At 33.3% G+C, this 72,089-nt stretch overlaps 4 protein-coding genes across 6 annotated transcripts; 3 read left to right on the top strand and 1 right to left on the bottom strand.

The window, feature by feature from the left end:
• Positions 1-8,184: 8,184 nt before the first annotated feature.
• On the top strand, positions 8,185-9,763 carry LOC141678760 (putative ribose-5-phosphate isomerase 2). Its single transcript, XM_074485137.1, has one exon. The coding sequence runs from the start codon at positions 8,764-8,766 to the stop codon at positions 9,550-9,552; it is 789 nt and encodes a 262-aa protein (XP_074341238.1). The 5' UTR covers positions 8,185-8,763; the 3' UTR covers positions 9,553-9,763.
• Positions 9,764-27,487: 17,724 nt separating this feature from the next.
• On the top strand, positions 27,488-32,608 carry LOC141677264 (uncharacterized). Of its 3 annotated transcripts, XM_074483111.1 has the most exons (10): positions 27,488-27,856; positions 28,443-28,618; positions 29,400-29,578; positions 30,389-30,432; positions 30,613-30,673; positions 30,770-30,828; positions 30,915-30,951; positions 31,061-31,132; positions 31,676-32,021; positions 32,133-32,608. In XM_074483111.1, exons 1-10 carry the CDS (start codon positions 27,715-27,717, stop codon positions 32,529-32,531), a joined length of 1,515 nt encoding a protein of 504 aa, XP_074339212.1. In that variant the 5' UTR covers positions 27,488-27,714; the 3' UTR covers positions 32,532-32,608. The 3 variants fall into 3 exon arrangements, with proteins under 3 accessions (XP_074339212.1, XP_074339210.1, XP_074339211.1); XM_074483109.1 differs by having other exon boundaries at positions 27,489-27,856; positions 30,389-30,673; XM_074483110.1 differs by having other exon boundaries at positions 27,490-27,856; positions 30,389-30,673; positions 31,697-32,021.
• Positions 32,609-32,764: 156 nt separating this feature from the next.
• Positions 32,765-37,236, bottom strand: LOC141677265 (uncharacterized). Its single transcript, XM_074483112.1, has 8 exons — positions 36,979-37,236; positions 35,982-36,246; positions 34,767-34,838; positions 34,560-34,627; positions 34,317-34,467; positions 33,628-33,708; positions 33,452-33,544; positions 32,765-33,280 (listed from the first exon to the last, which is right to left on the bottom strand). The coding sequence occupies exons 2-8, from the start codon at positions 36,231-36,233 to the stop codon at positions 33,188-33,190; spliced, it is 810 nt and encodes a 269-aa protein (XP_074339213.1). The 5' UTR covers positions 36,234-36,246; positions 36,979-37,236; the 3' UTR covers positions 32,765-33,187.
• Positions 37,237-53,834: 16,598 nt separating this feature from the next.
• Positions 53,835-54,856, top strand: LOC141680565 (uncharacterized). Its single transcript, XM_074486757.1, has 2 exons — positions 53,835-54,357; positions 54,453-54,856. Exons 1-2 carry the CDS (start codon positions 53,835-53,837, stop codon positions 54,854-54,856), a joined length of 927 nt encoding a protein of 308 aa, XP_074342858.1.
• The last annotated feature ends 17,233 nt before the right edge of the window (positions 54,857-72,089 follow it).

The following is a 72,089-nucleotide window of genomic DNA, read 5'->3' as shown; positions in this document are numbered from 1 at the left end:
TAACAGAGACTGCTGCAAACTACTTAAAAGAACGAATTCAGAGATAGAAAAGGCTTTATTCTGTTAAGTCTGACAGTATATATGTTCCAAAGTACAGAGATCACAATGGTGATATTGTTGACATTAAGCCTAATACTGCACAGATCAGAACATATCTTGGTATTAAGGGACTTGAATTCAATCTGGAGTCTGACAAAGCTTATGTCATAAGACTAGATCAGGAGTTAAGAAAAGCAAAGATCAATGATCTCAGAGTTGCAATCTTTCAAACTGGTGAAGATACTGCAGAGCTTAAAGATGTCAAAAGGAGAATGATTGATGAACTAAAATATGCTGAGAAATGTTTGTTGAAGAACTATCTCAGAACAACTCCTGACATCAGAGAGATCAGAAAATGATGAAGCCAAGTCGAAGATCTACAACTGCTTAAATACTGATATTTATACAGACTGAAGTTGTTATCAGAAGTTGAAATTGGTAAAAGCTTTAAGGACTGTAAGTTGTAGTTATCTAGTCTAATTCTCATGCATTTGTACTTAATGTTTTTGACATCATCAAATATCTGTTAAACTTGTATATTATGTTAATTTACAAGTTGGGGGAGATTGTTAGATATATTTGATAATGTCATGGCTAATATGTTTTATGTTTAGCTTTCAGATCTTACTTGAACAGGATAAATCAGTACTTAACTGTTGATCAGTACTTATACTGGAAGTCAGGACTTAAGGATATCAGTACGTATGTTATCAGGAGATAATCATCAGAAGATAGATATCAGAACTTAAGTACTGAAGGATAATCAGATAAGGACAGTAGCTAATTAAAGGAAAGAAGATCAAGATAAACATAAGAAGAGATATGCATGAAGAAGGAATTCCGTAAAGAATGGAATACTTGGAAGAAAAGATATCTGATTGATATATTTTAGGAAGCAGAATTATATTCCATATCAATTAGCGATTATCTTGTAACTGTGTAGTATATAAACACAGACATAGGGTTTACACTATAAGTGTTATCATTATTAGAAAAGATTATTCATTATAACCCTAGCAGCTCTCGTGATATTTGTTCATCACTGAGAGGTAACAGTTCTATACTGTAACAGAGTTTATTGTTTCAATAAAGTTTGTTTTCTGTTACTTAAGTTCTTAAAGTTCGATTTGAGTGTACTATACACTGTATTCACCCCCTCTACAGTGTGTGTGTGTGTGTGACCTAACAAAAATTAAGGTTTGCATATGAGTTTATCATTCGGCTTTATGCTAATTAAGAAGAGGAATTTGATTTTGTGAGTTAATCTTGGTGAACACTAAGTTTATATGGCCTAAAAAGTGATTGCATGTTAGTTTTAAAGAAGATCAAGATGTGCATATCATTGATTAGTCCTTGAGTTGTAAATCATGTTCTTGCCGAATGGAAAATAAACTAAAAAGGGGATAATGTGGTGATTAAGTGGATGCATGTTGACTAAATGAATTGATTAAAGCTAAAGTCACTAGGTAATGCTTGGATTTGGTATTTAAGTGAATGGAATGATCTAGTTAAGGAATAAAATAAGTGGGAAATGTGATATATAACCTTGCATGTCAAAATCCATTCTTGCATGTTTGATTTATAAAAAATCCGAATGGGTTCTTAGGAGTAAAAAGGTGGAATTAAGTTGGTTTAATGGCTAGTGAGAGCTTGATTGCATGATAAAGATTACGTAGTGTTTGTGTTCGAATTTTGATGATTAAAAGAAGTTGTTGATTTTGACCCTTAATGTGTTTATGATTCGGATTTTTGATTAAAAAGGATAAGGTTAAAGTGATTAAATGAATCTTGTAAATTGTATTAGTTGTGCATGAATGTGTGAGATTGAAATTGAATATATGTGGATGTGTTTTGTATGTTTGGTTCGAATTAAGGGGTAAAAGAAAAAGGGAATTAAATTGTTTGATATTAAAAAGAGCTATAAGTGATAGCTATGGTCGTAAATGTTTGGTTGTGAATAAGTCATGTACTCGTAAGAGTTATATTAGTGTGATTTGAGAAATAGCTAAGATTAAGCAAGTGCGCTTCAATTATTAAGTATATAAAGATATAAAGGTTACGAGAAGGAATGTGTTATGTGTTATGTGCTTATGTGTATAAGCTATATTCGTATACTCGAGTCAAGGATATAATCGAGTTATCGTATAGAGTGATCGTTCCGGTAACGAGAGTTGAGAATCTAATTAAGGTTTGGTTTTATTGTAGATTCGGAGCGTGAGGGCATTCAGGCTAGGAAAGGAAAGGGTTTACTAGGTGGCAGTAGTTCAACCTTCAGGAAAGCAAATCCAGGAAAGTAATTCTGATTACTTGTGTGAATGGTTATAAAGAGAATGTTGTTCATACCATGTAGAGTATTGAACTGTTTAATTATGAAACCCTGATATTGATTTGAAGTACCCTTGGTCTTGATACTCTGTTATTGAAAAGGTTTTTGATTCCACCCTTTGATAATCTGTCCTTCCTTTTCAAATTATGTATTGAGCCATGAAATATATTGAACCTACTTATTATTCTTGTTAACCCTGTTTAATGATACCTTGTTCTCCCTGATCACCCTATTGATCCCTAAACAAATGTTGATCCTTCTAACTTAAGTGCTTTGTTATCCCTGATACAGAATTCTTATGAATTGTTACTTGCGTATCTTTGAATCACTCCCTGAACTTTGTTTCCTTAAAATCTGAATTAAGAATGTGTTTCGACTTGAAAGAGTACGAATGATTTCAAATGCTTGCTAATGATAAAATGAATTTTAGAAAACCTAATTGTTTTTCCAAATCAAGGTTTTCCAAATAAATTCCTGATGGATTGGATTGGGACGTAAAAGGCTAGTGGGACTAGTCCAGTCATGGTAAGAGGCTAGCGGGGATAGTCCAATTTAAGGCTGAAATTATGCCGATTGGTACCTTAAAGACCGGATGGAGGTCGGTACGGGCTGATCACCCGTATTATAATGAAATGGAAAGAGGAAATGATCCAATCAAGGGTTCTAAATGATTATTTAAAAAGGGAACTGAAACTTTCTGTTCAGTAAATTGATTCTTGAAAATGGAAATGGTTTATATTGCTTTGAAAAGAGTTGATTATGTTATTGTGAAGCTTAAAGCTTGAGAACCCTGATACTTGAATTTGTTGATCATATGATTGATTCCATATATTGAAATATTGTTGATTTCCTCTTTTGAAAGATCTATTCTGATCCTTTAATGATTTGTGATGAATGTCGGCTTTCGTCCTGCTTTGAGCTTTGTTCCTTGAAAGCCCCACATTATCCTTCAAAACCTTTCCTTAACCCAAAAGTTGGAAATCTGCCACCTAGATCAAATAAAGTAGAATGCCCTGAGTTTGGTAAAGTATATTGTGATTTGATATTGTAGAACTGCTATATAGTTACTTGCTGAGTTTTATACTCATTTGTTTTGTTTTAATCTAACCATGGCAGTTAAGCAAGAAGATGGCCAGACTTAGGTGCACTGCTCGTAAGAGCGTACCTGGGAGTCCCTACCGTGTTGAGGGCTTCCGGTTGCCAGAGCAGTTAGTGGTAATTATGAGTGAGCTCGCGCCTAGAAAGAAGCGTTTAAAGATACAATGGGTTATCTGTCGGTTCCCAGCCGGAATCGATATTGTTTATTTAATAATATTTTGGGTTTGTAAGTTATATTTTGTGATTGGTAGTTGTAATCTTATCTCATACTCTATCCTGTTGATCCTGTTAGTAGTTAATCGGGGTTTATGCATATTTAATTATTAGATTAGAGGTGTGCGAGTCCTCATTTCCTAACCCCGAGATTGAGGGCGTCACAGTAAAGCTAGTTAAATTGGGTAAATGATCTAATTTGTCACTTTACAATACCAAAACTTTCACTTAGGTTACCAGCTTAAAAAAGTTTTCAGTCAAACACTTAAACAATAAAAATATTTCAAATAGGTTACTGCCGTTAGTGCCGTTAAGTTGACTAACGGAAAAGTAACGTGTAACTGATGTGGCATCAAGTTTACTACCGAATTCATCACTGAACTTTGTATCATTTTCAATTAGGTTACCGACTAATTTTTTCAAAAAGATATTTTCTTTTTTTAAGAGAAATTCAGATAATTTTTTCAAAAATCCAAATTGATTAAACAACATATTTTTATTGATATTTTTTTAAATATCGATAATTGTATCTGACAGATAAATTTTTTGAATGTTTATTTTTTCCGAATAATAACACCATAATTAAAAATTTTACATACTTATTTTTTTAATATGTTTGAAAATCGATATAATCAATTTTTTGACCTTACATGTTTGATCTAAAAAACGGTACATTTTGTTACAAACTTAAAGTTGAAAACTTACAGAGAATGAAAAAATATTTTCAAAAAATTCACAATCAATAAATTTTGGTTACGAGAATTTTTTTACGATTTGTTTTAAGTGATTAAAATTTGAGAAAAATTTAAGACAAAATATACCTATTAAATTTATTAAATAATCAATTTTATTTCAGAAAAGGCTAAGATCTGTTTTAAATTTTTTTATCCATAAAAATGATATTTTCTGGACAAACTTAAATTACGAAACTTATTGAGAATAAAAAATCTACCCAAAAAAATTATATAAGAAAACTTTAAAATAAAATTATACCTCTTAAATTTATAATAAAATATTTTTATTTTATTTTTGTGTGAGTATATTTCAATTAATTTAAGAAAATATAATAATAATAATCTATTTTTTAAAAAATAATTTTTTTGGTTAAAAATTTTTTTTTTAATTTTCTTTTGCGACTCAGTGACCAATTTTAAAGTTTTCGGATTGTTTAACGGATCTCCGTTAATAGTCAACGCCTTTTAACGGTCGTGCAAGAATTTTGGAGTTTAGTAATGTGATTGAAAATTTTATGTAATTCAGTAATGCGAATGAAAACTTTTTTGGGTTGGTAACCCAAGTGAAAGTTTTGGCATTGTAAAGTGACGAATTAGCTCATTTACCCTAGTTAAATGTAGGGGTAAAAATGACTCGATCAAATATGTGTGAATAGTAATATGATCATATTTGGCTCAATTATTTTATACTCACTCATATTTGGTCTGGACTCGAATTAAATATTTTACATTTTGCTCAGTTTGGACTAGAATTTGAATATGAGTACTAATATTTGATTTGGTGTGACTCGATTAAAAACATAATTACTCGTTTTGTATATTCAGATTCAAATTCGTCAAGAATAATAATAAAAAATTAAGAATAATCGTAAAATTGTTTACAATAACAAAAATGTGATCATTTTGCAGAATTTTATTCTAATATATATAGGGGCTGTTCAAATAGAAACAGACTTATAATAAAAACTAGAAACTGGTCCAATCCATTTAAATTACACGGCCCAGCTCATTGCACCAGACCAAATTACATATACAAAAAATATACACAAGCTTGATATACATACACACAACAGTACATCACACCAACAAAACTCATACTCCGTCTTTAATCACCATCTTCATCTTCCATTATACTAAACTCCGATCAACTTCACCATCTCAATCTATCTTCACCATCATCTCCGATCTACCTTCGTCCGCCACCTTGATCTAACACCAAAATTTCCGACTTCAATGACTATTTATATTACAGAAATCACTAACTTGTATAATATGAAATGATGAAGAAGATCGGAGTTGAATGTACAGGCCGCAAAGGTGTTGGAGAGTGAAATTTTGAATGATTATTGTGAAATAGGAGGGGGCCGGGGAGATATATGACATATAAAATCATTGACACTTACCAACAACAACCACCAATTTTCAATAAACTCACAAGATCTGAAATTTGAACATGATATATGAATACAAATACCAAATTAATAAATCACCAGATCTACACTTTAATCACTAAATCGTGCGACGACAGTCACTAATTTATATAACGAAAATTACTAATTTATATAACGAAAATCACCGGTATATGGGCTATGTAAAATATGTAATAACTCGGTATTCAGTAATTTAGTAAAAAAAATTCTTATTAATTGGTGATTTTTGTAGCAGGTTTTAGTGATTTCTGTAAGATAAGTTAGTGATTTGAGCGTTAACTCGGTATTCAGTAATTTGTATAATATAAAATAATGATTTCAGTTTAATCTCAAAAGAGTTGTTGAATATTGTGTGTAAATCGACGATTTATGATAAAATTTCAGTAATTTTGCGTTTAATTAAGATGATGAACCGCTGATAGAAAAATGGAGGAGTAGCTGATTTGTTTTGTGTGTATATGTTGTATATATTATGTTATGTCATGATAGATAAAAAGAGGGAGAATGATGGGCCTGGGCCGCTAAAAAAACAGGGTAATGGGTTAAATTTTAATGGGATGAGCTTGTTTCTATTTTTCTTTTATAATATTTTTTTTTGCTAAGCAATAATATTGTTTCTATTTGATCAGAACCTATATAATACATTATAAACAAAATTTATGAATTTGAATAAAATATTTCTAATAAATACGTATTTAAGTACTCTAAAATTATTCGAACTATTTTATAAAAATATGGATGAATATAGAATTGTGAGATTTGACTCGATGTTTGTTCAAATTATAAAGTATAATTTAAATTGACTCGCTTTTTATATGAATGTGAGTTGTATTTGTTATTAACGAGACGAATTCGGATTCGAAATCGAATTACTCATTTTCATTTTCGGGACCAACTAAATGATTTTGAAAATGGTGAAATAAGGTTTTCTAAAATTAATTTAAAATTAATTTTAGTACGGCCATTTCATTGCCCGGAGAAAGATAGTTGTTATGTTTCGGCCACGACGTTAAATCGAGGAGTTAAAAAGCCCAGTTTGATCTTTGGACCAGTACACGGGCTTAGAAAATTGTTTAAATGCCTTGTTGGACTATATATGACAGTATCAGAACTACGGAAGGTATTTGTTGTTGGCCATTGTCTAAATTTATCAGCAAGTTAACCAATCAAACAACTTTATGTACATGTCTTTACACTTAGTACTCTGTTATAAAAATTAGTCGATTTTTCAAAAATCGCCGATAAATCGCTCAAAAATCAGTTAAAATATTGATCCAATTTGATCGATTCCCGATAAATCGCCGATAAATCATCCGATTTTTTAAAAATCGTTCGATAAATCGTAAATCAGTACCCCAACCGAATAATTCCGATTTCCGAAATCTGTAACCCTGCTTTAGTACCGTAAATAATAAAATCATAATTTTTCAGATATTTTTTTTATATAAGTCCGAGTTGATTTTATTCAAACTCTAGTCAGTAGATGCCAAAATGAAGATATTGGCCCGCAAGGGTTGGCTCAGTTGATTAAAAAGAGAAAAATTGTCCTCTTGGTCACAGATTCGAATCTCACGGGAGGAGAATTTATGATTATGCCTCCTGAGTCAGAGTCTGTTACTTAAATGCGTTTTACCTTGGTTCACGTGGTTTGCAGGCTATTGCGTGAGCCCGTAAGATTTACCCAGTACACACCCGAGGTGTAGTATATGCGGGTTACATACCATAAAAAAAATGAAGATATTGTAAAAGCAAATGTAAGGAATCTAGACACCATGTGAGTTGGGACTTGGGAATATGCGGAGAATGGGAGCAATAAAAGCAAGGCCCATGCCTTGTTTACCACTACTATATCTCGTTAAGATAAGGACCTTTATTGATTCCTTTCATATCTTAAATTCTTAACACACGCTTGTACATAAATAATCCCAAAAAAGAATAATCAATTTTTTTACAAAAATAATTGTTTAGTTTTTTTTTATTTGTGATTTTAACTGTTACACACATTTTAATATATTTTGAAGAGCCAATCAGAAATATAATTATGAAAATTTTCTTTTTATGAATATAAATTGTCTACTTTTATCCCAAAAAAAATTTATAAATGATATTTTTAATTAATCGTCAAAAAATATTAAAATATGTATAAAAGTTAAAGCGATAAATAAAAAAATAAAAAAATAAAAAAATACTTGCTAAGCTCATTAGAATCACATAATTAATTTGGCTTACAAAATAATCTAAATTTGTTGCTGATAGGCTGCTGGCTGTAAATTTCCAGGTACCAGGTTTCTTCCCCCGGCCAATCTCCTCCAATCTTTTCTTTTCCTTTATAAATTGATAGTGCCTAAACACAAAAAATGTGCACAAATCAGTAAACACCCAACTTTCACTATACCAAACAATCCAAAACCCTACCACCACCCCTTTCTCTCCTCTCCACATTCTCCCAATCAATCTTCTCACCACCCATTCAAAATTGCAATCTTTCTCAAAGCTTTTTATCCCCCACAAAAGCTTCTTTCTTTCTTGTTATATCTCTCTCTCTCTCTCTCTCCCTCTCTCTCCCTCTCTCTCTCTCCCCTCTTTTCAAATCTCAAAACCCTAATCTTTATCCTCTCCTCTGCAATGCAATATCCATTTAGCAATTACCATCCATTTTCATACTCTGCAAAAAATCTCTTTCTTAAAGAATCAAACTTTTCTCATACCCTATAATTTGTTTTTATAAAGCTTCAATTTTTATCCCCACCCTTCACTTAGTTTCCATAAAGATTCAATTTTTATTGCCACCCTCCATTAAATTTCCATAAAGATTCAGTTTTTATTGACACCCTTCATTTGATTTCCATAAAGATTCAATTTTTATTGACACCCTCTATTTAATTTCCATAAAGATTCAATCTTTATCTATTCTCTTGATAAAATGGCTCTTGCCCACCCTCATTTTATGACTAACAAGCCAAAAGTTGATTCTTGTCAAATGACTACTCCACAATCACCAGTAATTCTAACCCAAGATGAATTAAAGAAAATTGCAGCTTACAAAGCTGTTGAATTTGTCGAATCGGGTATGGTTTTAGGGTTAGGAACAGGTTCTACTGCTTGTCATGCTGTGGCTCGAATTGGGGAGCTTTTGCAACAAGGCAAGCTTAAGAACATTGTAGGAATACCCACCTCGAAAAAGACTCATGAGCAAGCTGTATCGGTTGGCATTCCCTTGTCTGATCTTGATTCGTACCCGGTTCTTGATCTTGCGATAGACGGGGCTGATGAGGTTGATCCTTACTTAAATTTGGTTAAGGGGAGAGGTGGATCATTGTTAAGAGAGAAAATGGTGGAAGGGGCTTGTAAGAAATTTGTCGTAATTGTTGATGAATCGAAATTGGTTAAGCATTTAGGTGGAAGTGGATTAGCTATGCCGGTTGAGATTGTGCCTTTTTGTTGGAAATTTACTCTCGAGAGGCTACGAATGATGTTTGTTGATGCAGGGTGTGTTGCTAAGCTACGGAGGTTTGAGAATGGCGAACCATTTGTTACGGATAATGGGAATTATATAATTGATTTGTATTTTGAGAAAGATATCGGGGATTTGAAGGTTGCTAGTGATGAAATTTTGAGGCTCGCTGGCGTTGTTGAGCATGGAATGTTTTTAGATATGGCTACTACATTGATTGTCGCAGGTGAGCTTGGTGTTACCGTCAAGAATAAGTAGTTTAGTTCATTAGGTTCATCGATTAAAATTGCTTAGCTAACGTATTAGAATATCTAAGTATGGGTGGTAGGGATTGCCCTGTTGAATTCTGGTTATAATGAGTCATATGCTGTATTCAGTACGTTTGACTGGGAATTATTTCCCTCAAGTTTTGCAAGTTGTTACATCTTTGTCTCGTTATCTAATTATTAATACATTTGAATTCCGAGCATTTTATGTCTTCGTATTAGTATTCCTTTAAGCTTTTGTTATTCTTTTCCGATTAGAATTCTGTTTTGTATAACAATACGTCAATGCTTATTCTTCAATCTTGTCCTCATGTGGATTATCTCTGTTCAATATTGTTTGTAGTATATGCTTGGAGGTTAACATGTATGTTTTTTTCCTCTGCTAATTGGTAACCTGTATGGTTACCAGAGATTCATTAAATTAACACAAATTCATCGGTGGCAAACTGGCAATGCAACTTTGTTGGTTCTATAACTTTGTGTTTTAAATTTTTTGGTCATTTGCTTTAATTAATACCAATTGGTCACCTGTTGGCTGCTGTCGGTGTAATCGTTTTTTCTTTAATCAGAGGTTTTCTTGATTTATGGCATCAGTTGGCAATGGACTGTTGGTAGAAGTAAGATGGCTATTGTAGTCAGTCAGTTGGCATCAGGTACAGATAGGAAGTCAGAAGTAAAATTTGTTATTGTAGTTTTTGTGAAATTCTCTTGAACATGTTGTGGCTTTTAGAGGTGTATGGTGTCTAAGATGGGTCTGGTCTATTCAGTTTAGAGTCTTAAAAGAGTTTTGCTTTGTGCATCCTATGCTAGCCAATGTTCGATTGTAACCTATTAAACCCTTCACTGCCGGAGTTGGATCCAATAAAATTGTTTGATATTTTACTGGTAGAAAATTTCAGATACTCTTCTACTATAGGATTTTAGTATTAGAATCGTGCATTTAACCCTGTATAGATCCTACTTTCGAGTTTCAAGAGGAAGGTACCGAGTGCTCCGAGCAGGTAACCGTTAATTTCCTGTACATTTACTTGTATACAAGTATATATAGGCGAAGGTATTCTTACACAAGCAAAAACAAACGAGCAGGTTAGAACGTTATTTATGTATTCATCATAATATAATTTGGTTGTTTGAACCAGAATGATATCTCCAAGTTGATCTGAAAGTGGGACAAAGCTAAGTATTGGTATAACTAAAATAGTGAATTTCACATCTTTTGCTAAACTTCCTCGACACAAACAAGCACACCATTGAAATCCAGATGTCAGGTTTTCATGTTATTTTGTGTCTGTGTGTGACACACACTAATCCTCCCATCACCAACACCTCTTGGTGCAGTGTTATCTCCCTCATCGTTTCCTTTATAGGATGTTGAGTAAACCTTTTCAAAGAAAGGTGGATGTACGAGTGTGTTTACCATTATTTCAAAGAAAGGTGGATGTACGAGTGTGTTTACCATTATGTCCCTCGTCGTTTTCTTTACGGGATGTTGAGTAAACCTTTTCAAAGAAAGGTGGATGTGTGAGTGTGTTTACCTAGTAAAATAAATATCTAACAGAAGGGACATTGTGATTTGTGAGTGTGTAGTTTATTTCCAGATGACAGCATCACTTCAATGACAGGGTACCAGGTGTGGCATGATAGAAAGAACCCCCTGCTGCTGAGATTACCTTTTAGTTGGGCTTTGGTGTAGCTGCACCTGCACTAACTGATCAAGAAATGGGGCAAGGGCCCAATCTGAGTGTTTCAAAATCAATCCTGGTCCAGCTTATTATTACCAAGATTTTTGTCGTCCACCACAGAACCAATTTTTGGTCTTACCTAGTCCATAACCATTAGAGACTGTTGTCAATTTCATGAATTATTATTGTCCCACGTAGACTAATTTCTATGTCTATTCTACGAAATCTTATCCCAGGGAGTATTATATATATAAATTTAGTTAGGTTTGCTGATTCGTTAGTTTTGTTGTTTAGTAGAGATAACAAACATAAAGTTGTATATATTTAGTAATGGTAGTCTATTTCAAGCATCATCAGGTTATCAACTTGCCTTATGCTCACGTTTGTAAAGTCTTTGGACATATCCTTCAAGTAACTAAGCAGGAAAATAATATCAAATGTTTCGAAGGAAGAAATATTTGCATCAGCAGATGTAGAGTTATTCACATTATCATCGGAGTGGGTTCAACCTCTTGCGTACAAATCACTGGTTACAGTGATACATGCAACTAATTGATAATTTGCAATAAAGAGCGTAGGAAGGGATAACCTAGGGGTAAAATATTATCCAATATCAATCGTTGTTTATGTATCATGTGTGATTTCATGTGATTTCGATTATCGCTCATCTCAAATTTGACGAAAGCCTGTGAAATATGTAGATTACATCTTATATATATAGTTTTTCTTCCGTTAAGTAATCCATTTTCGGAAGATGAACTTTAACATGTTGAAAAGAAGTTTGTATCACAATTTAGTTTGATTTTGACGAGATTCAATAAAATGAGAAATACCTTTTTTTTTATAAATATAATTAATGACACATAGATATATGTTAGTAATCGAATTTGTGACCTCCCGCGACGAGAACACGGGCTCAATTAGGCTTTGTTGGCAAGATGAGAAATATCGCTGCAATAGAAATTGACTTTATTTTCATACATTCTCAAGTGTCCTGAAAACTTGGGTAAAGAAAAGACACCAACATTAAAGACAAAAATGGAGGCAAGTTTCTTGCTTTCGGCGAATCCCGTGAAAAAGAAGAAGACCCACTCCGTTTTGTTTATTCATTTTGTGTGAATTGAAATACGTTTGATTACTTTCTCTACTTTCATTGTCGTTCTTTATTTTCTTGGCAAAGTATCTTTCTCGTTCATTCTTTCAGTTTAATATGTCTTTATCTTTTGGTGGCAATTGTTGGACCGGAAATGTGCATAATGCATATACACCGATATTTCTGCGGTATTGTTCGTTCTCGATTATTCGATAATTTTGTACATAATTCTTCTCAATTTTTTTATTAAAAAATATAGAGATATATTAATAAAGTTAAATCAAGATTTTTACTAACAAATAATTTTTGGATTTTTTGAGAAAGAGAGAGCAACAGTAACATAGTGACTATATATAATAAGATAGTTCACGGGATATTACTTATATTTTGTGTCATAGATTCTATATTCGACTCTTATTAAACCCGAAATTTATTTGTACGTGCGAATACTGCGTAGGAAATAGAAGCCTTAAAAAATATACTGACAAATGCAATATTATAGAGATTGAATGATGAAGGTATAGAAGTATTCTTGATTCTCACTTTACCATCTAAACATCTCTTACTAAGGGTCTGTTTGTCAATTCTGATAGTTGGCTTATAAGCCAGTAACAGCTTATTGACAGAGTGTTTGTCGACCCAACTTATAAGTTGAATTTACAACTTATAAGTTGATAAGTTAAGTTGAATGTTAGTAACGACCTATTTTTTCTCAACTTATTTTTTATTTTTCATTTTTTTTATCAATTTTAGTTTAAAAATATACTTTTAAAATGTTAATCAAACTTAAATTATATAAATTAAGATAATTATATTTAAAAATTATTTATTTTAATTCATTTAAATAAAAAAATTATGACTTATAAGTTAAATTATTCAAACACTTATATAACTTATAAGCATTTATTAACTTATCACTTATCAGTCACTTATTCGATTTAAGTAATCAGTTACTTATTTTAAGATTTCCCAAACAGGCACTATATATTATATGTCAACCAAGGGTAAAAAAGGTCATTTTAATAACTGTGAAATCACGATTTTGCCCTTTTATTTTGAAAAAGTATAAAAATGTCATTCTTATACAATATTATGCTCACAAAATTCATATCACTACCATTACGCTACATAACTTTTTGAGTGCAAACTAAAATTCTTATTAGATAAGTAGTATCATCTCCTTTTATCAAATTCTATTTTTATTACTTTAACTTTTGAGTGAATAAAATATTAGTTTATATTATTTATGTGAGTAAGCTTTTTAAGTTTTTGTAGTTTTATTCTAAAATTTCATAGATGTCATCACTTTGTTATTTAAGCAAAAAATATATTGAAATAGTGTTGGTATCGAGAATCGAACTTGTGATTGAATTTTATCTCGGAACCATGGTGCTATAATGAATTTTGATTTTATTTTAAAAGTTTTGTTTAAAAAAATTATATTTTGTTCTTTTTTAATTTTAACTTTTGAGTAAATAAAATGATAGTTTATACAATTATATAGCTGCAATTTAAATTTTGTAGTTAGACGCGCGCGCGCACACACACACATATATATATATATATCAATTATATTTTAAAATATATTTTATAAAATTAAACATTTTTATATTTTTTTGGATTTATTTTCAAAAAATCATAATTCCGTTTTATTCGGTTTAACTTGTGTGCTTATAGAGTTAAAAGTATTTGGTTTAATCCGGCAGTACTTGGAATGAGTTCTCAAATCTAAAAAATAAATATATTAAAATTTTAACTTTAAAAACTAATTTATCAGGTCATCTACAAGCATTCCTCTATTTTAAAATAACTTTATCTTCAAATTTCACCTTTTTATAATTTATATTACCATTTCATCTCCAATCATTACTTCAAATTTTACTCTAAATCTACTTAATCTGTAACACCCTCCAAATTCGGGGTATAGATTTGGGGCATTACTAATATTAACTACTCACTAAACCTGCACAAGCGGAATATAAAAAAAAAAAAAAATACCCCGAACTACTACTATTCAGGATCTTTTCAAGGTTAAGGATTGAAAACAAGAACGACTAACCAACTTTATTAATAACCAGTTTAAACAATCTATCTCAAGAACTCACTTTGTTACAAAACTTTATTCTATTTACATTTCCCACTAAACTACTTTTATTCAAACCATTACTACTACTTATCCTGTTACACCTTATCTGGTAACTCAAACCTCTCTTCTGGGATAGGGACAAACACCCTTGGTATAAGTGGGTCCCGCTGCTTGACTCGCTTCTTGACTATGCGGGTTCTGATGAGTTTCATTCTCTACCTTGACTGAAAAATAATGGGAATAACAATAAAAGAGGGTGCGCTAAAATTGCTCAACAAGCCTGCAACAATATATGTTGTATAAAGAGAGAAAATAAATGAATGAATCGATAATCTGATGGTTTGAACAACCATTTGTATCTATAGAAAATAATAATTTGCCATTACTGGCGAGTGCCAAATAAACGAGACTGGAAACAAGAACTAACCTATGCACTATAACCTGCTGATCAATCAGGATACAACGCATATCTATACCCAACTGCATAGACCCAACCAACATAAGGGGTACCCAGGCAACTATGGCCTCATAATCAAAGGTCTGGTTAATACCCAGCATGTATCGTAACCATCCAGTCCATAGCTTAGCATCTGGAACAATCAGAATGCTTTTGATGTATCCCAACATCAGGATATATCATAGTATATGTAACAAGGGTAAAATTATTGAAATATGAATAGAGGATTCAATAAATTGGGATAAATCAAGAATCGAAATGAAATAGAAACAAGAATCAATAATTGTGTATCAGTGTATATGAACAAGAACTATCAAGGTGTAATTGATATGGAAAGTGGGGTATATTTCAATATTTTTAACTTAGGATAGGGAAAAAACTTTCCTGGCGCGTATTTAACCTCGTATGACTCACCGCCTTCCGTCTTCTGCTTGATTCGCCTTGTTGATACAGAATCTATCATGGAAAGACATTCGTTTAGATAACTTACTTCATACGCGTATCTCGAATTGATACCACGTAGCCCTAATCGTCTACCCATACGATCTTATCAGGCTCGCATATATAAATATATAATATTATATAGCACATAAAGTTCACATAATCATGTAAAGCACATAGCACATAAGGTACATAATTGATTTTAGACACTTAATTATTGTTAGAATCGATGCTAGACTTATACTTGTACTAACAAACACTATTTGGTTCGATTTATAATTTTTCGGGATTTATTAGGCTCGATTCGATCCCTAATAGGGTCTACAAGCAATTAACTACCACAAGACAACTCGCTTTCAGAAGAAATTATGATTTATAATTATGTTTAAAGGATTCATTTCATTTTTCTGAGTTTAAGGATCCTCGTTTCACTCAAATTGGACTAACAGTTTAATTACTACAAATTAAACAAGATTTAATTAAATAATAATCAATTATAAATAAATAATTATAATTAAATAAACCTTAATTATATTTTTAAATAATTATTTAATATTTATTACATTTAAAATAATTAATCCTTAATTATTGGAATTAATTATAAATTATTACAATTATTCACAAAGTATTATCAATTATACGATTATTTACAATTAAAATAATCGATACGAACCATTATTACGACACTCTTCGAATGAATAAACTATCGCTCGAATAATAATCCAACTCAACGATCAACTACTCGTATAAATACGAGCTACTCGAATTATTCGACTAATTATTGAATTATTGATCGTATTTTTTGATTATTTTTAACCTTATTTATTAATTAATGACTTAATTATTAACTAATTAATAAATAAATAAATTATTAGATAAATAATTAAATAATTAATGATTTTCAAATTTCTAAATTAATAAAATAATTCTAAAATTATTAATAATATTTTTCAGAATTTAAAACTAATCTTCATTTGATTTTTAGAATTTACAATTTAATTATCTGATTTATAAAATAAAAGTAATTAGGTAAAATTACAGAAACAGGTTTTAGGATTTTGAATTGGAGTTTAAAGGATCAAAATCGGGTTAAAACTAAGATCCAATGGGTCGGGTCCGGGTTGGCAAGAACAACCCGCCGGTGTTCTTCACAGCCCAGAACCCGGCGAGGTTCTGGCCACCGGAGCTCGATTCCGGCGAGTCTAATTCCTAGGCAAAATAACGTAGTTTCGGTCCGTTTTTGCTGCCAAATAGTTTGTCACCATCCCAGCTGCATATCCCCGCCATCCTCCTATTCCACCAACCCCTGTGTCGTCTTTCCCGAGGAAACAGAGTAAAAACTGGCGAGATTCCGGCGAGCTTGATTTGTAGTTGAAACGGAACCGTTCGGATCGATTCAACCTTCCATTCCATTCAAAATCAAGCCAGCAATTCACCCGTATCATTATCTAATCCTATCAATGCCTGTAACAGATTCTCCGGCCAAACTCAAACAATTTTCCAGCCAAAACCAAACTAACATATTCGTACATGAAAAATTGCAAATAAAGTATCAAAATACAGCTTATAGTTCATATAATCTAAACCTTATCAACACAATAACCTCAGATTCATGTGAGTTCAGAAACAAATTAAAATCAAAATAGTATAAACTTGAATATAAGAACTAACACTTAGAGCAATCGTTTGATTAAATAAATAGAACAAATCAACTGTAAACCAACACAGTAAACTATTACAAGCATCAATTTCAAACAATAACCCCAGGATTCAAAACGTCTAATTTCAGTTCATAAACCCTAAAATACAAATTGAAAATCGAAGTTATAAAACATGAAATTGTTGATATGAATAGAAAGTAGAGATCAAGAGGATTGTTTTGGTTACTCACATGATCAAATCGTATAACAGAATCACTTCCAAAACAAAGGTTTAATTCTCTGATTGTTCTTTACCAACACAAGCTATTTCTTGATTTTCTGATTTTTAATTATAATTAACTAATTAATTAATAAATAATCAGCTATTTATATTACTAAAAATAATACCCCTAAATAAAATTAAGGGGCTAATTACACATCTAATAAAAATATTTGGCCCAAATTTTTATGATTTTTGGGTATTAAATATGAATTTTTAAATATCCAATAAATATAAAATAAATGTCAAAAATTCCCAAAAATTGTGAATATTACAAAATACAAAGAAAAATGATGTTTGATAATTTCATGATCATATAAAAATAAAAATGTGATTTTTGTGGGGTTTTTGACTCTCGAAAGGTTCTGGAAAAGTCATTTTTCGCGAACGAGATAAATTTGTAAAACATATAGGGGTTCAGAATAGCGATATGGTATAAGCCGTTCTTGGAAAAATAGGACCAATAATTTTATTTGAAATACGGGCTTTTAAAACACTGTTTGAGTTGTACGAGTTTTGATTTATAACATGTAACTTACGATAAAACATTCAATAAATATCCGAATCACATTCTGATCAAAACAGACAACACGTAGCACATAGCAAAAAGGTTTTTACAAATTATCATATTTAATCACATAATAATACACATAAATATCTTTATTATAATATAATACAAGAGTAATTTTCTCGGTCGTTACATAATCACTATGTACAATAATTAAATAATTTTAAAATGCAAAGAGAGTTGGACCTACATGATATAGAAATATGTGAGAGTGTTTATTATAAAATCAATATCTTCATATCTACAATGTAACTCCAAATTTGGAGTTGCACGGTGCTTTCCTTTGTTCATAAAGATATGGCAATTTATCATTGGAGCCCCGTAACTTCATATATAAAGTAAGAAATGAAGTAATTTGGTATATAAAGATGTGATTGGAGATACCCTTGATATGGATATGTATCATATAAAAAATTATATATTATTTTTAAAGATGAAACGAGTCGAAACAATATGCATTACTCTTATTCTTATCATTATTATATACAGACTCCTGAATGACAGAAAAATATTAATTATAATTCATTACGGAGGTAAATATGTTAATTTTCTACAAAATTGGGCATATATAAATTACACAGCGAGATGAGTAAGTAAATTTTGTAAGACTCTTAAATAATTAGGTAATTGTGTTGGTTCAATATTTTCCCCCTTTGATTTATTTTAGACTTCTTAATATTTAATCCGAGTAAATACAAGTTTGACACGAGCTAGACTCAAAATCGGGTTTTATTCGACTAAAGAAAAATTAGCTCGTGAATAAGTTCAATTATGTGTACTCGGTCGATATCTTGGCTAAAACGTTTGAGTTTTAGAACAATGAATTGCATTAGTCGAGCAGTGACAAAAAAAATAAAATACTAATATTTGATTTAATATAAATAATATATTAGATGTAGTGCATTTTATTATTTATTATTAAGTATATTTCTAAAATAAGAAAATTAGTGTTGAAATTTTAATTAAATTAGAAAATATTCATTTTAATACCTTCATTTTGGAAAATTTATTTTTTATCATGATATTTTTCTTAATTTAATTCATTTGTTATTATCTTCTAAGAGAGAATGTTATTCCATCCGTCCCCCCAATTCTTTACACTTTCCTTTTTTGGGTGTCCCTCCCAATTGTTTACATAACCCAAAATAGTAAAAATTAAATATTATAAAAATTCTGCACCTTATTATTTTAATATTTATGCATCACCTAATTTTACTTATCTACTAATACTAATGAATCTTACTCCACTAATACTGCTTTATTCTCTCTCCTCTAAACACTCCCGTATTCAACTATTCACCAGACCTTTACTCTCCCTCATCTCAACTCTCTCATCTTCCTCTACCAAATCTCCCCCTTTTGCATGCAAGCTTTAATGGAGTCAGAAATTATCAACGATTCAACACCGGATTTTGATTTTGATTCTGAAATAACTCTCTTTTTATCTTCTCCTTCACTTCCCCCCACAGATCTTTCCTTAGAATTTACGGTTGTTGAAGATACTCCCGATAGAGTGAAAGCTCAGGTAATGAAATCGGAAGCGACGAGGTTGAAACCTCAAAAACTACGCTTCAACGAGGTGGTTGAAACCGCAGAAACAAAAAAAGTGGACGGAAAATGTTGAAATCGCAGAAATCAAAAAGGTCGGCGAGGTTTTTGCAGCCGTAGAGATCGAGAAGTACGATGATCCAACCGGACAATTAAAGATTTTTCTCCCTCGATTTTACCATTAAAGTATGTAAGATTTTTTCCTATTTTAGCAGCTCGTAAAGTTTGAATTTTTTTTAGCCTTTCTGCATTTTTTTTTGATTTTGAGAACTTGAACATAGAGTGAAGAATGGTGTCTTCTGGTGTGGAGTTTTGAGTTGATGTATATGCTTTTCGATGTGATTTTGATATCTTCTGGTGTTCCGAATGCTGATTAAATAAAACTCATGTTTCTGTTTTTATTATGTGTATGCTATTCTGTGTATGTTGATTAGGTAACACTTATGTTTTTTATTTATGCTTTTGCTTTTTGCGTATTAGGCTACAGTTCATATAGTATTTGCACTTTCATCTTGAGGGGTGTGGAACATGTTAGCGGGCATCATTTCTCTGGTTAGAGTTAATAAGATGTTTCCCTTCAAAAAATCTGGTGTAAATCCCCTGTGCTTTTACATATGAGTTCACCTTGTCTAGATGTTGAAGAACAATTTCTTATAGTTCGATCATAAGATTAGGTTGTTCTTTAATTCTAGAAACAGAGATTGCACCTGTTCTTTAATCCCCTGTTTGTGCATCTGTCTTTATGTAATGGTTTTAGATCATGAATTTCTTAATTATCTTTTTACATAGTGTTGAATATCGTTTATGTAATTCTAGAAAAAATAAGTAAACAATAAGATTAGGTTGTTCTTTAATTATAGAAACAGATATTGCATACTGAAACAGAGATTATGCCATGGTATCTCTCTGTTATTCCTCAGTGACATGCCTATTCCAGAAGATTAAGATTATACAGAAGATTAAAATATTAAAACATTATATTGTAGTTATACAGAAGATTAAGATATTAGCAAAAGCTTATATATATAAACATCATTACCGTAGTTATACAAAATATTAGGCTAACAAAAGAGTAGTCACCACTTAAAATATTCTAGCCTATTCTTCTATTGCTTCTTCACCTGTTCCACTTAAGATCCTAAGCACCAAATCTCTAAGGATGGTAATCTGACTAGGTAGTTGACCCAAATTTGTGAGCTTTTTCTTTCCTATATGAGGCAATCTATAGTTATTATTTCCACCCTTCTTTAATATCTCCGTCATACAATTCATCAATGATAACCAAACATAATTTAGTGTTGTATGCGTAACCTCTTCGTAAGCTTTAATCACCGCATCGACTAATTGACAAACCTTTTTTGGTGCCTTTTCGTGTTGCAATCCTTGTATTATCCGGAAGAACCCAAGATCATTAATGTTTAAGTCTGGGCTATTAGCGGGCTGATTTGCCATAGTAATATGAAATCCATCCGATTGTGCAACTTTGACAAAATCTTCATCATTATCCTTTATGTGAGACCTTGCATTGTCTTGTTGAATGATGATATGCTTGTTAAAATCAGTAGGCCATTTAGCTTTGATAGCAGGGATGATTTTTTCAATCAAACATTACTTAATCACAATCTTGTTGATGCTTTCAATTGGTTTAATTTTCATAACACCTTTAGGTCTATTTTTACTTGACCTAGTTGCTGGTTGTTCTACAGTAAAAGGAAATATGCCTATCTTGCCATCAAATACACATACCCCATCTCCATTATACCGAGGTCTAGCTACTGCACTCATAAACATAACTTTAGTTATGAATCGTTTTGACTTGCATGTTCGATGTGGTTCTGATTCACCAGCAGGAGGTAATATTTCTGAGTTTGTCTTGTCATGTAAAACCATTTCTCGTCTATGTGGACAATAAAAAATATGCCCACATATGTGGGATTTGTGTGAAGTGTTGAATTTTCAATATGCTTTAATACAAATTTAACTCTAGCTTCCATATTAGAAGGAGTTAAAAATAATTTTAAGGCATTTGAATGTGGTCTAATATTTCCTTTCTGAACAAGTCTGTGCACAGTTGATTTACTTGCATTTAATTGTTGTGCTAATGTTCTAATATTGCATCTGAGATGAAGAGAAATATGTCTCACCTTTTCCAAGTCCAAAGCATATCTTTTATGTCCACCCTTGTACTTTCTGTTCACATTGGGAAAATTACCTTTTTTACTTGCTTTATGAACAACTTTCCAAATTTTAGATATTGTTGTATACTCACACCATGATCAAAGCTGAGTTTGTTGAGTGCTCCACGTTTGAGTTTGTTGTTGCAGTAGTTTACTGATAATAAATGAGCAATTTGTTTCTTCTCTGAATTTTTCAATCTCCTTTGCTTTGCAGGGACATTTAAATCTGGAAGTACAAAATCAGATGCCATATCTACTTTCTGTGAAGCTGAAGATTATCACTGATATAGCTGGTCTAAAGTAAACTATTGTAAAGTGTTGTCATTTTTGTACAAAGAATTATGTAGTCAGCTGGACATTGCTTTATATAAAGTGGAAGCAAAGTTAAGTGCATGAAATTTTATGTAATCAAACATTTAGAATGGCGGGATAGTTCCCTCCAATATGTTAATTACAGTACTTTGTTCTTTACTTTCTGTTTACTTTATTCACTTTATCAATATCAGTCATTTGTTTATTGTATGTATTGGTCTCTGTGCCCATCCCATTTGATAACAAATGGGAGGGACAGAGAGAGTAGTTTTTTATTAGTTCTAAAATATTTTACACTCTTATTAATTTACCCGGTCAACCCAAGTGTTAACAATTGAGAACTAAAACAAATTAGTAACGATTCTGCTCTTTCATTTTTTTAATCTCAGCGAAATAAATAGGGATGTGAATTAACGCCGTCCCTCTTGACCCCGATCGATCCCGGCCTGTTCGGGTCAGGGATTTCGAGAAGTTCTCGAGGGCGGGCCTTGCAACAAGAAAGGTTTTATAAAATTCCGGGGATCGAGCGGAGTCTAGGAATAGTATCTCCACGCCCCATTTCCCCGACCCCAATTATATGTATATATTTATACATAATTACAAATTTATATATTACATTAAATTAATTATTGATAAAATATTATTTTATTCGGGTCAGGGATTTCGAGAAGTTCTCGAGGGCGGGCCAAGCAACGAGGAAGGTTTTATAAAATTTCGGGGATCGAGCGAAGTCTAGGAATAGTGTCGTCCCGCCCCGTTTCCCCGACCCCAATTATATGTATATATTTATACATAATAACATATTTATATATTACATTAAATTAATTATTGATAAAATATTATTTTATTCTTAAAATAATCTAAAATTTTGTTGGTCATTTTTAACATTATAATTTAAAATATATAAAACAAAATAAAAATACATGATTATTATTTTTAGTTATATCCAGAATTACCGCAAGATTCCTCATTTGGGTGAGGATTGGAAAGGAATAAAATCTCCGGTCGGGTGCAGGGTAGGTTCGGGGTTCAAATAGCACTTCTTGATCTCCAAATGACCTGATGCATATCCATATAAACAAATTACAATTATTTTTGTTATAATAGTATAGTTTTAATTTTTTTAGTAATTAGAGGTTTATCTACCTTAAACTAAGTATCTAATATCAAAATTATCGAGGGTGAGCGAGAATCGAATTCTATGATAAAAATAAGTTTTCACCATTTAAGTTGTCTATATGTTTGAAAAGGAAAAAAAATAAGAAAATACAGTGATGACCTTTATGTCATCTCATTTTCATTGTATATTCATTTATTTAAATTTTTATGAAATGTAATTAAATTTATAAAAATATATTATTCATTATTACGTAATTGTTGTATGAATATAAAATAAAGTTAAAATAATCATTTAACGAATTTAAAAATTATTTTTTTATAGTCGCAAGTTCGTTCGAGATAATATTTCAATATAAATATAGTCCCGTGCCTTGCACGGGCTTTTACGCTAGTATACTTCTTATATTCCTCCCATTTATTTATATTTTTTTAGGATGTTCCTTCTAATTGTTTACATTTCAAAAATTTTCGAAAATAATAAAAATTTTATAATATAAAAAGTAACTAAATCCACCACTTCTCTCCGCTATACCCACTTATACATATAATAATATTAATCGGTCTCATTATTTTATTCACTTTTTTAACTTTCTGTCACTATTTTATCATTTTTTAACCTCCGTACCCAACCAAACGTAAACAAATGAGAGAAACGGAGGGAGTATATATATATATATATATATATATATATTTTTACCGCAAATTCACAATTTGAAGTTTTATATGCAGTCTTCTTCTTTGTTATGCCGCATGAATTGAAAGAAACGTGAAAGCAATTTTGTTAAATAAAATGTCATATCGTTTAATAACGTACCTACTCCCTTTGCTTTGATGGTCACTTCAAACAACTTATTTCTAGCATTTTCTTAGTATTTAAAACGTAGATAAATGCCTATTTTGTCACTCTTCTTAAGAAGCGGTATCTTGTATGAGGGCTGTTATTTTTTACCGCTGGTGAATTCATTTGCACCTCATACCTTACATAGATCACAAAAAATTAATCCAAGTTAAAATCAAACCCATCTAAGCCGCCCAATTGCACGAGCGAACGATTTCATTTAGCGAGCCATCATATATAGGTCGTCCATTTTCAACGTCATTTGCCTTTATAGATGGAACATGCAACTCAATAAGCGCACTAGTACGTCTAAAATGTCTATTGATAAGGTTTAGTTGTAACAAATCATCGACTGCACTCCACCGAGCAGACATCTCCTCGCTCTTCCAACAATTTATCTATTGTAGAAAAATTGAAATCCTCTCCCGACTACTTATGTGTTGAACAAAAAATAATTTTTTATACATTATAATACAATGTGTATATTAAGTGAGATAGTTCTTATTAAGATTTAAACGTTTTATCTATCATCGTAATTATATTTATTTAGTTTATAGTCACCGGTACTCACTAGTATAAACTACTTTGTTTGTCAAAAATATAAATTTGAGATTCGGCGGTAACTAAAGATTGGTCTAAATTACTAAATTATTTGAGTTCTTATAACTTAAATTTGTGGAGAGAAAGTGTAATAAAAAAATGGCAGGGTGACTCCTAAGTTGGCAATATATACTGTGGTCCGTAAAGATGTGAACGAAGATCCGGTTAAGATCGGGCCGCAACTTTATGAGACGCGTTTGGGCCCACCCATAGCCTATCTATTATTTCTCTGCGTGTCCTCTCTTTTATTGTCGACTCCATATTGTGTCCTTTATTTTAACCAAATCATGTCTCCTTAATTGGATAACTAATGGCAATTATAAAAAAGCTTTTTCACCTTAGAATTCTCTATAAATAATTATTACTTGTAACAATGCAAGTGCGCCATATCATATGTGTCCAGTTTTAACTAGTTCATGACCAAATTATTTAAATTTTGACTATAAATTATACTTAATATGTAATTAAATAAATTTCAAAACTGGTATCATTAGAATATATATATTTAATTCTTTTTAAAATATATTTTTAAATTTATAAAAATATTACATAAATTTATCTTAATTATTGGTCAAAATTTGATCAATTTGACCACATAATAATCAAAAGGGGCACATAATATGATATAAAGGGAGTATAATAGAAATTTTTTCTCCTAGTCCGATTTAAAATCATGTCTATCATATAAATGAAAATATAATTTTAAAAAAGAATTCATGCAAATTCAAGTGTTCTGGTATTGATTTTATAATGATTTTATTTTCTTATATAATGTTAATAATAGATATTAAACGATTATTTTTTGTTATAAAGTGATCGATTCAAATAACAAAATTATTCGAAAATTTGTATACTTACTTATTTTTCTATGTTATCTAATACGATTGGATTTTGAATTTAATATTTAAAAATTGTGATTTTGAAGTGCACTAATAAAAAAAATATAGTGAAAATTTTAGATTTGCTTTTCCCTGTACATCATTATATATAAATTTTACTAATTTGTCTTTGTTGGTACAGGATAAAGTAATTTTGTTTTTGCTTTATTGTGTTCGAAGACCCTAAATAATCAATATCTAATAATCGTTATTTAAAATACCCATTAGAATTTGAGCAAATAATTCATTTTATCATGCCAGATACTCATTTACCTTCTGCATTTTCTCTTTTGTCAACTCACATGATTTTACAAAATTATATCATTTTCTCTATTGTCAGTTGATTATACTTACTTTGTTATAAAAATAAGAAAAATGTAAATAATGGGCTTGCTATGTTAAATATTTAAATTTGAAAATTTATGAAAAATACCCATAATATTGAACTAATTTCTTTTTTAACTATTAACTTCGAAGCAGTGGCAAATGCAATCCATGATAATAAAAATTAGTTCCACAAGCTTCGTGAAGTCCGCAGACAGTTCCTAAGATCTTCCCTGGCCCACTTTACCGACATGATTTTACAAAATACTTGATACCATTTCGTTTTGCTTCTGATATTAAGTTCCAATTTGGGCTAAGCTACCCAGTTTTAACTAAATTTTATCTCGAAATAAATTATTTTTAAAAATGCCTATAGTTTGATATGAAATCAGGTTGTAATTATCCAAACTTTCAATTCTATTTATCTTTCAAAAATTAATTGAAATCATCAAGTACCCAAAATTTTTGAAGTCTTTGTAATATTATCTATTGGCTAATAATTAATAACTTTTAGAAAATTTATCAAAAACATTCATATTTTCAAACTTATTTTCAAAAATGTTGTAAAAATTGTATATGAAGGTGCATAGCAGAGATTGCTTGAAGTTATATAAGAGGTTGTAAATATTGAATTTCATATCATATAAAAAATTACATCATATTTTTGAAAATATTTTCGATAAATTAAATAATTTTGAAAAACCCCTAATGGCCATACTTACTTTCTCTAAATTAAATAAAAAAATTGAAACTGATCCAAAATTTTCATCTAACATTATTAAAAAACTAATCTTTCGTAAAAAATTTCCATTTTCTGGTGATCTTTGATAATTGGCAATGCAACCTAACTCTAAATATTTACTTTTACATCTAAAACTCATCTCAAACTCAAATCTAAAAATTACATCCCACTAAGAGTTACATTAACTTTGGTGTCATATTAAGGAATTTTAGAGTTTTTGTATATTTTTATGTTGTGCTTTTACTTCTTTAGTAAAACAAATTTAGTCCATATGTATCCCACCATTCTATTACTTTTAACATTATTTTTGTACTTTAATAATAAAATAATCTATATTTAAGAATGATGTAAAATTTAGAGGGGTATATTTAATTGAGATTTTAAATGATTTTTTTAGATTTTGAAAATTCTACTGTACTCAATTTGAATTCTAAAAAATTGTTTAAAATGTGATGGTATTCAATAGGGATTGAAAAAAATATTTTAAAATCCCGGGGTATTTAATTTAGATTTTAAAAAAAAATTTAAAATCCGTGATCCTCAATTTGAATTTTAAAAAATTCATTAAAATCTGGTGGTAATAAAAAATCCATGGATTTTTTTGTATTTTATAAAATTGTAGATTTTAATGAATTTGCTAGTATATTGTATATTTTCGGAAATCTTAGCAAAATCTAAGAAATTTTGATGAATTTGTAGAAATCACTACTCAAATTAATAAGACTCTACCAAATTTATTCAACAATTCCGCAAAAATCTGCGTACAATTAAAATCAGTCAAAATCAGCAACAATCATTTAAAATTAATAAATTATTATAAATAATCTAAAATTTAAATTAAATACACCCTCATAAATTGGAGTTAAATTTTAAAATAATGTAATTTTTATATTATTTTGGTGTAACTGTGATGGGTAGGAGATGCTCAAACAGAACACTCGCAGAACGATATTTTCGTTTTTTTAAGAACATTAAATTATTCTTTTTCTCAAAAAAAAAATTAAATTATTCTTTTCAATGTTCACATAAAATATACAAAATTAAATTAATATTAATGCAAATATTATTTATTCGAAAACATGCTAAACTACCACTTAAGTGAGCTTTACTTTGCTTGATTCACTCTCCTTTCATTTTATTCACACCCCGCCTTTTTCGTTCCCCGTCTCTTTCCCCATGTGATCATACATACATGCGTGTGTACATACAAAAAGTGTAACATAACTCTTATAACAAGAAAAGAACTGAATCATCACTGATCAGATTCTTTGATTTCTCTTATTAAATGATGTTTTAATATGCACTCTGTGATGATATGATACGTATAATTTATGGGACTTGATATACTCATGTTTTGTATTGGCTAGTGATGATGAAGAAAAATAAGAGTGATGGTTTTTTTGTTGTTCAGTTGGCTTTGTTTGTGATTGGTGTTTTGAGTTTTGTAATTGTTAGCTCTGTTTCAGCTGTTCCTTCTCAGCCTGGTAAAGAAAGTCTCGACTCTATCTTAGGTTTGTTACAATCTCTCTCTCTCTCTCTCTCTCCTCCCCCCCTCTCTCTCTCTCTCCCTCCTCCCCCTCTCTCTCCCCCCCGCTCTCTCTCTCTCCCCCTCTCCCCCCCTCTCTCTGTGAATTTGATGTTTTTGTGATTCTTTTTTGAAATGGTGAGGTGGGGTTTTATTATTTTGATTCAAGTGAATTGGATTTTCTTGATTCTTGATTTTGCTTAACTTTGATTGCAATGGGGGACAATTTAATCTTTTAAAGTTTAATGATTTTTAGTTTTTGAAATGGTTGAATGGGGTTTCTTCATTTTGATGTGTTAAATGGGTTTTTTATTCTTGATTTTCATCACCTTTGATTGCAATGGCACAAGAATGGCTGTTTTAAATTTGGGAATTTTCGTGTTCTTTATAATTGAGTAATCGTTCGTTATTGGACTGTATTTGATGCATGTAACAGAGTGCGAGTTTGTGTTTTCCTGCCATGTTTGCAATTTTACAATCCTTGAAATGTTAGTTTTTTGTTTGATTTTAGTGAATTGGATTTTTCGAGTAATTTTGTTATAAGAATTAGTTTGGTTTTGCAATGCGTGTAGGAGAAGCAAATTTAGGGAAGTGGAGAAGTGGAATATCAAGGGCAGTTGCAGAGGCTCCTGGTCCAGGATCGAGCCCATTTGTTTTGGCAGAGAAGAGAACAAGAAGGCCGGACATACTTTCCAGCTTTAAGAAATATGAGGGTGGATGGAACATTGTTGATAAGCATTACTGGGCTGTGAGTGTTTTTCTTTTTGCTTGTCACTGATATAAATTACGAGGTTCTGTGTGTTTATAATTGTTTGGCTTTGTTATGTACCATGTTTTCACTCAACTATTATGATATGTTGTAGTTTTGTGGAATAGTTGGTAAAATAAGCTTGTATGTAAACGGGCAGCTAGGAAAGGCACCCAATCTCATTAAGAGCTTTAACAGCGAAAAAGAAAGAGAGAAAAAAAATATTATTGCAGGTTGTTTTCGTGTTCAGTGGAGGAATTCGAGGCCAGCTGTGGTAAGTCACACGCCTGCAGGGAACCTGGAGCTTTGGGAGACTTTAGACCATTCACAGACCGAGAGGATTTAATTAATTTTATTCAGAAAGAAGGAAATAATATCCAAGAAGAGATTTGAGAGGGATTAATTCTTTTATTTCTTGTGACAGTTTGCTATTAACTTATGGTCATCACAAGGATTTGTCTGCCAAAAAAGGCATGACACCCTGGCTCGTTTATAAACTTGGTTAGGCAAAATGTTTAGTTTAGTCCCCAGTGCGTAACCATTATCCTCCTTATATTTATATATGTGAAGTTTAATGGTGCAGTGTGTATCTAAATGTTGACATTGATAAGTAGTTAATTTGTTGGAACAAAATCTTTAGTCATGTAGTTTATACAGTTACCATCACAAATGAATTGATTGTTGCTTAATTTGTATAACTCGTACACATTATGCAGTGCTATTAATTTTCTTGAAAGAATTATCTTTTAATATCCTCTGTATTTGACAACTGCATCTGCAGTCTGTAGGATATACAGGTATTTCTGGTTTCATTCTGGCTGTGCTATGGTTTATGTCATTTGGAATTGCTCTTGGTGTACATCAATGCTGCGGGTGGAGAATTAGTATCAAAGGAAAAGAATCACGCTGCTCGCAAAGAATATGTTTGATATTGCTCATTGTCTTCACGTGTGCTGCAGCGTAATAATCTTAACACTGCATTATGGCCTTCATATGTGAATATTTCTCAATTTCCCCGTCCTTATGACTGTTTGCACTTTACTCTTTTCAGTCTTGATCCGTATTTGTTGGTAGGCCTATCTGGTTGAAACTTGCATTGACAACAGACCTGATTGGTTTGAAATTTTCTTTCATCATTAGTCTCTATAAAGACATCATGGTAGACCCAGCAAAGAAAAATGAGCAAAGGATTTATATTTTCACTATTCAGTGTTTATGTTTGCTAAGATCACTTTAACATTTACAGAATAATAACAATAGTAACAATAAATCTCTAATGCTGTTTCTAAGTGTTTATATATAGCATAAATTTATCTTTTATTCTCTCAATTGCCTTGAAATACCAAACTATGGTCACGAGAGCTAAAGACCAGAAGAGGCTAAGAACTTCCTGTCTATATGTTTCCTTTCTCTACATTATCACATTTCTGGGCACAAGACTTCGATGTACTGGAATTAATTTTTCCATGCTAACACAGATCATATGCACAAAGAACCCATATAGGAGGTTAGAGGAGAGAATACCGTCCAGCCTTTTGCTTAAATGCCTATTTTCATGTGTTCAATGATTTGGGTGATCAATTCTGTGCCTTATGCCGTTCCATCCATTTCGCTGATTGATTAATGCCTTTTTCGGCTTGGCTTACACTAGCTAATTTTCATTTATGTTTTCCTTCCTCGTTGGTGTGTTTCAGTTATGTTAATTATCTAAAGGTTTTATTTTTCAATTTACATTACCCCTCCAACAATGGGAACTATTTTATCTCTCAGGGTTGGATGTATACTACTTTCGGTTGGACAGGATGAATTTCATGGTGAAGCACTACATACTCTAAATTATGTAGTAAACCAGTCAGACTTCACTGTTCAGACACTCAGAAATGTCACTGGGTTTCTGTCACTTGCAAAGACAGTAAATGTAGCACAACTTTTTTTACCTTCAGATATCAAAGATGATATTGACAAGCTGAATGTAGACCTGAATACTGCTGCAGAAAATCTCTGGGAGAAAACAAATGAAAATTCGATCAAAATCAGAAGAGTGTTTGATGCTGTGTATGATCTTGCTGACCTTATTGATATCCGTTATCAGTATTCTGGATTGAGCTATAACCTCCTATTCCTAGCTGATTAACTATGTGTATGTTGCAGGCGATTAGCATTGATTACTGTTGCAGCAGTGATGCTTCTTGTTTCTGTTCTGGGTCTTGGTATGTAATACACTTTACCCTTCACCCATCAATATTCCTCGCCCAGTTATCTCTTTTGATTTAATTTACTGTATATCTCTCTGCAGTTCTTTCTGTGCTTGGCCATCGACATGCAATTTACTTGTAAGTTTTTTTTGCATTTCAATAGCTGAACTTGCACTTAATAACAACACCTATAATTATATCTATTTATTCTCTACAATTTTCTTACCCGTCCATAATTGCAATGTAGATTTGTTGTTAGTGGATGGTTACTCGTAGCAGCTACATTCATTCTCTGTGGTATTTTTCTGATCCTTGAAAAGTAAGTTACCAATATGCCTGTTTTTCAATATTCACTGTGCACTTTGTTCTATAGAATTTCTTTTCTTCCAAATGATGAATAATATAATTTTTTGCAAAATTATGACCAAAAGATATGCGTGCTCTAAAACATATACATATACTCGATTCATCTTTTATTCCCAATGATGGATCATGCATCATATTTGCTAAATTCAGCATTCCAGTTCGAAATTCATCTGTTTTGTAATTCATTATAATATTTAATTTTTGGTTGAACTTCTCCAGTCGGTTATTCATCATCTGCTGTGGTATTTTACATTATGCAAATATTGCGGTTTCTGCTTATTTTATTCGACTCCACCTTGTGATAAAACGCTCTGTCAGCTACCCTCTCAATCATATATAAATGATACATATTATGTCCTGTAACTCATTGCTAAAAGGATTCCTCTTGGTGTAAAACACTTTTTCAATTTATTATCCGAGCTCAAAGTAGATATTTATGCTGAACTAGAAGAACCAAGCAAGCTCAAAGCACATTAAATTTCTGATGCTGGCATAGTTGTAATAAATTTTGTTTCAGTGCAATTGGTGATACCTGTGTGGCAATGGGAGAATGGGTAGATCACCCCCAAGCAGAAACTGCTCTTAGTAACATCCTTCCATGTGTTGATCAGAGAACTACAAATCAGACACTGATAGAAAGTAAAGAAGTCACCAATGCTATTGTAGATATTGTGAATGAATTTGTAGACAATTTTGCCAACTCAAATCCACCTCCTCAGGCATATCCCATTTATTACAACCAGTCAGGACCTTTCCTGCCACATCTATGCTATCCATACAATTCTTATCTGCTAGATCGCCAGTGTCCAGCTCAAGAGGTTTCCATGGGAAATGCTTCTGAGGTATGTTGCCTTCTGTACATTGTCTAGAAAAATGGCGTATAAGTTTTCTATGGTAAAGAGGTTTCCTTCGGAACACATCTGAAGTTCTTTTAAGAACTTGTATATATTCAGGTTTGGCAGGACTACATCTGCACGTCATCAGGATTTGGCGTCTGCAGCAGTGTTGGAAGGTTGACACCGGATATGTATGAACAATTGGTGGCTGCAGTGAACATTAGTAATGCCCTTCAACATTATGCACCCATATTGCTTAGTCTCCAAGACTGCAACTTTGTACGTGATACGTTCCGTTATATCGTATTCGACTACTGCCCTCCACTAGAGCACCAGCTCCAAATAGTTAATGCTGGACTTGGCCTAATCTCGGTAGGAGTTATGCTCAGTCTTGTTCTATGGATAATCTATGCATACCGCCCCGGACAGGAGGAAGTGTCTGCTAAGGGCTTATTTACATATAAAGGCAGCTATGTATCATCAAAAACCAAAACTCAGACAACTACTGAAGCTTAGGATAATACTTACTGCTTAGGTGTTGAAAACTTTCTTGTAGTTCTGTTTCTTGCTCTATAGTTACCCAAGTTATGTTATGACCCATCTCAAACTGGTGCAAAGTGCCAGTTTGATTATGTGGTATATTTTGCATATGATAATATAATAGCAGATATTTTGAGACAAGATCAAGTCTTTCGACTTTCTTAATAAACTGATAAAAGAAAATTACGATACGACACATCTTAACAAACTGATAATAGGAAACCAAGATCGACTGATCTTTGGTCGTGCTAACCTTCTTTCAAAGGATTAGTAAAGATAATGATTCATCTTAGCTTAATATAATCTGCTAAGATATTACATTTCCTGCTTACTTTCTGTAAACCGGTAATAATTACAATCAAGTAGGATATCTACATATTCTAATATAAAATTCAGAAGTATGATACACAAATGATCCACACGAACATATTTTAGGGAAACCAGAAGGGTGCTTGTTCTAAGGAGAGCATGCATTGGAGCTCATCCTGTTTGTATATAAAATCTATAACTAAAACCAAAACTTGACCACTTACGTCCAAGTTGGAGCACCACTTTCATGGCAGCCTCAAGTACAAAAGAGAATTTGTCGCATCAACTCAGTTTGTTACTTAGGTTGCTGTAACAAATATTCATCATGGAACTTGGATGCTTTGGGATTGATTCTGCAAAGTTGCCACATCATCAGCTTCTTCATCGTCAGATGACACCAAGGATACACTGGCGAGCTATAAAAGCCATTCAAAAAAACAGTAATTGTCATGATAAGCTTGTGCAAGTTCCTATCCTCACAGATTTACCTTTACTCTGATTTGAAAGAAGCGATCAGAGATATGATAGTTCAAATGGAAAGTACGTTTTACAGCAGAAGCTGGGTCAGCTATTGTTTGGCAAAGTACCTGTTGTCGGCGGCGACGGCCATGTAGAGCAGTCACAGCTCTCAGTATGATGTAAACTGGCAGAATTATTCCTAAAGTCCTTAGTAGCGGTAACTGTAACAAAAAATAGCAAATAGGTTAATATTTGAAAATTATGTATAACATTATTGCCAACTTTCCGAGTTACTTTCTCTTACCACAAACAATGGAAAAGAGTAATTATCTGATCCGGTGGCAAAGATAGGAAGAGTGTGCCTTAAAATTAATAGGACCATGAACTGCACAGGAGAAAAAACATAAAACTACTTTGTTAAAATGTAGGTAAATGGACAGACCTTAAACTTTGTGCAGTTTGAACTAAAATGTTCATTTATAATCTTTTTCAGAGATCGGTAAAATGGCGGTAATGGATAATGTAGCTTAAACACCAGATACTTATTATTAGAAAAATTTAGCAAATGCATGAAAGCATCTTGAACCAGTTCACGTCCCTTAAATTATGTGGTAACAGGATCATTATCAATTGTCTTTATGATATGAAAATTAAAAGAATTTGTTTAGTTTTTTCCCTCCTGTGGTAACGTCTTTATGATATGAAATTGTTTAGTTCTTTCCCTCCTGTGGTAACGGGATCATAATCAGCATCATAATCAATAGTCTTAATGATATGAAAACTTAAAGAATTTGTTTAGTTTTTTCACTCAGATAATAACCCGATCTGTGTTGCCAGCTTCACTTTCCCTTGGTTGACAGATATTTCACCCTCAAAGAGGTATTGGACTGGTCTTATCAGCTACATGTTAAAAATATATAAATTCCTAAACTTTTATTATAAATGGAAACTTGTGTCACTAGTCACTATGTTGAGGTTAGATGAGAAACTTACGATTGCAACAACTAGACGACAGCACATCAAGCTTCTTGATGATGAATCTGCATATTCATCATATGTAGGACTGAGAAAATTGCGATGAGTTGAAACCATAGCAACCAAACGGGGATTATTCAAGTCACGCCTGCTAATTTGCCAGCTACCCCTATCACAAATCAAATGACGTATTCTTTAATTTCTCGTTATGGAATTGTATAGATCACAGGATTTTCAATGTATTAAGATACTATAACATACCTCAAGTTCATTGGGATGCCCCCAAATCGAAATAGAGGAGGCGGTGCTGTATAGTTTGGTCTGAATTGCTGAAATATAATGAATATTGAACAGTCAGGGAATTTGCAGTGACATAGGCAACAGGCTAGAAAAAGTTAGAGCAACGTGTGATATAGAAAAGGTAATAGTACGGCAATAATGGTCGAATCAATGCTACAAAAGACATACCTGATGACATATCTCACACATAGTGTCACCCTTCTCGTTACACCACTTTTGTACACATCTGCGATGAGCATACTACAAAAATGAAGTAAACATAAGTTTTTAAAGTCCCCAATCATAACTTATGGATTCACATGTAGATCACGTAGTTGCACAAAGCATGGAACTGATATTAACATTAAAAGAATAATCTTGCATTATATTCTTAATTAAGAAAAGTATATCAACTTAAGGTGATCAAATTATCAAAAAAGGCGTTGGTGGAAATTACTAGCTAACAGTTGACTTGGCAATTATGCAAGTTCTCGATGAAGAAAGAGAGCTAAATTTGGCGTTTCATAAATGTTCAACAAACTTTATTGAAGATCAAGAATCGTTAGCAAGTGAATCCTAAATCCTTTGGTTTCAAATAGTTCATTAATTTTGTGAACTTTGTACATAATAGTAAGGACGCTATACTCTTAAATTTTGCGCCTGTACATTGTTGGAACCTCCTTGATTGCTTGTTTTCATCATGCTTCAGTTACGTGTATATCGTTGGCACCTCCTTAGTACAAATTTGTACTTTTCTTGTTTAAAATGTCTATTTGAAAGAAACTTAAGAAACTTTAAGTACACAAACCATATATATTTATAGAGAGATAGAGTAGCAATTAGCAGATAACAGACTAGTAAAAGGTCCAAAAGATTGTTTAGAAATTAGTAGTGAATTTCAGCCTACCACTGCCACAAGACAACTCAAAAAACTGAAATTAGAAACAATAATCAAATCGGATCTTTCCACAAAATTTGGTTCAGCAATTACTCGGTAAAAGCTGGCCATTCCAAAGTTCCAAAATTGCCTCAAAGTGTATATGGGAATAATGTTGGTAGTAAGAAAAAATTACTAAATAGAGTAATATGTCGATTTTAGAAGTATATATATTGCATGCACGGTGACATGCAATATCAATTGTTGCTTCACTAATCCGTGGACCAGAGAGGAATTTAAAACTTCACTGCAAAAAAGTTGTTCCGCCAACATTTTGTAGTATTAAAGACCAACAGAATATTAATACAACTTCATCCCGCTTCGGAATAATATAACAGAAAGATAATATTGTAGAAACTAGAAAGGATACCAGGACAAGAAGTAACCATGATACAGAAATACTACATAATGAACATAGATCTGAAAGGACAATGCAATACCAATAAGGAACAAGTAGTGAAACTGACCTTCAAGCTGCCACAGCAAGAGCAAGGTGTCTCCATTTTTGAATCAAAATCCTCATCCTGGCATATCCTACATTCAACCACTTTCCTAGGAGAAAAACCAATTTCAGAATCTGAATGGGAAGCACAATCAATCACCACATCATCATTTTCTGCAGGTACTAATTGTTTTGATGGGTTCCTGCTCTCAATTGCAGCCTCCAAAGTGGATTCGGTAAGCAAACGATCAACGAGCAACACAAAATGGTCCCCCATTCTCAGATAACACCTAATAAAAATTAAAACGCAGGCAATAATCCAATGTCAAGCATATCAAACAATCCATAAATATAAAAACCTAGCAATAGTCATAAGTCATAAGTTATATAAAGAAGAACTATCATGTGAATCAATAGCCAAACTAACAATAGAGAGCTTCTATTCTAAGTTGAAAGACCAAAAAGCCTAAAAGAAAACTGAAAATAAACTACCTACCAACCAAGATCAAATTCAAATTTAACAAAGTACCACAGTTTCGACTAATTACAATCAATATGGTAACCAATTTCCTCATACCACATATAACCAAACTTAAATGGAAGCTTCTATAATTCATTCTAAACTATAACATCAACACTAGACACATCACAAAAAACAAAAAAAAGAGTTCAAATTTGAGCTTCACCCAAGAACCAGATCAAAGCAAGCAGTAAATAAACCATGGTCTAAACCAAATATTTAAAATAAAAAGATTGAAAATTTACCTAAAGTATCCAACTTTAATTTTTTTCTTCAAATTTATAGCAAACAAGCAACTTCAAATCAAGAAAATTAACACAAACACCTTATTCAACACAACAATTCCAAACCTATACATACATAAATAAATTCTAACAAAAAATATACAAAGAATTAAAACAAAATGAGACCAACCCAGATGAGCAAAACTGTAAAACTAACAAAAAAACCAAGAAAACATCAAGAAAAATACAAAAACACAAAAGGGTATACAAAGACTTACAAAAAGAAGGGATCTAATAAGTTGAAGCTAATAAAGCTTCAATCTTTACCCTTTTCTTGAAATGTAAAATTCACTGTGTGTTTGTGTGTGTGAAATGAAGGTGGGTATTTGTCAAATTTAAAAGCTATGAAGAAACCATTATATCCTTAACCTAAATAGTACAACATGTATGTATATCTGTATGTATGTTAAGTGTCCTATGTATAGTTTTGTTTTGTTTTGTTTTATGTGCTTGTAAAATGGTCTTAGTATTTGACACATTGGCATATAGATACAGGTGTTTGTGTGTATTTATGTGTGTAGAGGAGAGGAGAGGAGTGGGGAGGATTTAACGGCTAAGCCGGTCACGACTGACACGATTCATTTTCGTTTTTCTAGTCGATGGAATTAATTTTGTTAATCTTGGGTTAATTGAATAAAGTGCAATTGCAAATTTATTGTGTGGATTAATATTGTTGAACAATTTTTGTTTATTGGGTTTTTTTGACAATATGATCCGTAACCTTACAAATTTATAAATGAGTACATATTCTCGTAAATTTGAGGGGCGAGCGAGAATCAAACCCATGATTTGAGACGTTAGAGGATAAACACTCAATCACTTGAATTATTCAATTCTGCTATGTTTATTGATTTTTTAATTTGAGCAAAATGAAATATCTATTATACACTTCAGAGGTAATATCTGTTTTTAAATATTTTTTTATAAATATATTTATAAACTATTAAAATTATAAAAACTAAACTGAATTACATGTATACGAGATAAACCGACAACAAATATTAAATACAAATAATATTTATCTAACACATATTCCAGCTAAATAATAATTATTATATTACATTCTTATTCATAATTTTTTTCGTGTCTAAATAACTTCAAATGTACTAATAGGTCATATAAGTCCACACCCGACAATTTTGGACACAACACGGTTTACATGACTCGAAATAATACGAAAATTTAGTGTTGTATTTGTTTTTTGGTACACAACACGAAGGTACATGAACACCAAAATACAAAGTCGAGATTTATTGTCCATTTTGTATTTCTCCTTCGGATACATGACACGACATGAGTATACGACATAATTAAATAATATAGTTAAATAATAATATTTATAATAAATATATGCAAATTTATAACAAATATATGCATAATTATTTTTAAAATAATACTTGATTTCATAATATTGTCCATACATGTGATATAAATATATATATATTTCATATATTTTGTAAAATTTTCACCAAAAAAACTTATAGTTTCTGGCTTTCGTAGTTTTTATTTATTTCTTTATTTAATTTATTTATATTAATATTCAATTTCACACAAAAATACGAGACAAAATGACACGAAACGAATCTATACTCTTTATTAATAAACGAAACCATGTAAAATTTGGTGTTAAAAGTACCAAAGTACCAAATAATGGTACTTACCTGATATAAGTTGACTTTTATTCTCTATAAACTTTGTTTTTAACACAAATCGTGTTAGGAAATGAATAACACACAGAGGGGGTGAATGTGTTTTACTGTTTTTAGGCTTTTCTTGAATGTTTATGGTTGAACAAAGTAAATTAATTCTTGTAATGAAATGTGTTCATGCAGAATTTGAGCTTGCAGAAAATAAAGAACACAAATCTTCTAAACTCACTTAATTTTATATTAAAATTAAGACTGTTTTGCTACAAAATTTCTAGGCTCTTTGTTGATAAAGAGCTTAGCTTCTTCTTGAGAGTGTTACAAGAAATTTGATCTAAATTGTTACAACTGACTAAGGACCAATGTTAACTTTATAACTCAGTTAACTGTTGGTTTACACAGTGTGTAATAATACATGCTATTAGCTTTTCTAAACTGTCACTTGTCATTTCTATTTATAAAAAAGTAGATCTTCCAATTTCTGGCTTAGCATATCTTTAGCATCCCGTGTTCACTTTAATCTTCCTCTGTCAGTTAATCTTTACCATTGATCTTGCACATTTTTCAAGCTGCTTTTTGTAGACTTGTCAATCCAGCTGTTTGGATTGTTTGTTGATTATTTATCTTGGATATTGAACTGATCTCCAATTTTGTACTTTGAGATTGTAACTCGAGATCTCCAGTTTAGGTCTATAAAACACTTGACATCTCGATAAGTATATTGTTTTATCGAGATCTCTAGTACTCTATATTTAGTTTGGCTTGTAGAGGTCTTCAGTTCTCTATAAGAGAATTTTGGGCTTGTCGAGATCTCTTAGTCTTCACATCTTCACTTTGACTTATCGATAACTCTTAGTTCTCTAGTAGCTTCTTGACTTGTCGATATCTCAGAGTTCTCTAGTCAAATTTAACTTGTCGATATCTCAGAGTCCTCTAGTGAATTTTAACTTGTCGATATCTCTGAGTTCTCTAGTGAATTTTGACTTATCGATATCTCTGAGTTCTCTAGTGGAACTTGACTTATCGATAACTCAGAGTTCTCTAATGAATGTAGACTTGTCGATAACTCTGAGTTCTCTAGTGAAGAAATGACTTGTCGATATCTCCAATCTTCACGTCTTCAATTTGGTTTGTCGATATCTTCCTGAGTTCTCTAGTAGCTTTCCTGACTTCTCGATAATCCCTTCTGGAGTTCTCGAATGACTTCTCTATAACATTAAATCTGTGACTTGTAGAGATCTTGACTAAAAGTATTTTTCTCGAAACAGATTTATTCAACTCCAAACTTCTTCAAAATTCTTCTGAGGCATGATCTTCTTGATCTTCTTCCAGATAGAATTCTTAGGCTTGATACCGTTTTAGAAAAAAGACTTCAGTCTGCTCCTTTACATTTTTACAGACTTTAAATGTTACAAGCACAAAATACAAATTAAGATAACAATACAACTTACTTAGGGTTTACCCCAAACTTAGCTGATTACTAAAAATAACAGTTCATTAATCTCCTCCTTAGATCAGATATCCATTTAGCTTGCTTCATACTTTGATCTGGGACACTAATGATATTGTTATCTTCAGTGATCTTTGACATCATCACTTATATATTACAATCTCCCCCAACTTGTTCATTATGGAATTATGCACAAGTTCTTATAGATGATGTCAAAACTCTAACTAAATGCATAAGTTAATCTCCCCCAACTTTTCTTCTTTTGTGAATTGCATATAGAGTTACTCTTCCCTCCCTTTATCAAGAAGAGGGTATTAGTGTCTGGCAACATCCATCCAGCTGTTTGTACATATAGAAATATTCTCCCCCTTTTTGACATTATCTCCAGGTAGAAAGATCCAGCTAGATGCACATTGTTCAAGCTTTTATCATTGTCCATTTAGAACACTGTCTGCAGCTTCAAGCTTCAGTGATATCTGTAGTAAAGAGTTCATCAAGTGGAATAAGAGTTTTACTTAGATTTACAGAAGAAGTCTGTCAGTAACAAAAGTCCTAAGCTCTCTATTCTTTTGAATAAATAGTTTCACTACTTCTCACTGCACTAGTCTCATAACTTTTAAGAGTAAGAGTTTTCTCACAAGGATTACTAAATCCAGACACTCATCTACCTCTCCTTTTGCCAGGAAGGATCCTGCCTCTCTTATTTTCTGTTTTTTCTCTCAATCTTTTCTCTCATCCTCACATGAAAGGCTCAATTATTGTTTGACTTACGAAAATAAGAGGTGGCCGAGAAGAGTTGTCTGTGATCATATGATTAGGGGTAATCCATATAGGTCTAATCATACTCATTTATCAGAAGAGTGAATGCCAGTTTGAGGTTGTGAGGTGGATGGTTCATCAGAAACACCTGTGACTAGGGTCACAGTTTAACTCACAGATTACTCTGTGGTTCCACTTCTAGTGGGAATCTCCAATTTAATTGGAGGGGATATGACTGGGTTACTGTCATGTACACCAGTCTCAAACCCTTGTGTGTCTTGCAACACATTGGCACTTAAATGTGCTATACTTTCCTTTCTCATGACATTATCATAGGCAATTATACTTCTAGCTTTGACTGCTAAGGCAGCTTTTGCTAGAGTTATGAGGGGAGTTGTTCCTTCTTGAGGAACCTCTAATTGAACTGAAGAGGATTTAGATAGCTCCCCCTCAGGAGTACTATCCTCAAACCTTTTAGTCTGTGAAGACTGTTTTTCACATGAAGGTGCATTAGAGATATTTATGGGATCTTAGTGAAAACTGATGAATTTCCAATGTTTGTGGTGGTTTCTTTTCTCAAATAATAAAACAACTGAAGAACATTTTGAAGTTTATGTCCTTTTATAAAACATGTTTCTTTTGAGAGTCACCTGAGTGGGATTGTGTTTGAGTTTGTGTTTGTGTTGATGTGCCTGAGTGAACTGCAGTTTGGTTTTGAAATGTTTTAGCTGTAGTTTAGCACAAATACCAGTTGATTGATTATCTGAATTTCCTGTTGTTGTCTGAATAGATTGTGTTGGACCTGTAATGCATTGAACATATGTAACTTTTTGGAGTTTAATTAGACATATGCATTGTAAGATATTTAGTTGCAAGTATTATTACAGAAAAGATAATAATCAATTCAGTTATAAACACATAGCAATCATTACAAAAAAATGATAGAGAAGAAGTAGAATTTTCATTAATAATGGAAATAGAGTACATTAAGATATATATTTCAACAAGTAAATCATAATCCTAACTACTGCTTCTTCTTCTCGGCCTCTATCCTCCTTACCCCGCTCTGGACATGGAGTGTGCAAGAGAAATGATTCTCTCCAGCAACTCCAGAGCAGCAAGACGTTGCTACTCAGCCACCATGGCACGTCTCTCCTGCTCCAGAGAGACTTCTCCCTCAAAGAAAAGGAAGTTTATCTGATCGTCCCACGAGAGTTCGTCAAAGACGTCAAGTGGAATATCAAAGGGGCTGCAAACAATCCCCCTGATGCGGACACGCAGTCCGAAAGGGTCATAGTAGATTTGGTTGTCAGCCAAATGATGAGCGGGTTGATAAACTCCATTTACAAGCTTGTAGAAGACTGGGGCAGCCATTAGAGAGAGAGATGAATAAGAAGTGAGTTTTGAAATTAGGATGTTTGTTGAGAAAGAAAGTAGTGATGAATAATGAAGAGTGAAGGGTTTTAATTTATATAAGGAGAAAAGAAAGAAACCAAGAGACTCTTGAATTGCCCGTTTAATAAGTGTAATAATCACTCAAACATACTTTACGAGTATCTAGACAGTTAGTAGTGACTAGTTACTATTCCCCATGCAAGTACTCAAGAATTTTAGTTCACTTTCTAGGTTAACTATTCTCCATGCAAATAAACAAGTACTCTCTACACAAAAAGTAACCCTTCCTATCAGCAAAATATTTCACTAGCTAACTCATCAAAACAAATACTGATAAGGAATTATTTTGAATAAATTCAAAACACATAATTAACATATAGTCAAATAAATTTAACTATTATCAGCATTCTTAAAACATCACATATAATGTACTAGTCTACTTACGGTAGACTAACATATTCCACATTTTAAAAAAAATTGCACATAAGCACGTAAATGTGTCAATAAGTCTAAGTAATTATAGACAAAGTATGTCAAAAGTATTTTGCTGAACATAATTTATGAATTAAATTATTTCAGTTTTTCATACTTTTTGCTTCTTTTGATATGTTATTTATTAACTTCATATATTTAGGATACGAATTAATAAATATTGAGTTTGCTTAGAATTTTGAGAAATTCCAAGTTAAAATATGTATCGAGAAGTCTGGGTATTTATAGTAAAAGTAAATGACTTGTGGAGAACTAAAAAATAGACATTTGGAGTTTGTCTATCCAGAAGTCATTTTAAGAAATGAAATACATATCGAGAAGTCATTTTAAATTACTCTTTCGAGATGTCGAATAAATACCCAGTTCGTCCAAAAAGTGGACTGAACTAATTCTAGAATGATACCTTACATCAATGGTACCATTTGTAGCATGTTCTCTGATGAAATGATACCTTACATCAATGTGCTTTGTCCTAGAATGATTAACTGGATTAGCTACTATAGATATAGCACTAGTATTGTCACACATAATAGGAATTTTGTGTAACACTAGGCCATAATCCATTAGCTAATTTCTAATACAAAGCACTTGAGCACAACAACTTCCTGCAGCTATGTATTCAGCTTCAGCTGTAGAAGTTGATACAAATTGTTGTTTCTTGCTATACCAAGATACAAGTCTTTGTCCAAGAAATTGACAGCTTCCAATGATACTCTTTCGGTCAACCCTGCATCCAACAAAATCTGCATCTGTGTAACCAACAGCTCCAAAACCAGTTCCCTAAGGATACCATAATCCCAAGTTTGGAGTTCCCTTCAAATATCCGAAAATCCTCTTTACAGCCATCAAATGTGATTCTTTTGGATTGGTTTGAAATCTTGCACATAGACATGTTGCAAACATGATGTCTGGTCTACTTGCTATTAAATAAAGCAATGATCCAATCATCCCTATATAGCTTGAGATATCTACACTCTTGCCCTTTTTATCTTCATCCAACTTTGTTGCTGTAGACATAAGTGTAGATGCAGGTGAACAATCAACCATTCCAAACTTTTTCAATAGATCTTTGACATATTTAGTTTGGCTGATGAAGATACCATCACTTCTTTGACTGACTTGAAGTCCAAGGAAGTAACTCAGTTCCCCCATCATACTCATTTCATATTCACTTTGCATAAGCTTGGAGAATCTTTGTCAAAGTTTCTCATTAGTAGAACTAAAGATGATATCATCCACATAAATCTGAACTAGGATCATATCTTCACCATGTTTCTTGTAGAAGAGAGTCTTGTCTATGGTTCCTCTAGTAAAACCATGCTTCAGTAGAAAATCTGATAGTGTGTCATACCAAGCTCTAGGTGCCTGTTTTAGTCCATATAGAGCCTTGAGTAACTTGTACACAAAATTTGGAAATTTTGGATCCTCGAAGCCAGGAGGCTGTTGCACATAAACTTCTTATTCTGGCTCACCATTTAGAAAGGCACTTTTAACATCCATTTGATACACTTTAAAGTTTGAATGTGCATCAAATGCTAGGAAAATTCTTATAGCTTTAAGTCTTGCAACTGGAGAAAAAAGTTTCATCATAATCAATTTCTTCTTCTTGTGAGTAGCCTTTTGCAACCAACCTTGCTTTATTTCTGGTAACTATACCATTTTCATCCATTTTATTCCTGAACACCCATTTTGTTCCAATAATGCTTCTATTCTTTGGTGCAGGAACTAACTTCCAGACTTTGCTTCTTTCAAACTGATTCAGCTCTTCCTGCATGACAGATATCCAGTCATGATCCAGTAGAGCTTCATCAATTTTCTTAGGTTCTACTTGAGACAGAAAACATGCATGTAGGCACTCATTAGCAGTTGCACTTTTAGTCCTCACACCAATAGTAGGATCACCAATAATTGCTTTTCTAGAGTGACTTCTATCCCACTTCCTTGTGTGAGTTTGTTGACTTGTGTCTTCATCATTTTCTTCATAATTGGTATGACTGGTAGATCCTTCTTCCCTTTCTCCCCCTGAGTTTGTGCTATCAAATTCAGGTGTTTGAGATGAGCTTTCATTCCCATGATTTTCCTGTTCAGTAGTCTCTTCATTCATCATCTATTGTGCATTAACTTCATCTTCTCCATCAGAATCACTATCAATGTTGAGGTTTTCAAATGCAATGGCTTCAGCTTCATTATCATCAAGGCATTGCAATCCTGGACACTTGTCATCATCAAAGGTCACATATGTGCTCTCCATAATCTTCTTTTTATCAATCACATAAACTTTGTAGGTTGTTCTTTCCAGTGAATATCCCAGAAAAATTGCTTCCAAAACCTCTGAGTCAAATTTTTCCACATATTCAGAGTTGTCTTTCAAAATGTAACACTTGCTTCCAAACATATGAAGATGCTTTAGAGTAGGCTTTCTCTTAGACATGATTGAGTAGGGTGACTTTCCATGTGCCTTGTTAATGAGATATCTGTTCTGAGTATAACATGCAGTGTTAACAGCCTCTTCCCAGAAACTTGTTGGCAACTTGGCATCTTGCAGCATTGTCCTGGCAGCTTCAACCAATGTTCTATTCTTTCTATCAACTACTCCATTTTGTTGAGATGTTCTAGCAACTGAGAATTCTTGAACAGTGCCTCTGCCTTTGCAGAATTCACTTAATGTAGCATTTCTGAATTCTGTTCCATTGTCACTTCTCAATCTTTTCACACAATTATAATCTTCAGCCTGTTTTTCTATCTTTTTGATAAGCTCAATTATGATGTGTGGAGTTTCATCTTTAGAGTACATGAACTCTACCCAAGTGTATCTTGAGAAATCATCCACCATCACAAGTGCATATTTGTTCCTTGAAATTGATAAGACATTCACTGGCCCAAATAAGTCCATGTGAATAAGTTGCAAGGGTGCACTTATAGAATTCACAGTTTTTGACTTGTGACTAGATCTTTTCATCTTTCCTTTCTGACAAGCTTCACAAACTTCAACTTGAGCAAATTCCAGTTTAGGCATGTCTCTTACTAACTCCTTTTTAACTAAGTTGTTAATTGCCTTGAAATTCAAGTGAGACGGCTTCTTATGCCATAGCTTACTTTATTCTTCAGACGCCTTGGTGTAGAAGCATCAAATACCATCCTTATTTGTTGAGTCCAAGTCTGCAACAAACAAGCTTCATTTCCTTACTCCTTTCAGAGCAACTTCACCAGTTTTCTTGCTGATAAAAGTGCATTCTTCTTCATTGAATTCAAAGCCTTTGTCTGCAAATTGGCTAACACTGAGAAGATTCACTTCAAGACCATCTACTAGTACTACATCATCAATGACAATATTTTCAGAAACAATCTTTCCATATCCCGTTGTGAATCCTTTGCTTTGTCTCCAAAGGTCACCAATGGGCCAGCTTTCTCCTCAAACTGTGATAGCAGGGTCTTATCACCTGTCATATGTCTGGAAATCACCTGTCATATGTCTGGAACAACCACTTTCAATGATCCATATGACTTTATTTACTTTTCCCTGCACACAATGAGATTCAGGTGTGTTTAGTGACCCAAGCAGTGTCGGGTACTTTCTTCTTGTTAACTGATTTAGCAGAAGTAGAGTGAGTTGTTTCAGATAAAATAGAGTTCAATGATTGTTGTGCATTTTCCCTTTCTGATGTAGACTCAAGTTTTGTTTCTTTAAGGTCTACTCTCAGTTTGTGGCAACTCTTTATCACTTTCAAGTTGCAAGGGATGCAGTCAAACTTATCACAGAATGAGTAGGTATCATTTAAATCCGCTTCATTGTATTTGCAAGCTTCTTCAGTTGGCTTACTAACAACCTTTTTACAATGGCGAGTTAGATGATTTCCAGAGCCACATTTTTCATAATTCTTTCCAGGATTATCGGCAACATAAGTCAGATTATTGCTTTTGCTTATCCCTATTCTCCCATTTCTATTTTTCTTCTTCTTTCTTGCATCTTCAATCTTTGTTTCTTTGACAGGAGTCTTGGTACTTTGATTGTCCATGAGATTTTCTTCAGCCTTGGAAGATTGAGTTGAATTTGCATTTTTCTTTTCATTATCCTCATCTGCAATTTCTTGCTTGATGATCAATTCTTCTTCACTGAAGTTCACTTCACAAGTCTTGAACACAGGTGACCCAACATTTCTCAGCATTGCTGTAACATTTTCACTCTCTGTTGCTTTTCCTCCGTCACTTATGTTTTTCTTTTTGTTGTTCAAGGCATCATAATCAAGACCAATAGCAATGTTTGCACATGATTTGTTTTTCTCATGGTACTGACCAACCAATTCAGATACATTCCGAAAGGACTTCAACTTTACTTCATTTTTCTCCAGTTTTTCCCTTAGCACAGCCTCAATCTCATTTGCACACTTGAGCTTGTTCTTCAGATAACCATTTTCTTGTTTCAAGGCTTCAAGCTCCACTATCAACAATTCAGTTTCTTATTTTTCACTTTCAAGCTTCTCATTCAACTTTGTTAATATGCTAACTTTTTCATTAGCAACAACCATGCTTGTATGAATGTGAAACATTTCTGTTCTCATCTTTTCAACAGTTTCCTTATATTGATTCATATTTAAATCAGTGGAGGTAAGAGTTGGTACATGTGATTTAGATGAGGATGATTATCCTTGCTCCAAGGCCATGAGTGCATAGTTTCCAAGTTCTTCATCTTCATCATTTTCAGAGTCATCCCAACTTTTACCTTCTGCAATATAAGCTTTGCTTTGCTGTTTTTTCAGAAGAGCTTCATACTTTGCTTCAAGTTCAAGATAAGCTTTATCTTTCTTTGCCTTCTTGGGTTTCCTGAATTCTGTAGCAAAGTGGCCTAGTTCATTACAACTAAAGCATCTTATCTTAGATCTGTCAACAGATCCAGTTTTGTAGCCATTCTTGCTATCAGAATTGTACTTCCCTTTTTCCTTCCAGCTGCTGTCATTGTTGAAAGACTGTCCTTTACTTTTGAAGTATCTTGGCTTCTTTACTCTAATGTTAGAGAATTTTCTAGCCGAATAGGCCATTGACTGATCTAACTCATCTAGTTCTTCAAGAGTATAGAACTCATCTTTTTCCAGTTCCAGAATGACTTGTTCCTGTGAGTCATTTGTTCTTTGCTCACTTGTCGATGCAACTGGAATTTGTGATTTTGGTTCATCATTGGATGTTTGGCTTTCATTTACAATTAAAGTACTTGAGCCATCCACAACATGTCCTTGACCAGATCTCGACGATTGCCTTTGAATCATCTCTAGTTCATATGTTTTGAGAATTTCATATAGAACTTTCAGAGTTATTCTGCTCAAGTCTCTCCCTTCCCTAATTGCTGAGATTTTCTGTTTCGAATGATCAGGGAGAGTAAGCAAGAACTTTAGATTCACTTCTTCAGTTTCATAGTATTTGTCATGAAGCTGCAATTCATTTATCAGCTTGTTGAATCTTTCAAACACATTAGTAATGCTTTCCTTTGGCTTAGCCATGAAACCCTCATACTGTGAAATCAATGTCCTTTTCTGATTTGACCTAACTTCCTCAGTTCCCTCACAGAGTATCTCAATCTTTCCCATATTTACTTGAAAGTGTTACAGGTGACAATGTAGTTGTACATCACATTATAAAGTGACTCAATCAATATTAGTTGCAAGCTGCTATCCAGGGTAACTTTCTCCTTTTCAGGGTCACTATACTCAGAAGGATCTTTTGGAGCATAATGAGCTGGAATAACCATATCTCCATCTGTAAATTCCTCAACTCTAACCATAGGAATGAAGGGTCCATTTTTGAGGATCTGAATGTAGAGTGGATTGGCCATCTTGATGAACAACATCATTTTTTTCCAAAGAGTGTAGTTAGCTTTGTCAAATGTAGGAATTTTGATGCTACTGATTTTCTGTGTATTCATTCTTCCAAGATCTTGAATCTGTTTACTTTCAGATTTTGCTCTGATACCATTTGTTAGGAAATGAATAACACATAGAGGGGGGTTGGGTGAATGTATTTTACTGTTTTTAGGCTTTTCTTGAATGTTTATGGTTGAACAAAGTAAATTAATTCTTGTAATGAAATGTGTTCATGCAGAATTTGAGCTTGCAGAAAATAAAGAACACAAATCTTCTAAACTCACTTAATTTTATATTAAAATTAAGACTGTTTTGTTACAAAATTTCTAGGCTCTTTGTTGATAAAGAGCTTAGCTTCTTCTTGAGAGTGTTACAAGAAATTTGATCTAAATTGTTACAACTGACTAAGGACCAGTGTTAACTTTATAACTCAGTTAACTGTTGGTTTACACAGTGTGTAATAAGACATGTTATTAACTTTTCTAAACTGTCACTTGTCATTTCTATTTATAGAAAAGTATATCTTCCATTTCTGGCTTAGCATATCTTTAGCATCCCGTGTTCACTTTAATCTTCCTCTGTTAGTTAATCTTTACCATTGATCTTACCCATTCTTCAAGCTTCTTTTTGTAGACTTGTCAATCCAACTGTTTGGATTATTTGTTGATTGTTTATCTTGGATATTGAACTGATCTGCAATTTTGTACTTTGAGATTGTACCTCGAGATCTCCAGTTTAGGTCTATAAAACACTTGACATCTCGATAAGTATATTGTCTTATCGAGATCTCTAGTACTCTATATTTAGTTTGGCTTCTAGAGGTCTTCAGTTCTCTATAAGAGAATTTTGGGCTTGTCGAGATCTCTAGTCTTCACATCTTCACTTTGACTTATCAATAACTCTTAGTTCTCTAGTAGCTTCTTGACTTGTCGATATCTCAGAGTTCTCTAGTCAAATTTAACTTGTCGATATCTCAGAGTCCTCTAGTGAATTTTAACTTGTCGATATCTTTGAGATCTCTAGTGAATTTTGACTTATCGATATCTCTGAGTTCTCTAGTGGAACTTGACTTATCGATAACTCAGAGTTCTCTAATGAATGTAAACTTGTTTTCTCTAGTGAAGAAATGACTTGTCGATATCTCCAATCTTCATGTCTTCAATTTGGTTTGTCGATATCTTCCTGAGTTCTCTAGTAGCTTTCCTGACTTCTCGATAAGTCATTCTGGAGTTCTCGAATGACTACTCTATAACATTAAATCTGTGACTTGTAGAGATCTTGACTTAAAGTATTTTTCTCCAAACAAATCTATTCAACTCCAAACTTCTTCAAAATTCTTCTGAGGCATGATCTTCTTGATATTCTTCCAGATAGAATCCTTAGGCTTGATACTGTTTTAGGAAAAAAATTCCAGTCTGCTCCTTTGCATTTTTACAGACTTTAAATGTTATAAGTACAAAATACAAATTAAGATAACAATACAACTTACTTAGGGTTGACCCCAAGCTTAGCTGATTACTAAAAATAACAGTTCATTAATCTCCTCCTTAGATTAGATGTCCATTTGACTTGCTTCATACTTTGATCAGGGACACTAATGATATTGTTATCTTCAGTGATCTTTGACATCATCACTTATATATTACAAATCGACTTCCATTCCTTGTAAATTTTATTTTTCTTTGCAAACTAATTGACTTAGATTCTCTGTAAACTTTATTTATTTATAAATTATATAAGAAATTTATTAAGTTACGTTAAATTAAGTAAAATAACATATATTTATTTTTATTTTGAAAAACTATTAACTGCAAAGTAAACTATAAACACGAATTGACTTCTATTCTCTGTAAACTTTATTTTCTATTAGTTAGTGTCAATCCTAGTGTGTGTTTACTTTTAAATTGGATAATATTATTTTAAAAATAATTAAGTAATAATAAATGACTTTAGTAATATTTATTAACTTTTAAACTGAAAATTATTGATTTAACGATCGCATTTGTTACTGTCCATCACAACGTTTATTTACTTAAAATTAAAAAACATATTTTAACAATAACAAATTTATAGGTTGTATTTAGATTATTTTAAGTAATATTAAATTAAGTTTAATAACATCTATTTACTTTTAATTTATAAATTAATTTTTATCAATAATTAGGTAATATTAAATAAACAATATTGAAAAGGCTAATTATAAGATAATTATCAAATAATATTAATTAATATTAAATTATCTAAAGAACAAATATTTGGTTCGTAAGATAGAGATATAATTCGTTTCACAAAAATAAAACTAATATGTTAGATTTCTATATCAAGTAAAACAATACAAAACTAGAATTATAGTGGAAAATTTTATAATTGATTCGATTCTTTTTAACCACATAACTATTTTTGCATGTACCAATTTAATACTTGATATTAATATATTAATTTTAATTCATGTTTCGCACAGATTATGAATAATTCTCCACTAATATTAATTCGATATTTTTAGTCTCGGGCCCGTGTTTCGTAGGGGTTATCAACTACTCCCTATGTCCCTAAATACTTTTCCTTTTTGTGTTAAGCACGTTTAACAATGCATACTTTTGATTGTTAATATCTTTAGTTTCGTATTAGTATTAAATATAAAAACTTCATTGTATTAAAATACTCATAAATACGAATCCAACAAGATCACTCATAAATATATTTGATCTTATTAGACGTAAATTAGTAGTTAATCGCTTACCATTAATAGTGTAAAAAGTTAAAACATGAGATGTTTTTTGGGATGGAGGGAGTATCAACTATCTATACTAATATTTGAAACCATATTTAAATCCTAAATCTTGGTACTCACTAAAAAAATTATACAACTATTTTTAAAATTTTATGTAATAAAATCTCAACTGACAAAAAATAACTTCAACTCTCTGTAAATTTTATTTTCCTTCAATTTTTATTTGTTTCTGAATATCCAAACGTCGGTTTACTTTAAAATAATCGTATTAGTAAATAATTAGGTGCATGCATAACTAGAACTATACGATGAAATTTTAGAGTTAGGCTTAATTTCGATTTTTTTAACTACATATTTTAATAACATTTTATCTTTTATATTTAGATATGTATTTTACACGGATTATGAGTTTCAGTTTTATGCAAATAATAACATGATATTATTATTTTAATTTTAAATTTCAGGCCCGTGCAAAGCACGGGTTATCAACTAGTATATACAAATTCTAAACAGGTCAATTTTAAATTTAACATTTAAATACATAAAACATGAAAATGATATAAAAATACACGACACATATGATTTGTCGGATGTACTTAAGTCGAGTTTCAAATGTGTATAAGGACTAAAAGTAACTAACATAAAACGATGTTGGTTACCTCGACGTATCTACCGTACGTATGCGGCTATGCCCCATTGAGGTGGTAATAATGGACTAATAGTTCTCATAAGCATTTTCGTCTGAAATCAAATGAGACACAATAACTACAATAACTACTTTTCATTCTTGAATTATTGCATGAGTAAAGCGTGCAAGCTAAAACTACCTCCTCAACTCAACGCAATCATTTTCCTGTGCAATTTTTTTTAGAATTTTTAAGTAAATTATGTGATGGGAGGCTCTAAACATAATGATTTTGTATCATTAACTTAGAATCTTTTTCCTAGTATTAAGCAATTGAACCGTGTATTCAAGTCTTTATAAAAGGATTTTCCCATGGAAGACCCCTAAATCAAGGTTACGAAGAGAAAATATTATATAAAATATTTAAATTTATGTTATTGATCATTTTGATAAGTCGATTCGAACTCAAATTCTCCATGGCGTAGCCAATATATAGCTGGCGGTGACGGCTGACCCCATTAAACTTATCATTTTTTTTTAAATATAAAAAATATTTTTCTAGTAAATTTTGTTTTTGACCCCATTCGAAAATAATAATTATAATAATATATTTAATATTGACCCCAGTAACCGGAATTCCTAGTGACGCCCCTGAAATAATAGTGTTGGCTGCCGGATATTTGAATAGAAAAGAGAAAACAGATGAACAGAACAAGTGGTTAGAATAGTTGATCACCTATATAAACCTACGAACAATTAAATTAAGAATATTAATAGCAATCAGTGGAGCTAAATTAGCATAATACTATTATAGTATATGCCTAAGAGAGTAGGAAAACACAATTAAAGTTAGTTGAAAACAAAAGTTTCTCCATGTGAGATTAGTTGAGCTAGGGACTCTCTCCTAGTCCATTGAATTGAAGACTACTAGGTCCATTGTGTTTATAAACATGCAATTTATAATCTTGTTTGCTATCAATTTGTATTTATGTTGTTTGAGAGAGACATGTATTAGGATATGATTTTAAGTTTAAAATTTGACTAGCTTAATATGTATTATGACCAAATCTATTAGAATAAGTATTTGGTTGACAAGGATTAGTTTCACTGGGTTTGGTTGGTTACCTACTTAAGCCTAATTAAGCAGCAAGCAAGTACATCATAATCTGTATTATTGCATCATTCTGCCATTCAATAATTTATGTACCTTGTGCAGTTGTGCTTCCATTTCTTTTTGATATGTCAAGTTAACAACAAATTTGCAATTCAACAAGTTTATTAGTAGGTCTGTTGGATCATACAGTACTTAACTGGACATACATAATGCAAACACCCATACAGAAATATAGAAAAAACTACAATAATAAATCAAGAAAATCCAAACTCCTCTGTTACGTCTAAAGCAGGATCACTTTCACTTATGTCCTACACTAAATTTTAACGTTTGATCAAGTAGAACAAGGAGCCAATGGCACGTCTGAAACGCTAGCGGCGACACTGCTTCAAAGGTCCTGGATCCTTAACATAAATCATAGCATCAACTGGAATGTCATAAACAACTTGACCATAACCATAACAAGGCCGTAATGTTATAAATCCAATAGCCCTATACTCTATATAATTGGAAGAATTTATACCCTGTAACTGCAATATTTCAGTAAAAGCATCACCAAGACACATTACTGTTATACAGCTCCCATTTTTCTTGTCTCTCTGTATCTTTAGCATCTCCATGAAGCCACTCCCATTGTTGTGCAACATTCTCATGTAAATCATGTTGGTAGTAATTTAAATTTGGCTCCCTTTTGATCATTTGAATAAGTCAGCGGTAGGTGTCCTTGTGTGTAGCTGAGAAATGGTTATAGGATTAGTTTCAGTATTTGTAGGATCGTGGAAGTAGTGAAGTAGTTGTAGGAGACTAGTTACTTGTTTTTAGGAGTTGATAACTGTCAGCTACTTTATATTTCGTTACATGTAATTTCATGAAGCTCTGTGACTGTATTTTGTCAGTTCATTAAAATTGTCCCAGTTTATTTTATCATTTGTTTTGTGTATTTATATATCTTGATTCTACATTTGGTATCAGAGCAAGATATCAGAAATACTCACGACCAAGACTAAGAAATGGACACAGGTAAGGCAAAGGCGGGATCGATAGGTTTAACCTATCCAGTGTTAGCAAAGAGTAACTACACATCATGGGCATTGAAGATGAAGGTCTTTATGCAAGCTCAAGGAGTGTGGACTGCTATGGAACCAAGTGATGCAAAGGCACCGCTGGATGACAAGATTGATAAGGTTGCCTTGGCTATGATTTACCAGGGCATACCTGAGGATATGCTGTTGTCAATAGCTGATAAAAAAACAGCGAAGGAAGGATGGGAAGCTATCAGATTGATGTGCCAGGGAGCTGATAGGGTGAAAAGGGCCAAGATCCAAACGTTAAAGGCGGAGTTTGAGTCACTTCGTATGGATGATAGTGAACAACTTGAAGACTTTTACATGAAACTGAATGGTCTGGTGTCTACTATTCGAGCTTTGGGAGAAGAAATGGGCGAAGCGTATGTCGTCAAGAAGCTACTTCATGCTGTTCCATCTAGGTTTCTACAGATTGCTTCTACAATTGAGCAGTTTGGGGACTTGGAGAGTATGTCAGTTGAAGAAGCCATTGGGTCGCTACGATACACGAGGAGAGATTGAAAAGTAAAACTAAGACTGGAGGAAACAAGTTATTATTGACAGAGGAGGAATGGATTAAACGCGAAAAGGGTGAAGACAAGCTTTTACTCATTCGAGAGGACTGGTTGAAGAGAAGCAACAAGGAATCTGCAGATGGTCAGTCAAGCTTTAGGGGACGAAGTGGGCGAGCATACCAGAACAGGGGAGACGGTGCTGGACGTGATAGAAGTACTGTGAGGTGCTTTAACTGTAACGTGACAGGGCACTATGCTGCAGAGTGCAAACGACCACGAAGAGAGAGGAACCACAAATCAGAAGCAAACTTGGTACAAATCAAGGATGATGAACCGGCGCTATTGTTGTCTGAATTGGATGAGAAAAAAACAAGGATGGTGCTTCTAAATGAAGAAAATGTTAAGCCTAAGTTGGAGCCAACCGAGAAAGAAAGAAAGTTCTCACAACTGTAATATTTAGATAATGGTGCGAGTAACCACATGACGGGAGACAAAACAAAATTTTTGAAATTAGACGAAGCTGTGACAGGGGGAGTAAAATTTAGAGATGGGTCGACTGTAGACATTAAAGGGAAAGGATCAATCTCGTTCAAGTGCAAAACAGGAGAAGTAAAGGTTTTTAATAATGTGTTCTATATTCCAACTTTATGCAGCAATATCTTGAGCCTTGGACAAATGTCAGAACAAGGGAATAAGGTAGTGCTAGAGGGAGAATTCTTATGGGTATATGAAAGTGATGGAAGACTGCTAATGAAGGTTCAGAGATCAGCGAATCGTTTGTATAAGATTTTGCTAGAGGATTCACAGAGTGCTGGAGGTGTCGTGCTAGAGGAATCACAGAGTGTTTGCTTACTCTCGAAGACGGAAGAAAAGTCGTGGCTCTGGCATTCTCGCTGGGACATGTAAATTTCAATGCATTAAGTCTGATGGAAAGAAATAACATGGCAATGGGGCTGCCAAAGCTAGTGCATCTAAGGAAGCATGCAAGGGGTGTCTAATGGCCAAGCAAATGAGGAACTCTTTTCCAAGTCATTCGAATTATATGTCCAATAAAGCACTTGAGTTGGTTCATGGTGACATATGTGGGCCGATATCACCACCAACGCCATCTGGAAAGAGGTATTTTATGCTTTTAGTAGATGATTTCAGTCGCATCATGTGGGTTTATTTTTTGTCAACTAAAGATGAAGCTTTTGAGACGTTTAAAAAATTTAAAGCACTCGTTGAGAATGGGTCTGAGAAAAGGATCAAGACTTTTCGTACGGACAGAGGGGGTGAATTTTGTTCGTCACAATTCACGAGCTATTGTGAAGATGCTGGAATTCTCAGACACTATACTGCTCCATATTCCCCGCAGCAGAATGGCGTGGTGGAACGGAGGAACAGAACCGTTGTGGCAATGGCCAGAAGTTTTCTAAAAGAGAAGCAGGTTTCATCAGAGTTTTGGGCTGAGGCTGTACGACATGCTGTATATGTTCTTAATAGATTACCTACACGTGCTCTATCGGTTTACACACCATATGAAGCATGGTACGGGTCAAAACCTGATATCAGTCATATCAGGATTTTTGGCAGCTGTGCATATGAAGATACCAAGCATTCACACAAAAAATTAGATGATCAGAGCAAGTATGTTGTCTATTTGGGAAGAGAGCCTGGTACAAAACCATCGACTTTATGATCCAGACGAGAAGAGAGTCTTAGTAAGCAGGGATGTTGTATTTGTGGAGTCTAAGTCGTGGAACTGGAATACCACTACAGAGAATGCACATGAGCAGGATGGAAGGGCTCATATTCAATTCTCTATTGACGGACTAGATGATGAGGTCACATGAGAAGCTATGACAGAAGAAACTCCTATCCAGTCATCAACATCATTTGAAACAAGTGAGGACATCTCTGAGGAATCCGACGCAAGCAGTACATCTAAGAGATTCAGGTCATTAAGTGACATTTATGAAAATACGGAAGAGGTGGAACTTGAAGAAGAACTGCTATTTCTGGGCATTGAGGAACCAACAACATATAACCAAGCTGCAAAAGAGAGAGCTTGGAAGGATGCGATGAGGAGTGAAATAGAAGCTATCGAAAAGAACGACACCTGGAAGCTCGTAGAATTGCCCTCAGGACACAGACCGATTGGTTTGGAATGGGTGTATAAGCTCAAAAGAAATGTGGATGGTGAAGTTGTGAAGCACAAAGCGAGGCTGGTAGCAAATGGGTATGTACAAAGACAGGGTATAGATTTTGAAGAAGTTTTTGCACCTGTTACGCGTCCAGAAACTGTTCGTTTGTTGCTGGCATTAGCTGCAAAATATGGCTGGCAAGTTCATCATCTAGACGTAAAATCAGCTTTTCTAAATGGGGAGTTACAAGAAGATGTATATATTATGCAGCCAGAAGGATTTGTGAAGCCAGGAAAGGAAAATATGGTGTATAAATTGGTTAAGGCGTTGTATGGATTACGTCAGGCCCCAAGAGCCTGGTATGCTAAATTAAACAAGTGTTTAGAAGACATGGGGTTTAATAAGTGTCCTCACGAACATGCAGTCTATACTAGGAGTGAAGGAGGAGAAAGTTTGATAATTGGTGTATACGTGGATGACTTACTAGTAACAGGTACAAGTGTTGCTCTCATTAAACGGTTTAAGGAAGAGATGAGTAAGAAATTTGACATGAGCGACTTGGGAAAATTATCTCACTATCTTGGAATAGAGGTGATGCAGACAGGAGACAACATACAGTTGAAGCAGAGATCGCACGCCAAAAGGATGTTAGAAAAATGGGGTATGGCAGAATGTAAACCTACAAAATACCCTATGGAACCAACATTGCAGATGCACAAAGATGAGAGTGGCAAGGTTGTGGATTCAACTGATTATAAGAGTGTTGTGGGTGGACTGCGGTATCTGGTCCATACTCGACCAGATATAGCTTATGCTGTAGGAATTGTCAGCCGCTATATGGAACGACCTACTGTCATGCATTGGAATGCTGTAAAACGGATTCTGCGTTACTTAAAGGGTACTCTAGGTTATGGTCTCGTGTATTCAAAGGGAAGTGGTAATAATTTGTTGTCCGGGTATTCAGATAGTGACTTAACAGGGGAAATTGATGACAGAAAGAGTACGGGGGGTATGGTGTTTTATCTCAATGAAAGTGTGATTACTTGGGTGTCACAGAAACAGCGTTGCGTAGCTCTGTCTTCCTGTGAAGCTGAATTTATGGCAGCTACAGCGGCGGCGTGTCAAGGTATATGGCTGAGAAGTTTGCTAGGCAATCTCACACAAGAAGACATTAGACCCGTGGTCTTGTATATCGATAATAAATCTGCAATAGACTTGGCAAAAAATCTGGTGTTCCACGGGCGAAGTAAGCATATAGATGTTAGATACCATTTCATCCGAGAATGTGTTGAACGTGGTGAAGTTGTGATCAAGCATGTTCGAACAGGTGACCAGTGTGCAGACATGTTAACTAAAGCTATGGCTACCGTGAAGTTTGAGAGATTGCGCGGGTTACTGGGTATCAGGAATCTGCAGAACCAAATTTAGATTAAGGGGGTGTTTGTTGGCAGTAATTTAAATTTGGCTCCCTTTTGATCATTTGAATAAGTCAGCGGTAGGTGTCCTTGTGTGTAGCTGAGAAATGGTCATAGGATTAGTTTCAGTATTTGTAAGATCGTGGAAGTAGTGAAGTAGTTGCAGGATACTAGTTGCTTGTTTTTAGGAGTTGATAACTGTCAGCTAGTTTATATTTCGTTACATGTAATTTCATGAAGCTCTGTGACTGTATTTTGTCAGTTCATTAAAATTGTCCCAGTTTATTTTATCATTTGTTTTGTGTATTTATATATCTTGATTCTACAAATCACGTGCCACTCTGTGTTCAAGGACTCGTTCAAACACTGGTTTTTGTTATTACTCTCTATAGTATGGGATCCGGGTAATATATTTATTATGGAGATGTTTTTGTTAAATATATGATCCTATTGGGGTCTTCCTCTAACACCTTAACTCTAACACTTTAAGGTTTTAGATGAGCTGGTTACTCAACATGGTATCAGAGCTTAGGCTGGCGGGAGAACTAAGGTTCGATTCCCAGCCACCCCCAACATTCTCACAATTTATTGTGGACACTAAAAGGTAATTAATACCCCAAAGATGGGTGTCGGTGTTCCACTCTTCGACCCATAAATGGGCTTTCGAGTGAGGGGGTGTTAAATATATGATCCTATTGGGGTCCTCCTCTAACACCTTAAATATATGTTATAGATATCATCGTATAGGTATGCCATGATGACTTGTTTAGCAGATTTCATGGTGAGGTTTATGTTTTTGTGGCGAGCTGCTTTTTGTAGCCGTGTTGTCGGGCAAGAGTTCGAAAGAATATAGGTGTTAGACATCCCGTAGGTTTACGTAGTAAAATAGGAATTGGTCATGTCTTTGGACTACCTGTTTCGGTTCATTGATATTTAGGCTACCATAGGTTTTCATTCATACTAGTTGCTAACCAGTAGCAGAAATTAAAAATAATATCAAGTTATTATTTATATAAAATTAAGCCTTATAATCCGTGTGGAACATAGATCAAAATATAATAAATGAATATTGTTAAACTATGTAGCTAAACAAAATTGAAGTTTAGTGTAATTTTAAAATTTCACTGTATAAATTTAGTTATGCACCTCACCTAGTTTAGTAAATCAACGCTTTGATAGACACTAATAAATAGAAGTTATAGTGAAAACAAAGTCTATAGTTAATTGATATTTAATTTATATAAAATTTAAAATATAGTTATATGATTTTTTAGTGAGTACCAAGATTTGGTACTTCTAGGTTCTAATAAAACATGGTTTCGTTTATTGGTATGAATTGTTGATAACACGTGAGAAATACGGTTCTGAGATTAAATATTTCGAATTAGTATTTGTAAAGAATTGAACTTATAATTCGCGTGAAATACGGATTGAAATTAATATATTAATATCAAATATTAAATTGATACTTGTAAAGAATAATTTCTTTGTCAAAAGGAATCGAAATAGGTTTTCATTGATATTTAAATGGAATCAATTACTTTTAATAATAAACTAGTTAATAAAGCCGCGTTTTGTGCCTGCGTTATAAATTTTTTAAAAATTTGGATATGAACTAGTATTGTAATTTAGATAAATATTAGTTTGAACCGCCCTCTCATGAAACACAATACTAAAAATTTATCATAATTTAGATAAAAATTAGTTTGAGTCGCCCTCCCGTGAAACACAATACTAATAAAAAATTTGTTATAATTTAGATAAAAATTAGTTTGAGCCGCCCTCCCAACAAATACAATACTAATGAAAATTTGTTATAATTTAGATAAAAATTAATTTATTATAATTTAGATAAAATTAGTTTGAGCCGCCCTCCTATTTAACACAATGCTGGTTAGAGATTGTCTACTTCGAATATTCTTATCTAGTATAAAATGAAAAACTTAATATCATATAATTATGAATGTGTTTTTTAGTTCAAATACAATTTTTCTTTATAAATCCAAATTAATATATTATAAAACTAAATTATCTTGTTATAAAAAAACATACTTTCGTATCAACTCATTTCTACTTTCCCTACATGATATCAAAACCAGATTAGTTTGAGTTTGCATCATAATCTGCTGTTGCGCTGGTGCAACAATTTGTGTCTGAGGCATGAATCCTTGCGGATGCGTCGATACAACATATTACGGCTGCGTGGCACTACTACTTTTGATTGTTACCGTGTAGAATTATGAGTATTGATACTTTGTCAGCTTGTTGACACTTAATATTCCTCTTATGGCTTCTTCACCATTAACTATTGGTGTGTGTGTATCTCTGCCACTCCATCGTTATCGGTATGAGACACTCTGAGTATCGCCTCTACTTCCCCAGATATGGCTCCTATAGCTGATGTCTTCAGGTTCTTTTCATTTCCTTTTATATTCAAATTTTTTTTGCCTTTTTTTCTGAATGGGGGTATTCACTGCCGCAAAGCCTTTCTTTTCTTGTGAGGGGCGTATCTGCACGCCTATAAAGCCCTAATTCATGTTGCTCTCCATTATTTTGCATTTCGAGAATTAGCGTCTTCAAATCTTTGTCGTTTAATTAGATGCCAAGACGCTCCTTCAAACGAGATAACCTCCTTCGTTGTTTCTCAATCTCCAAATCATCGTGACAGATCTCGTTATTAGTACATCCTGAGCGATGTGCGTCTAGGACTATCCTTTGCTCTTGATTTGGCTCTGGTTGAAGCCTATATTCATCATATGAGATTTCTACAATTGGGACATCTTCAGTATATTGCAACGGGGTGTTACCCTCTAAAAACGTTTATCGTGTGATACACGATCTTCCTTATTTTGTTCACAATTTCCCTTAGATTTGTCATCAACCGTGTTCTCCTTAGAATGGTACCTTCGAGGGTGATGCGGGCTTTCGCCGCCCTCGATTACACTTAAACTTTTTATGAAGTGCTTTAAAGAATCTTTCATCCGATGAAGTTGTTCCAATAAATCACCGTTGTTAAAGCGTAACGACGGTTGTTTATCTCCACAAAGCCATGTTGTGCATGGTTGTCATGTAAATTACGTGCCATTCTGTCTACAAGAACTCATTGAAACACTATTATTTAGTATTATTATGTATGTTTATAGTATGGGATCCAGGTAATATATTTATTATTTTGATATTATCAATCATTTTCGCTAATGTCATGTACGAATTATCCATCTTTATGTTATAGATATTATCGTTTCAGTATGCCATGATGACTTGTTTAGCAGATTTGATTATGAGATTTTGTTCTTAGAAAGTTTTTGTAATGAGACCCTTTTTATACTATGTTGTCGGGTTAGAGTTCGTATGAGATTTTATTCTTAGAAAGTTTTTGTGGTGAGACCTTTTTAATACTATGTTGTCGGGTTAAAGTTCGATAGAATGTATAATTCGATTTCTGCTACGGTACGCTCAGGGAATTCAGATTCGAATAGGACGGGGGTTACAGGTTACCTGTTGAAATTTATTTATTTTTTACTTGGTTAATTAATCTTTACTCTTTCCCTTTAAGGTTTTTATTGATTATGATTAGACCTGGCAACGTTCCATGTCGTGTAAAATAGTTTCGTGTACTTTCGTATTTTCATGTACCAAATCTTAAACCCGAATCCGACTCGAATTCGCATTCGTGTACTAATTTGGTGACACTAACCTGAAACTAATATATTCGTGTTAACCTGATTTAGTACAGTAAAGTACATAGATTCTATAAGAAATCGAACCAACGCATAATCCAATTAACTAATTGAACTAGACAGAGAGATAAGTACTAAGAAATCTAATCAAGATTACCGAAATATTTGAATTTGTTTCCCCTTCCATATGTGTGTAGCTCTAGATCTAAATTATAAACATAATTGTGACTGGTGAGTTTGGAGTTTGTGAGTTTGGAGTTTGGATGCGGGTTATAATTCTATTTAAGAGAGGCGGACTCTCAAATTTGGGGGAATGATAATTAAAGTGATAAAAGTAAAATCCTAAATGCCCAATTTTTAAAGCGAAATAGTGAAGTTCTCACGTAATCAAGAAACAATAAAATATATTTTAATAATTACAACTATATATGTTATGTTATTTAGAATGGGTAAAATTCACATTTGGTATTTAGTATTTATATGTATATTATATGTTTTAAAAAAATAACCATTCATTTATAATGTGTATTTTCATTCTGGTATCGTGTACCTATATCGGAAATTCAAACCTGACACTAATTATATTCATATTTTTTCGTATTCGTATACTTTCGTGTTCGTGTATCAAATATTTGAACCCAAATACTAATTATTCGTGTTGTTTCGTACCGTGTTCACGTATCGTATACTAGATCTAATTATCATGGCAATAAAAATGAATGATACAACATAGAAGTGTAACTAATATTTTAGGTTGTATTTCTTGTGTTTTATTTTTTACATGAAAATTATATTTAATTAAACTAAAATTAATAGATTTTTTGTAATCACTAATTTATAATGAAAAATGTTATACACTATCATTTTTTTATTTCCACAGCAAAAAAGTATGTTCCAAATTACCCTTATCTCAATTTGTTTTCAAGAATTTTTTATTATGAATGCAAGGAACAATTTTGTTTTTTCACCTTTTTTTTGCTAAAATATGAAAATTCCTCTGAAAATAATATTTACTTTTATAATGTGTGCAACATTTTATATTTTCCATTTTACATATAGAGAATCTGTTAGGAATATGTGTATTAGTTTGATGATAAGTTAAACAAAACACTTAAGTAGAAATCTAGTATTTGTAGCCTCAACGGATAAGACCATCTTGGCTATCCGTTGAAGGAGTAGCTTTACTTAGCAATAAGTTTAGTATTGTAGCACATTTCATTCTCTGGATTCAAGTTGTAATTCTTAGATGTTGTAGGAAAGTATCAGTCATATTGACTACTAGTGGATATGCAAATAGGAGGGCTAATTGTAAATATTTCATGCCTTGTAATTTTGTATAAGTGAAGAAGTATCAACTGATATTGAAGACCTTCAACGGATAAGAAACAAAGCTTCAACGGATGTCTCTAATGCTTCAACGGATAATATCCATCAACGAATAAGTGCTTCAACGGATAAAGACTTTAACTGATAATACATCAACGGATAAAGCTTCAACGGATAAAGCCTCAACAGATAAGGCATCAACGGATGAAAGCTTCAACGGATGCTTAGTTCATTAGCAGTTGATAGTGATAATTCATAAGCTGACAGAGGCACATGGGTTGACAGAGACAAACTGGAATGTGGAAGCCTCTTGGAGGAATCAAGAAAATGCAGCATTTCCATTCTGGTGCAAACAATGAAGTATTCAAAGATTCACAGATTATCCTAGATTGCATTGGATAGAGAAATGAAGAAGAAACATGTGAAGAGCCTTTTTAATTGTATTTTACAGTTTTGTCTTTACTTGTAAACTTGGTGATATATATAAACCAAGTAGCAGCTAGTAATTAGAAAAAAAAATTCCAGAGCTGTTTAGAAAAATTCAGAGAGAAAATCATCTAGTTTGTACTAGGAAGCAGCTGTGATTTAATTCTTTGAATTACAGATTTTTTGAAATAACACATCTCTGGTGGAACAACAAATCCACCAGAAAAGTTTTTAAGTTCTGTGTGTTCTTTACATTTGTGTTTGAATATATATCTGTCTGCATTGGCTTCAAGCAATTCACACACACTTGTTCTCAGAAACACTTAGCCTTAGAAACTGCTCAAAACTTAAAAAAGTTTTGAGATTTACATTCAACCCCCCTTTTGTAAATCTCATTGTTAGTCCACTGGGAATAACAATTGGTATCAGAGCTTGCTCTTAACATACAAAGAGTTTAAAGATCTATTCTGCTAACATCATGAGTAAGAAGGATATTGGTGTAAAGATTCCAATCCTGGAAAGAGATAACTATCATCACTGGAAGGTGAAGATGCATTTACATCTTCTCTCTCAAGATGAAAGCTACATCAACTGCATTGAAAATGGTCCTCACATCCCACACAAGGTGGCCACAGCTGCTACTGCAACAGTTGCTGTTGGACAGTCTATTCCCAAGCCAAAGGCAGAATGGACTGTTGAAGATATTGAAGAGGTCCACAATGACAAGAAAGCCATGAACATTCTGTTTAATGGCCTGGATCAAGATATGTTTGACAATGTCATCAACAGCTAAACTGCTAAGGAAATTTGGGATACTGTGCAGCTTATCTGTGAAGGCACTGAGCAAGTTAGAGAAAACAAAATGCAGCTTCTCATTCAACAGTATGAATATTTTCACTTTGAAGAAGGAGAATCATTGAATGATACCTTCAACATATTTCAGAAACTGTTGAATGGATTGAAGCTGTATGGGAGAGTGTACCAAGTCAAGGACTCCAATTTAAAATTTCTAAGGTCTCTACCAAATGAATGGAAGCCTATGACTGTTTCTCTAAGAAATTCTCAAGATTATAAGGACTTCACACTTGAAAGATTATATGGAATTTTGAAGACATATGAACTTGAGATGGAGCAAGATGAGTTGTTGGAAAAGGGAAAGAGAAAAGGAGGATCAGTTGCACTTGTAGCTGACAGTGAGAAGGTTGAATCCAGGAATGAGGAAAAGACAATGCCAAGTCTCAAAATTGGCACAAACAAATCAGAATCAAGCAAGGGTAAGGAGCAAGTAGCTGAGGATGAAGACAATTCCAGTCAGGATGACTCTGATGATATTGATGAACATCTGACTTTTCTGTCCAGGAGGTTTGCAAAGATGAAGTTCAGGAAAAATACAAAATTCACTAAGCCAAACAAAAACATGGTGGACAAATCCAAGTTCAAATGTTATAACTGTGGCATGAGTGGACACTTTGTAAGTGAGTGTAGGAAGCCAACCTCTGATAAAAAGAAATTTGAGCAAGTTGATTATAAAAAGAAGTATTTTGATTTGCTCAAACAAAAGGAAAGAGCTTTTCTCACTCAAGATGATTGGGCAGCAGATGGGGTCAATGAAGATGATGATATGGAATATGTCAACCTAGCCCTGATGGCTAATTCTGATGAAAATGAAACTAGTTCATCAAGCAACCTGGTAATTACTACTGATCTCTCTCAGCTTTCTAAACATGAATGCAATGAAGCCATAAATGATATGTCCAATAAATTATATCATTTGCGTGTTTCCCTGAAATCACTAGCTAAAAAAAACACTAGGATCAAAGAGAATAATGTGTTTTTAAGTGATAGGAATGTTGTGTTAGAGGATCAGGTAATTGAGCTTGAAAAGATAAAGCTTAAATGCTTGACTGTTGAGAGTGAACTAGAAGAAGCTGTTAAGAAAGTAGAAATTCTTTCTAAACAGTTAGAAAGTGAGCAAGAGGTAATCAAGGCCTGGAAAACATCGAGGGATGTTAGTGTTCAGATTGCCAAGGTTCAGGGAATTGAATCATTCTGTGAGAATGCCTGGAAGAAAAATAAAAAGGAGTTAGAATTAATTGATGGATTGTCAACGGATGTGGAATCAACGGATGATGAAAGTTATCCGTTGAAGGAAGAAAAGGAGCATCCGTTGAAGGCTCATCAATTAAAATAGGCAAGTAATTTTAAAAATAAAAATCTCAATAAGAAGGATGATTCAACTTTCAAGAACTTTGTTAAAGAAGGAGCCAGCACATCCAAAGATGCCAGTAAGGTGAATATAGGACACATGACTTTAGATCAGCTGAAAAATAGGCTTAAGTTGGTTGAGGATAAGAAGGAAACTAAAAGAAAATCTAAAAGAAATGGGAAGGTAGGGATTAATAAACATAACAATTACACACCTGATAGGTATGCTCCTAGAAAAAGCTGTGTGCATTGTAAAAGTGTTAATCACCTATCTGATAATTGCAAATCTGTTAAAAATACTCCCATGCCTTCAAATCCCTTCATGCCTAACATGTCTATGTCACCTCTGCATGTCATGCCTGTTATGTCTCATCAGAATCCCCATGCACATTTTACAAACATTCTATATATTAATAATCCTTATTTTACTGCATTTAGTATGCCTCAAATGCCATACAATATGCCTATGTGGAATAACATGTTCGCACAATCTATGCCTTATCAAATTCAATCAAATGTGCTAAATGATTCTGTGACTAACCCTACACTTCAACCAACCACATCTGAGATCAAGGTTGACCCAAAGTTACCTAAGTCAAAAGATGCAGGAGGAATGAAGTCTGGAAAAAAGACTAACAAGGCTGGACCCTAGGAAACTTGGGTACCAAAATCAACTTGATTGATTTTGTTGTGTGCAGGGAAAAAGAAGGAATTTATGGTACTTGGACAGTGGCTGTTCAAGACACATGACAGGAGATTTCACCCTGCTCACAGAGTTTAAGGAGAGAGTTGGCCCTAGCATAACCTTTGGAGATGACAACAAAGGATTCACTATGGGATATGGCTTGATTTCAAAAGAAAATGTCATCATTGATGAAGTTGCATTGGTTGATGGTCTCAAACATAACTTATTGAGCATCAGTCAACTATGTGACAGAGGGAATATTGTTTCCTTCAATTCTGAAGCCTGTATTGTCACAAATAAAAAAGGACAATAAAGTGGTTCTAACTGGAGTTAGAAAAGGGAATGTGTACTTAGCTGACTTCAACTCTACAGATGCAGAATCCATTACTTGTCTATTCAGCAAAGCAAGCGCAGTTGAAAGTTGGCTATGGCACAAGAAGCTGTCCCATTTGAATTTCAAGACAATGAATGATCTAGTTAGAGGAATGCCTCTAGTTGAATTCACAAGGGATGGACTTTGTGATGCTTGTCAGAAAGGAAAGCAAAAGAAAGTATCATTCAGTAAGAAGCTTGAATCTGCAATTGATGAACCATTACAACTGCTACACATGGATCTCTTTGGACCAGTCAATGTATTGTCAATTTCAAGAAAAAGATATTGCCTAGTGATTGTAGATGATTTCTCAAGGTTTTCTTGGGTTTATTTTCTTGGATCAAAGGATGAAGCCAGTGAAATCACTATCAATCATATCAAGCAAGTCAACAATCATCCTGATTTTAAAGTAAGGAATATTAGGAGTGACAATGGAACTGAGTTCAAAAATTCAACCATGAAGTTGTTCTGTGAAGAAAATGGGATCATGCATGAGTTCTCAGCTCCAAGGACCCCACAACAAAATGGTGTGGTGGAAAGGAAGAACATATCACTAATTGAAGCTGCAAGGACAATGCTTGAAGAGTCAAAACTCCCAACTTACTTTTGGGCTGAGGCTGTTAACTGTGCATGTTACACTCAGAATATTTCTCTAATCAATCAGGCAAAAGGCATGACTCCCTATCAATTATTCAAGAGAAGAAAACCAACTTTAAACTTTCTGCATGTCTTTGGTTGCAAATGTTACATCTTAAGGAATCAATCTGATCACAAAGGAAAGTTTGATGCAAAGGCTGATGAAGGAATATTTGTTGGTTATTCTGCTGGAAAATCATATAGGGTCTACAATCTAAAAACCAACATTGTCATGGAATCTGTGCATGTTGTGTTTGATGATAAGAAGATTGATGGACTAACAGATGAGGGACATCATGAAGGACTCAAATTTGACAATATTGAGATATATTGTGATGATAGTGAAGATGAGAATGATGAAGAAGGCATCTCAAGAAGAATTCAGAATCTGCCTTTGGATAATGCACAGAATGCTGTATCCGTTGAAAGTCATAATTCAGCTTCCGTTGAAAGAAGCAATGCAACATCCGTTGAAAGATAAAGTGCATCATCCGTTGAAGTTCATAATGAAGCATCCGTTGATCACAGTCTGTCAACGGATAATCAATTCACTTCATCAGTTGATAGAGCTCCCAATTCCTTTCAAAGGATCAACAACTCAGGGGGAGTTTCAACCAATAAACATTCTATCTCACATCATGACAATACTGAGGCAACCTCATCTAGAGCTAATCTACCACCTCAAAGGAAATGGACCAAGAATCACCCTTTTGATATGATCATTGGTGATGCTACATCTAAAGTGCAAACTAGAAGGGCTACTCAAGATGAATGTCTGTATAGTAGCTTTCTATCACAGGAGGAACCTAAGAGAGTGGAAGAAACTCTATTGGATCCAGATTGGATTTTAGCAATGCAAGAGGAGCTAAACCAATTTGAAAGGAACAAAGTATGGAAGCTGGTAAACAAGCCAAAGAACAAGAGTTCTATTGACACAAAATGGGTATTCAGAAACAAGGTGGATGAAAATGGCATTGTCATAAGGAATAAAGCCAGATTGGTTGCTAAAGGCTATTCTCAATAAGAAGGAATAGATTTTGATGAAATATTTGCTCCAGTTGCCAGACTTGAGGCCATCAAAATCTTTCTAGCCTATGCAGCCCATGCCAATTTCAAAGTCTATCAAATGGATGTCAAGAGTGCATTTCTAAATGGGGAATTGGAGGAAGAAGTTTATGTAAGCCAACCTCCAGGATTTGAAGATCCAAACTTTCCAGGCTATGTGTATTATCTGTTGAAAGCACTCTATGGACTAAAGCAAGCACCTAGAGCCTGGTATGAGACTTTGTCAAAATTCCTTCTATATAATCACTTCACAAGAGGTACTGTTGACAAAACTCTCTTCTTTAGAAATGTTGATGGCTCTAAAATACTTGTTCAAATTTATGTAGATGATATTATATTTGGATCTAAAGATGATAAGCTTTGTAAAAAGTTTGCTAAGTTAATGCAAAGTAAATATGAAATGAGCATGATGGGAGAGCTAACTTATTTTCTTGGTTTACAAGTTAAAAAAGTTAGTGGTGGAATTTTCATTAGTCAAACTAAATACATTTATGATCTTTTAAAGAAGTTTGACTTAATGGATTGTTCATCTGCAAAAACTCCCATGGCCACTGCCACCAAGCTTGAATTAAACAAGGCTGAAAAGTCTGTGGATATTTCAAGTTATAGAGGCATGGTTGGCTCACTTTTATATATAACTACTAGTAGACCTGATATAATGTTTTCTACATATCTCTGTGCTAGATTTCAAGCTGACCCTAAAGAATCTCACTTAGTGGCTATTAAAAGAATCTTCAGATATCTCAAAGGGACTCCAAATCTAGGAATTTGGTACCCTAGAGAGTCTGATTTTGATCTAATTGGCTACTCAGATGCAGATTATGCAGGCTGTAAAATAGACAGGAAAAACACAACTGGCACCTGTCAATTTCTAGGGAACAAGCTTGTGTCATGGTTCAGCAAGAAGCAAAATTATGTTTCTACATCAACAGCTGAAGCTGAGTACATTGCTGCTGGTAGTTGCTGTGCACAGATACTATGGATGAAGAATCAACTATTTGACTATGGTTTGACTGTTGACAAAATTCCTATATTCTGTGACAACACAAGTGCCATTGCCATTACTAAAAATCCAGTGCAGCACTCAAGAACCAAGCACATTGACATCAAGTACCATTTTATTAGGGAACATGTGATGAAAGGTGCAGTGGAACTTCATTTTGTTCCAAGTGAAAAGCAGATTGCAGACATATTTACCAAGCCACTTGATGAATCATCATTCACAAGATTAGTAAGTGAGCTAGGTATGCTTAATTATTCATAAATTTATGTCCTCTATATAATCTGTCTTGAAGCCTGAAATGAATTTGCTGCAAGAACAAAGTTGGCTCTTAGTAAAACTTATTCTATCAACGGATATTCCCTATCCGTTGAAAGCCAAAATTGTTCTATCAACGGATGATCATTATCCGTTGAAAGACAAATACATTTCTGGTAATTTTATCCCTCAACGGATAAAATAGTGTTGATCATCAACGGATAACTATTTACCTTATCCGTTGAAGTATCACATCAGTTACTTTAAGTGAGTCACAGCCGTTGATTCTTTTACTTAACCGTTGATACAGATATACACTATTGTATATATTTGTATTAAAGGCAGTTTTCAGAATTTTTACAGTTTTCTTTATTCTTAAACGACTGTAATTTGCTTGAAAGTATCATTTAATCATTTTATTTACGTTTTAATTCAAGAAAGTATAAAAGCCCATTGAATTCTAATTTTCACTTTACGCTTTCTTGCAATTTTTATTCTCCTTCTCTCCCAAAATTCTCAAGTTTTTCTCTGCAACCTCTACTCACAACAATGGCACCAGTAGTCAAAATTATGTCTCAAACAGGATTTGTTTTTGAAAAGAATAATTTCGTAGCCTTGGTTGAAAAGAACGAAGCACATTCTGATTATCACAAGATGATGGACTTCATCAAAAACTGCAAACTAAGCTATGCAATGCTGGAAGCCCCAACCATCTACTGTGAGGTGATTGAGGAGATTTGGACAACTGCAGAGTTCAACTCCACAGATATGACTATTACCTTCTCTCTCAAAGGTAAGGATTATTGCATTAACTGTGATGATATACAGTCTTGCTTTAAGCTGCCTGAGAATAATGCCATGACACCACACACTGATAAAGATGTATCTGCTATGTTAGATTCCATAGGCTATGCTTTTGATTCTGCTAGTTTAGGTAGTATTAGAAGGAAAGGGCTTAGGAAAGAATGGAGTTTTCTTGGAGATGCCTTTATTAAGGTTTTCTTTGGGAAGATTAGTGATTTTGATGCCATAACTTCATCTCTTGTTAATATGCTTTATATGCTAGTTTCTGATAGGTACTTTAATTTTAGCAACTGTGTCATGCTAGAATTAGGTTCCAGATTAGGTAACAAAGCTAATAGACCACATAACATCTACTATGCTAGATTTTTTATGTTATTGGCTAACCATGTTGCTGAAGGATTGGTTATATCAAATGAGAATAATAAACTCAAATGTCGGGCACAAGAGAAAAGGGTCCTTGCAGACCTTTTGAGAATAAACCTCAACAGCCAGGTGCCATTGGTATATTTGCCAATCATGAATGCACCATAGGTAAGTGAGGTAAATACTTCTATAACTCCTACTATTTCCAACCCCATTGTTTCTTTGTCTTCCAGTGTGGCAATGGAATCTGTGTCTTTGTCCAAACAGGTTCCTACCAAAGCCACCAAAACTAAAGTTTCAAAACTCAAGTCAAATAAAACTACCTCTGTTGTTTCTCAAAAGACAACAGTTGTAACAACTACCATAAACCCTGAAGGGAGTGAACAGGGTGTGAGTGGTGAGGGGAGGGGTGAACATCAAGAAACCCCCCAGGATAAGGTGGGAGAGGTGAGTGGTACCCAAGCCAGCCAAGCCAAAGTCTCTCAAAAGACTGTGGTGGTTCAAAAGGAGTCAAACACATCTCTAGTTGCATCCTCCCAAAAGGGTGCAACTATTGAAAATAGTCCCCAACCAGGGACACAGACCAAAAGAGGGAGGGACACTGAAGCCACACATTCACCAATTAAAGCCTTTTCGAGGAAGAAGAAGGCCAAGACCCTAGTTTCCACACAAGGGGCACACACAGCACATATACATCCACCTGTATCTGTGCCTTCTCAAATTCAGCTTGATGTGATTCCAGAAAATGTGGAGTCACAGCCCCATTCTCTCATAATAGAAACACACCAATCATCAAACTCTCCATCACCCTCTCTGGATGTGGATATGATATTCACATCAATTCCTGATTCTCCCTCATTAAAACTCAGGGAGGAGCTCCACTCAAAACCTGATGATCATCATCTTTTAGATGATTTGTTGGATCATCAGCCAATTCTTTCAGATGTAGTTGAAGAATCTGTGTCACCTCACTTAAAATCAATTCACACAGATTCAACAATTATGTCACTTTCTATATCTACATCTTTTCCTTCTTCAACGGATATCTCTCATCCGTTGACAAGTGGTTGTTCTTCAACGGATAAGCTTAACAGCAGTTATCCGTTGATACCATCAGTTTCCACTTCAATGGATACTCCCTATCCGTTGATGGTCTCTACACACATAACAGAAACAATTCCAACTGTAGAGGACATGGTTACTGTACAATCACTTTTAGGTTTGAGGGAAGGGAGTGATCTTTTGAGTGAGAGGCCGGGTTGCTCCCAGGCAAAAGGAGAGGTTGAGAGTCACCATATGCATGCTATTTCTTCCAGCATGGCAA

The sequence above is a fragment of the Apium graveolens genome, chromosome 8 (genome assembly GCF_009905375.1).
Source record: "Apium graveolens cultivar Ventura chromosome 8, ASM990537v1, whole genome shotgun sequence".
NCBI classification, from domain to species: domain Eukaryota; kingdom Viridiplantae; phylum Streptophyta; class Magnoliopsida; order Apiales; family Apiaceae; genus Apium; species Apium graveolens.
The sequence above is the reverse complement of the archived record's forward strand: the minus strand, read 5'-3'. Positions and strand labels throughout refer to the sequence as shown.

Bases quoted from the DNA above. Each gene is read 5' to 3' on its own strand.
- LOC141678760 (XM_074485137.1), top strand. From the start codon at position 8,764: ATGGCTCTTGCCCACCCTCATTTTATGACTAACAAGCCAAAAGTTGAT.
- LOC141677264 (XM_074483109.1), top strand. From the start codon at position 27,715: ATGATGAAGAAAAATAAGAGTGATGGTTTTTTTGTTGTTCAGTTGGCT. The intron at 27,857-28,442 runs GTTTGTTACAAT...CAATGCGTGTAG, and splicing joins AAGTCTCGACTCTATCTTAG to GAGAAGCAAATTTAGGGAAG. The intron at 30,674-30,769 runs GTATGATCTTGC...TGTATGTTGCAG, and splicing joins AGAAGAGTGTTTGATGCTGT to GCGATTAGCATTGATTACTG.
- LOC141677265 (XM_074483112.1), bottom strand. From the start codon at position 36,233: ATGGGGGACCATTTTGTGTTGCTCGTTGATCGTTTGCTTACCGAATCC. The intron at 34,628-34,766 runs GTATGTCTTTTG...ATTATATTTCAG, and splicing joins TGTGTGAGATATGTCATCAG to CAATTCAGACCAAACTATAC. The intron at 34,468-34,559 runs GTATGTTATAGT...GATTTGTGATAG, and splicing joins GGCATCCCAATGAACTTGAG to GGGTAGCTGGCAAATTAGCA.
- LOC141680565 (XM_074486757.1), top strand. From the start codon at position 53,835: ATGGACACAGGTAAGGCAAAGGCGGGATCGATAGGTTTAACCTATCCA. The intron at 54,358-54,452 runs GTATGTCAGTTG...TATTATTGACAG, and splicing joins GCAGTTTGGGGACTTGGAGA to AGGAGGAATGGATTAAACGC.